Source organism: Oncorhynchus keta, chromosome 27 (genome assembly GCF_023373465.1).
Source record: "Oncorhynchus keta strain PuntledgeMale-10-30-2019 chromosome 27, Oket_V2, whole genome shotgun sequence".
Taxonomy (NCBI): Eukaryota; Metazoa; Chordata; class Actinopteri; order Salmoniformes; family Salmonidae; genus Oncorhynchus; species Oncorhynchus keta.
Window position 1 is genome coordinate 39,774,733 of NC_068447.1, and position 72,089 is coordinate 39,846,821.

The 72,089-nt window shown below is 42.0% G+C and overlaps 1 protein-coding gene and 1 long non-coding RNA gene across 2 annotated transcripts in view; both read left to right on the plus strand.

Annotated features, from left to right (window-relative positions):
- The first annotated feature begins 25,566 nt into the window (after positions 1-25,566).
- On the plus strand, positions 25,567-59,027 carry LOC118360015 (uncharacterized). Its single transcript, XR_008083108.1, has 8 exons — positions 25,567-27,224; positions 35,290-35,399; positions 38,143-40,832; positions 41,567-43,579; positions 43,671-43,808; positions 43,917-43,949; positions 44,136-44,188; positions 56,480-59,027. It is a non-coding gene; the product is annotated as an uncharacterized LOC118360015 (long non-coding RNA).
- An 11,175-nt stretch (positions 59,028-70,202) lies between these two features.
- The window catches only part of LOC118359486 (cerebellin-4-like), a 6,630-nt gene continuing 4,743 nt past the window's right edge, over positions 70,203-72,089 (plus strand). The window contains exon 1 of the mRNA XM_035737999.1: positions 70,203-70,811. Within this exon, the coding sequence (XP_035593892.1) occupies positions 70,515-70,811 (297 nt within the window). The 5' untranslated portion in view covers positions 70,203-70,514. The remainder of the gene's footprint in view (positions 70,812-72,089) is intronic.

Here is a 72,089-nt window from a genome sequence, read left to right on the forward strand (position 1 = left end):
AAAATTTGATTTGATTTGATTTACCCAGTTTTACGGAAAAAAAGCAATCAATACAATATACTGCGCTAGGCAGTAGCAGGCACTGCGAGATGCCTCTGGCTGCGTTTCAAACAGACACACCCGCCACTTACTTTTAAAAAAGGCACACCCGCCACTTACTTTCGCCTTAAATACCTTTGGGGGAATCCCCATCTTTGTCGTCGGTCCAAATGATTAGCCAATCAAGGGGAGTAGGCAACGTAAGCCCCTCAGCCCTCATTTTTGATCAGTTTGCGAGTGTATAATTATGTTCTCTCCGTGCTGAAACGCCCCTTGATTACATTTGCGATGATTGTACATCTGCTAAAAAAAGTCATCCAAAACCTAAAAGCAACATTAATATGGAGAGGTCAACACACAAGTGTAATTAAAAACAAATGTAAATAAGTTGGAAATTAAAACCAACATGACTGTTCAAATCAAATCAAATTCTATTGGTCACACACATAAACTCAGCAAAAAAAGAAACGTCCCCTTTTCAGGACCCTGTCTTTCAAAGATAATTTGTAAAAATCCAAATAACTTCACAGATCTTCATTGTAAAGGGTTTAAACACTGTTTCCCATGCTTGTTCAATGAACCATAAACAATTAATAAACATGCACCTGTGGAACGGTCGTTAAGACACTAACAGCTTACAGACGGTAGGCAATTAAGGTCACAGTTATGAAAACGTAGGACACTAAAGAGGCCTTTCTACAGACTCTGAAAAACACAAAAAGAAAGATGCCCAGGGTCCCTGCTCATCTGCATGAACGTGCCTTAGGCATGCTGCAAGGAGGCATGAGGACTGCAGATGTGGCCAGCACAATACATTGTAATGTCCGTACTGTGAGACGCCTAAGACAGTGCTACAGGGAGACAGGAAGGACAAGTGATCATCCTCGCAGTGGCAGACCACGTGTAAGAACACCTGCACAGGATCGGTACAGACAAACATCACACTTGCGAGAGAGGTACAGGATGGCAACAACAACTGCCCAAGTTACACCAGGAACGCACAATCCATCCATCAGTGCTCTGACTGTCCGCAATAGGTTGAGAGAGGCTGGACTTAGGGCTTGTAGGCCTGTTGTAAATAGGTCCTCAGCAGACATCACCGGAAACTACGTTGCCTATGGGCACAAACCCACCGTCGCTGGACCAGACAGGACTAGCAAAATGATGAGTCGCGTTTTTGTCTCACCGGGGGTGATGGTCGGATTCGCGTTTATGGTCGAAGGAATGAGCGTTACACCGAGTCCTGTACTCTGGAGTGGTATCGATTTGGAGGTGGTTCCATCATGGTCTGGGGAGGTGTGTCACAGCATCATCGGACTTGTGCATTACAGGGAAGACAAATCAAATGAAATAACATTTTATTGGTCACATACACATGGTTAGCAGATGTTAATGCGAGTGTAGCGAAATGCTTGTGCTTTTAGTTCTGACCGAGCAGTAATATCTAACAAGCAATCTAACAATTTCACAACAACTACCTTATACACACAGATGTAAAGGAATGAATAAGAATATGTACATATAAATATATGGATGAGCGATGGCCGAATGGCATAGGCAAGATGCAGTAGATGGTATAGAGTACAGTATATACATATGAGATGAGTAATGTAGGGTATGTAAATATTATATAAAGTGGAATTGTTTAAAGTGACTAGTGATACATTTATTACTTCCAATTTTTCATTATTAAAGTGGCTGGAGATTTGAGTCAGTATGTTGGCAGCAGCCACTCAATGTTAGCCATGGCTGTTTAACAAGTGAACAGGCAGTGGCTCGGGTGGTTTATGTCCTTGATGATCTTTTTGGCCTTTCTGTGACATTGGATGGTGTAGGTGTCCTGGAGGGCAGGTAGTTTGCCCCCGGTGATGCGTTGTGCAGACCTCACTACCCTCTGAAGAGCTTTACGGATGTGGGCGGAGCAGTTGCCGTACCAGGCAGGGATACAGCTTGACAGGATGCTCTCGATTGTGCATGTGTAAAAGTTGTGAGTGTTTTTGGTGACAAGGCAATTTTTTTCAGCCTCTTGAGGGTTGAAGAGGCGCTGTTACGCCTTCTTCACCACGCTGTCTGTGTGGGTGGACCATTTCAGTTTGTTCATGATGTCTACACCGAGGAACTTAAAACTTTCCACCTTCTCCACTACTGTCACATCCAATGTGGACAGGGGGGTGCTCCCTCTGCTGTTTCCTGAAGTCCACGATCATCTCCTTTGTTTTGTTGACGTTGAGTGTGAGGTTATTTTCCTGACACCACACTCCGAGGGCCCTCACTTCCTCCCTGTAGGCCATCTTGTCGTTGTTGGTAATCAAGCCTATCACTGTAGTATCTTGCAAACTTGATGATTGAGTTGGAGGAGTGCATGGCCACGCAGTCATGGGTGAACAGGAAGTAGAGGAGAGGGCTCAGAATGCACCCTTGTGGCGCCCCAGTGTTGAAAATCAGCGGGGTGGAGGAGTTGTTTCCTACCCTCACCACCCGGGGGTGGCCCATCAGAAAGTCCAGGACCCAGTTGCACAGGGCGGGTGTTGATCCAGGGTCTCAAACTTAATGACAAGTTTGGAGGGTACTATGGTGTTAAATGCTGAGTTGGAATCGATGAACAGTATTCTTACATAGGTATTCATCTTGTCCAGATGGGTTTAACGCAGTATGCAGTGTGATTGTGATTGCGTCGTCTGTGGACCTGTTGGGGCAGTAAGCAAGTTGGAGTGGGTTTAGGGTGTCAGGTAGGGTGGAGGTGATATGAAACTTGACTAGTCTCTCAAAGCACTACATGATGACGGAAGTGAGTGCTACGGGGCGATAGTCATTTAGCTCAGTTACCTTAGCTTTCTTGGGAACAGGAGCAATGGTGGCCCTTTTGAAGCATGTGGGAACAGCAGACTGGGATAGGGATTGGCTGGTCTGAGCATGCTCTGAGGACGTGGCTAGGGATGCCATCTGGGCTGGCAGCCTTGTGAGGGTTAACACGTTTAAATGTTTTACTCACATTGGCTGCGGTGAAGGAGTGCCCACAGGTTTTGGTAGCGGGCCGTGTCAGGGGCATTGTATTGTCCTTAAAGCGAGCAAAGAAGTTTTTTAGTTTGTCTGGGAGAAAGACATTGGTGTCCGCGACTGGGCTGGTATTCTTTTTGTAATCCGTGATTGACTGTAGACCCTGCCACATACGCTTCGTGTCTGAGCCATCGAATGGCAACTCTACTTTGTCTCTATACTGACTCTGAGCTTGTTTGATTGCCTGTCGGAGGGATTAGCTACACTGTTTGTATTCGGTCATGTTTCCGGTCGCCTTGCCATGATTAAAAGCAGTGGTTCACACGGTTTCTGGTTGGGGAAGGTTTTAATACTCACCGTGGGTACAACATCACTGATTCACCGATCCTGCGTGAGTCATGTTTCCGTGAAACAGAGAATGTTCCAATCTCTGATGTCTCTCTGGAAGGCAACCCTTTCTCCAATTTCGTCTACCATGTTTTCAAGAGACTCGACATTGGCGAGTAGTATACTCGGGAGTGGTGAGCGATGTGCTCGTCTACGGAGTCTGACCAGAAGACCACTCCATCTGCCCCTTCTGCGGCGCCGTTGTTTTGGTTCGCCTACTAGGATCCGATCCATTGTCCCGGGTGGTGGTCCAAACAGAGGATCCGCTTTGGGAAAGTCGTATTCCTGGTCGTAATGTTGGTAAATTGACGTTGCTCTTATATCCAATAGTTCTTCCCGGCTGTATATAAGACTTAAGATTTCCTGGGGTAACCTCCCTCATGTGGTACACTTCCTACAGGCTCATCCTGACATGACCCTCCAGCATGTCAATGCCACCAGCCATACTGCTCGTTCTGTGCGTGATTTCCTGCAAGACAGGAATGTCAGTGTTCTGCCATGGCCAGCGAAGAGCCCGGATCTCAATCCCATTGAGCACGTCTGGGACCTGTTGCATCGAAGGGTGAGGGCTAGGGCTATTCCCCCCAGAAATGTACGGGAACTTGCAGGTGCCTTGGTGGAAGAGTGGGGTAACATCTCACAGCAAGAACTAGCAAATCTAGTGCAGTCCATGAGGAGGAGATGCACTGCAGTACTTAATGCAGCTGGTGGACACACCAGATACTGACTGTTACTTTTGATTTTGACCCCCCTTGTTCAGGGAACATGATTCAATTTCCGTTAGTCATATGTCTGTAGAACTTGTTCAGTTTATATCTCAGTTGTTGAATCTTGTTATGTTCATACAAATATTTACACATTCCAGCCAGTGTCTATTCCACAAGTCACCACCGGCTAAATCTATGACGTTGAAATGCCTATTTACTATGTTCCGTCTCACTGAGCAATCCACTGTCTCCTCAACCCTGTCAGGAAATGTATAAACTGGGTCCAGTGGACCCAAACACCATATATGTAATTTAAATGTGTTTGGGGGTGCACAGTGTGCACTCAATGAAAATTATTATTTTACATGATCTTCACAGAAAATGAGAGAAGGCCAATGAGTCTCAGGTTGAAAAAATGACATATGATTTTTATTTTAGTAATCATCGAAAATGTGTCCCACAGACCCGAACCTCGCTCAAGGGTTAAAGAAAAAATCCACCCAAAACCACACATTCCTTTAACTTACAGTGTTAAATAACACTCATATGTGAGAACAATCTATATTTTCTTTTACAAATGTTTCATTTTGGCGTTATAATTAGGTTGGTAGCTACATGGAAAATTGTTACAGTTCAAGTCGACTACAAAATCCTCAACGCAATGCTCTCAATGGGCTGTCTGGCAAGCTAGTTAGCAGACAGTTAAACACAATAATACCAAAACAATATCAGCATGTAACGTAGCTAGTTAGCTGTAACATCGCCTAAACAAACTGCACATTCAATTTAGGAGTCTACAATCTCAGTGTTAAACCTGCAGATTGATGTGCCTCACAGAGGCACAACGGTAGATATATATTTGAGGAGATGGGAAACGGTGTCTATGCTATGTCAATGGGCCGCATGGTCCATTCTGCGCGATTCTGTAACAAGGAACTCTCTCCTTCAAGGAGTGAATTGGCATCTATTGGGTGATAGCTCAAAAACACAACATTAGCACGAATTTCGTCAACAAGGAGTACAATATTACAAATATTTTCCGAGATGTGAGATAATTAACTTGCTATCTGCAGTATCGTATAGCTTTGGAATCGTGACATTGCATACTTTTGCGGAAAATAGTCACATTCCTCAACATGTACACTGACTTTGTAAAGGGATTGCATGACGATTTGCTTAGGAACCAAGTGACGTAGCATGCCAACTTGAGAGTGATTGGTCGACGGCCTGCTCGGTGGGGCGTTATACATTCCTTCTTTCATAGCTATCTCCATTCTATAATATCTCTGGCAACTGCACCATGCAATGCACCCTGGATAAGTTGTGGACCACACTATCTACCTGGAGAGTTTTCATCTGTATTTTTCATAGCTTTCTACATACAACCACAGACCAATGCTGGCACTAAGACCACACTCAATGAGCTGTATTCCGCCATATGCAAACAGGAAAACACTCATCCAGAGGCAGCCTCCTAGTGGTCAAGGAACTTTAATGCAGGGAAACTTAAATCCGTTTTACCAAATTTCTACCAGCATGTTAAATGTACAACCAGAGAAACAAATTCTAGACCACCTTTACTCCACACACAGAGACGTGTACAAAGCTCTCCCTCGCCCTCCATTTGGCAAATATGACTATAATTCTATCCTCCTGATTCCTGCTTACAAGCTAAAATTAAAGCAGGAAGCACCAGTGACTCGGTCTATAAAAACATGGTCGGATGAAGCAGATGCTAAGCTACAGGACTGTTTTTATAGCACAGACTGGAATATGTTCCGGGATTCTTCCGATGGCATTGAGTAGACCACATCAGTCATTGGCTTCATCAATAAGTGCATCGAGGACGTCGTCTCCACAGTGACCGTACGTACATACCCCAACCAGAAGCCATGGATTACAAGCAACATCCTCACTGAGCTAAAGGCTAGAGCTGCCGCTTTCAAGGAGCGGGAGTCTAACCCGGAAGCTTATAAGAAATCCCTCTATGCCCTCCGATGAACCATCAAGCAGGCAAAGCGTCAATACAGAACTAACATTGAATCGTACTACACCGGCTCCAATGCTCGTCGGATGTTGCAGGGCTTGCAAACCATTACAGACTACAAAGGGAAGCACAGCCAAGTGCTGCCCAGTGACACGATCCTACCAGACGAGCTAAACTACTGTTATGCTTGCTTGGCAAGTAACACTCAAACATGCATTAGAGCACCAGCTGTTCCGGATGACTGTGTGATCACGCTCTCAGCAGCCGATGTGAGTAAGACCTTTAAACAGGTCAACATTCACAAGGCCGTAAGGTTAGATGGATTACCAAGATGTGTACTGCGAGCATGCGCTGACCAACTGGCAAGTGTCTTCACTGACATTTTCAAACTCTCCATGTCTGAGTCAGTAATACCAACATGTTTCAAGCAGACCACTATAGTTCCTGTGCCCACAAACACTAAGGTAACCTGCCTAAATTATTCCCAACATCTGTAGCCATGAAGTGCTTTGAAAGGCTGGTCATGGCTCACGTCAAAGCCATTATCCCAGAAACCCTAGACCCACTCCAATTTGCATACCGACCTAACAGATCCACAGATGATGCAATCTCTATTGCACTCTACACTTCCATTTCCCACCTGGACAAAAGAAACACCTACACTTGAAGTCGGAAGTTTACATACACCTCAGCAGAATACTTTTAAACTCTGTTTTTCACAATTCCTGACATTTAATCCTAGTAAAAATTCCCTGTCTTTGGTCAGTTAGGATCACTACTTTATTTTAAGAATGTGAAATGTCAGAATAGTAGTAGAGAGAATGATTTATTTCAGCTTTTATTTCTTTCATCACATTCCCAGTGGGTAAGAAGTTTACGTACACTCAATTAGTATTTGGTAGCATTGCCTTTAAATAGTTTAACTTGGGTCAAACGTTTCGGGTAGTCTTCCACAAGCTTCCCACAATAAGTTGGGTGAATTTTGGCCCATTCCTCCTGACAGAGCTGGTGTAACTAAGTCAGGTTTTGTAGGCCTCCTTGCTCACACATGCTTTTTCAGTTCTGCCCACACATTTTCTATAGGATTGAGGTCAGGGCTTTCTGATGGCCACTCCAATACCTTGACTTTGTTGTCCTTAAGCCATTTTGCCACAACTTTGGATGTACGCTTGGGGTCATTGTCCATTTGGAGGTGGAAAGGTGGCATCCTATGACGGAGCCATGTAGAAAGTCACTGAGGTCTTCAGTTAGGCCATTCTACTACAAATGTTTTGTCTTTGTCGATTGCATAGCTATGTGCTCGATTTTATACACCTGTCAGCAATAGGTGTGTCTGAAATAGCCAAATCCACTAATTTGAATGGGTGTCCACATATTTTTGTATATAGGATGCAACTGAAAAGATTTTACATGTGTCCTCAGATCCTCAAAAGGTTCTACAACTGCACCATCGAGAGCACTGGTTGCATCACTGCCTGGAATGGCACTGCTCGGCCTCCGACCGCAAGGCACTACAGAGTGTAGTGCATACGTCCCAGTACATCACTGGAGCCAAGCTTCCTGCCATCCAGGACCTCTATACCAGGCGGTGTCAGAGGAAGGCCCTAAAAGTTGTCAAAGACTCCAGCCACCCTAGTCATAGACTATTCTCTTTGCTACCACATGGCTAGGCGCACCGGAGCGCCAAGTCTAGGTCCAAGAGGCTTCTAAACAGCTTCTACCCCCAAGCCATAAGACTCCTGAAAATCGAATAAAATGGCTAGCCAAACTATTAAAAAAAAATTGGCTCATGTCTCTTTATTTTCATATAGCCTGGGACAGGGGTACTCAACTCTTACAATAAGATGTCTGGAGCCTGCTGATTTTCTGTTCTACCTGATGATTAATTGCACACACCTGGTGTCCCAGGACTAAATCAGTCCCTGATTAGAGGGGAACAATGAAAAAAAGTAGTGGAACTGGCTTCAAGGTCAAGAGTTGAGTTTGTGGGGCCTTGGGGCTATGTTCAGAATACCACGTGTTTGCAAAGCTGTCATCAAGGCAAAGGGTGGATATTTGAAGAATCTCAAATACAAAATATAGTTTTTATTTGTTAAACACTTTTTTTGGTTACTACATGTTTCCATATGTGTTATTTCATAGTTTTGATGTCTTCCCTTTTATTCTACAATGTAGAAAATAGTAAAAATAAAGAAACTCTTGAATGAGTAGATGTTCTAACATTTTTGACTGGTAGTGTACGTAAATAAGGTATTTCAGTTTTTCTTTTTAATACATTTGCAAAACTCTACCATTATGGGGTAAATTCCTGCTGAGGATTTTTTATTTAACCAGTTTTAGAATAAAGCTGTAACGTAACAAAATGTGGAAAAAGTCAAGGGGTCTGAATACTTTCCGAAGGCACTGTGCTTTCTTTGGATGATCTTAAACTGCAGTAATTTATGTCTGCGATTATATGAACATGATAAACGTAACCATTCATCATCATCAATAGTCTCCCAGGTCTTTCTCACATTTTTGTTTTACACTTTTGATGTGATCGGGAGAAGCCCCTGTCAAACGTTGATACAGTTTGAAAATAAACTAGGGTTTGTTAGCCTGCCTTAAAATAGTTTCAATCTTTGAAACTTCTGGCTTGTCCAATGTTTGCTGCACAGAGAGAATAAAGTGTTGTATCTGCAAAAGTTCACTTTAGCGCCATCACATTGGTCTTCCCTGGTTGAGACCCCTGTCACCATCTGATCCTGCTCAGATGAGGCATGATAAATAATTAGGTTGGGTTTGTTTCAATCCTGTCCACATGCCCACAGCTGGCAGCACACAGTTAATAATCAATTCGGAGTGCAGCTTCACAAGACCAGATCATAATGCCTGTGGTAAATTTGGGTTGACATTGGATTTCCCTATGAGTTTAGTTTGGGACCATTGGCAAATGTATATTGGCAAATGTATATTGGCAAATGTACATCGGTATGTAAAAATATATGTAAAATATGTAAAAATATGTAAAAATTCCAATAGTTCTACATTTCTATGACTTAAAAGCCCCAAACTAACTATAAATTGTAGAAATTCATATACAAGAATGTAAAGCATTTAATGAGAAAGCTGAAAGGTGTGCAACATAAATATTGTCTCATTTATATTGTGTAATTTATTAGAGACTGAATCCTGAACATGCATCCTGTCACGACTTCAGCTGAAGGTGGTCCCTCTCCTTGTCCGGGCGGCGTTCGGCGGTCGAAGTCACCGACCTTCGAGCCATCGCTGATCCACTTTTCATTTTCCATTGGTTTTGTCTCGTCTTCCATCACACCTGGTTCCAATTCCATCAATTACATGTTGTGTATTTAACCCTCTGTTCTCCCCCATGTCCTTGTCTGTAATTGTTTCTTGTAGTGCTTGTTGCACGGTATGCTGGTATGACCGGGTTTTGTTTGACCCATTTATTGTATTGTTCTGTTAAAGGTGGTTTTATGTTGATTAAACGACACCGTTGTTAGTCAGTTCTCGCTCTCCTGCACCGGACTTCTCTGCCGCCAGTACGCACCTCACTACACGTTTCTACTTTTACAGGTAGGCTGATCAATGGTATCAGAGGACATCCATTCAAACACATAAATGCATTTTTTTCAAATGTGCTTTCTCATAAACTATACCATTTCCAATGTCTGGTCATTTAAGGTAAGTTAGAATATAATAGGTCTGTGTATGGACTGACTCTAGGACTTTGATCCCATGAAGGTTTTTATATTTAGTTATATAAAAATGATTTTTGGGGGGGTTTTATATTCATCTCCTTTATAAGCCTATTCTTTTGGACAAAACCACAAAAATGAAAGAATGACTACCAGGCAAAAACTAATTGCAAAAGCGCGGGTCACAACGTGAACCGACGCAAGATCTGACATGCAATTTTTGCTGAGCGTTGTAGACAATAGACCAGATAGAAGTGAAATCTGACAAGTGGGCGGTGCATAGAGCCAGGTAAATTATTTTTCTTCCCCTTACCTCTTCGATGGCTTTTAAAGGAAGTGTTACTGTACATGACAAAAAAAAACACATGCATTCTAGACTGTGAATTGTAGCTGAGATTTAGTTTTATAACTCCATAGATTATGTTGCCATAACGAAAAATCCAATAAAATAGACAAAAAAGGTTCAATGGACATGCCACAGGTAAGATTCTATCATTTCAGCATGTGTACCAATCAAACTCATCCTCATTCCAAGCAATTACATTATGATGAATGCTGTTATTTCAATGAAAAGGCAAAGTCTCTGGTTTATTCTATGCTCTTTCTTGAACTCTTGATGGCATGTTGACTGTAGTGTTGCTGTCATGTTTTGTAGAAATAGGTGTCATTCAATAAGAATCTGTATGACTAATAGCATAGTCCTACAGTACTATACTAATACTGAAACAAGCTGTGATTAACTTGTGTGGGTGTTGTCGTCTGGGGATTCTACTTCCTCAATTCCAGAAATGCAGCCCTGCTATTCTTTCACTAAACAGGAACTAAGATCATCTACATATATCAAGGGCTCGATTCAATCAGATCCGCTTCAGCCAACATCCGCATAGCAGTTTGGCTGTGTCGGAGAACTGTGTTAGAGCTGTCAAATCAACCAAGTTGCTCCCGGCTTTAAGATAAATCCCATGCAGCATTGTTTACAGTGGCATCATTGGGCCTGGGTTTCTGGGGTCTAATACTAACCTTGAATTAAGACCAAAAATATATTTTATTTGGCCAATTCTGACTTTGTGGCTGTGTTACCTAGCACAAACCCAGTAGGAGGCACTGCAAGAAGCTCCAGGAGTGATGTGGTAATTTCTGTGATTAGTCTGGATTTCACAATGCAGTGGACCACTCACGTCCCTTGACCCCACCCCTACCCCCAGCACCGGTTAGATGTCAATGTCATTATTCAGCAACACACCTGTCACTCATTTAGAGTCTGCACAGAGCAAATATGGATATTCTGAACTTCTTCCGTTAAAGGCAAAAAAAAGTGAGCAGGTTGAGCATGAGCACACAGCAGTGAATGAGATGGAGAGGGTGGAACAGCCAGAAAGTTAGCCACAAGTTTGTGCAGGGTTGGTGGTAGCTAACTAGCGTGTTTCCCTCAGCATAACGGTTGGCTAATGCTAATAAGTTAGCGTTAGCACTCAGCACCCTTAAGCTATTGGGTGTCAGTAAGTTATTTAACAGTATATTTAAGGCTGTTGATATAGGTCATTACATTAGTTGAAGTGTTTATTTCTAGCGAGTGTATTTGATATGTTTAGTTTCTGTAGCTAGCTTGGCTGGCTAGCCACTTAGGTAGGTACTGGCTGACTAGCTAGCTGAGACCAACGAGATTAGAAATGTTTTTATGACTGAAGCACATATCTTCTGACAGTGACACAGTGCCCCACTGTAGTCTGAAGCTGAACTTTACTACAACTTGATATGAACCAATATGTGCAGTGCATTTGGAAAGTATTCAGACCCCTTCCACTTTTCTACATTTTATTACATTACAGCCTTATTCTAAAATGGATTAAATAAATAAATGCTCAACAATCAGGCCTTCGCAACACTGCATCTCAGTGCTTGATGTGTCACTACAGACACCCTTGTTCGACTCCAGGCTGTATCACAACCCGGCCCTGATTGGGAGTCCCATAGGGCGGTGCACAATTGGTCCAGTGTCGTCCGGGTTTGGCCGGTGTAGGCTCTCGTTGTAAATAATAATTTGTTGTTTCCTAGTGACTTTCCTAGTTAATAAAGGTTAAAAAAATACAAGATGTATCTACAGACAATATGCCATAATCACAAAGCAAAAACTGTTTTTTGGAAATGTTTGAAAACATATTAAAATAAACAGAAATAACTTATTTACATAAGTATTTAGATTCTTTGCTAAGAGACTCTAAATTGAGCTCAGGTGTATCCTGTTTCCATTGATCATCCTTGATGTTTCTACAACTTGATTGGAGTCCACCTGTGGTAAATTCAATTCAAATTGATTGGACTTAATGATTGATTAAATTCAATGATTTGGACAGGCACACAACTGTCTATATAAGGTCCCACAGTTGACATTGCATGCCAGAGCAAAAACCAAGCCATTAGGTCAAAGGAATTGTCTGTAGAGCTCTGAAATAGGATTGTGTCGAGGCACAGATCTGGGGAAGGGTACCAAAAAATGTATTCAGCATTGAAGGTCCCCAAGAACACTGTGGCCTTCATCATTCTTAAACAGAAGAAGTTTGAAACCAACTCTTGCTGGCCACCCGGCCAAACTGAGCAATCGGGGGAGAACGGCCTTGGTCAGGGAGGCGATGGTCACTCTGACAGAGCTCCAGAGAACCTGCCAAAAGGATAACCATCTCTGCAGCACTCCACCAATCAGGCCTTTATTGTAGAGTGGCCAGGTGGAAACCACCCCTCAGTAAAAGGCACATGACAGTCCCCTTGGAGTTTGCCAAAAGGCACCTAAAGGACTCTCAGACCATGAGAAACAAGATTCTCTGGTCTGATGAAACCAAGATTGAACTCTTTGGCCTGAATGCCAAGCATCATGTCTGGAGGAAACCTGAGTCTCTGAAGTCTCTGAAGTCTCTGAAGTCTCTGAAGTCTCTGAAGTCTCTGAAGTCTCTGAAGTCTCTGAAGTCTCTGAAGTCTCTGAATGTCCTTGACTGGCCCAGCCAGAGCCCGGACTTGAACCCAATCTAACGTCTCTGGAGAGACTTGAAAATAACTGTGCAGTGACCCTCCCCATCCAACCTGATAGAGCTTGATAGGATCTATATATATATAATCATCGAGGTCTCATAACCTATTCCATTCTACAGGTAAACATGCTTGACTCATGTCTGCTATTTCCATATAGGCTATGTAACTATTTGTAAAAAATGGCCCATTATTAAATTGGTGCAATTATTTCATTTGTATTACTCTTTTTATTCACGAAGCTACTTACTTTTTCTATTGTTATGTTGTCAAGAGGTTAACCTGTAAGTAAGTGTACTCCATATATATCATGTGCATATGACAAGTAAACAAACTTGAACATGAACTTAGGGTGAGGGCAGCCAGAAAGATTAGAGAAAAGATTTCCGGTTTTGTTATGTAATCTAATAATCTCACATTAGCTGGTAGAACTGATGAAAGGAAATGAATCACAGAAGTATTATCATTTTTCCATTATGTATTTTTTGGGGGGCTCATGTCTCTTTATATTCTTATAGCCTAGGGGCTATGTAGCTTCTTATCTGTCATGTTTTGAGTTGTTATGATCTGTTATGTGTACACATCGATATGAGTCAAATACGTATTCTTCTGTCAAAATTGACTACAAAGTTTAAATAGGATAATTTTGGTCATAAAGTCAGTCTCGTCCAAAACTGAGTTTTGTTGAGACTTGTGGTTGAGACCAAAATGAAGGTTTCAATCATTCCCACAGCTGGCAGCACACAAGGAATCATCAATTCGGAGTGAAGCTGCACGCGACCCGATTGTAATGCCTGTGGTAAATTTGGGTTGATGTATATCCTTATGGGGCTAGTTAGGGACCAATGGTAAATGTATTATTTATTGACGGTCCCTAACTAGCCCCAGCGATAGTCTATCCCCTCCCAGGTGTACTGTACTAACCTCTCTCTCTGCTTGCTTCCTCTATCTCTCCCTGTATCTTCTGCTTCCTCCTGCATGCATTGCAGCCTGCCTCAGACTCACCACTGAGTGCCACATCACTGTCTGTCTCAGTAGCCTTCTCTCTGTAAAGCAAAGTTATTATGAGAACTTAGTAGCCTATTTTTAGCTCCTGCTGAGTTAGGCTCTTTTGAATGTTAGCTTCTTACTTCATCGTTCTAGCTGGCTAAGTAATACTAGCCAGAGCCTTTCAACGTTACTGCAATAGAAGTCTGACTGACTGACATATCTATAAGCGACTACCAGTTGTGCACTGATTCTCAGAGTCGTTTTTTGTTTGTTGGGGGATGTCTGTAGACACTGCAGGAGTGGAGGGTGGTTATAAAATGGCATTTTGTCTGGCATCTCGCAAAAACACCATCAGCAGCGTCTCTAGTTTAGCCTATTTCTCTAGTGAGCCGACTCCGAGCTGGGATATGTGAAAGTAAGTAAAAAACGGACCCAAAACTGTTTATCGGTTGTAGAGTTTTTTTTGTTATGGTTGTTGTTTTAAGGTTCCAAACTTTTGTCATTTTCTTAACCCATCTAGTGATTAAATGACAGCATAGGTTTCAAGTATCATGCTAGCTAGTCTTGTGTGTAAGCCTGGGAGAAATTACAGGAGAGACGGGTGGGACAAAGTAACACAATGTAAACAAAAGACCTGGAATAAAATACAAAACAAAATGTTTAAGCACAGGCCAGTGTCTTCTGTAGTTCACATACAGTGCATTCGGAAGGTATTCAGACCCCTTCACTTTTTCCACATTTGTTACATTACAGCCTTATTCTAAAATGGATTCAATTGTTTATTGCCCCCACACAATACACCATAACGACAAAGCAAAAACAGGATTTGAGATTTTTTTTGCAAAATGTCTCAAATAAAAAAACTTAAATATAACATTTACATAAGTATGCAGACCCTTTGTTCAGAACTTTTGAAGCACCTTGGGCATTTATTACAGTCTTGAGTCTTCTTGGGTATGACGCTACAAGCTTGGCACACTTCTATTGGAGTTTCTACCATTCTTCTCTGCAGATCCACTCAACTCTGTCAGGTTGGAAGGGGAGCGTCGTTGCACAGCTATTTAAGTCTTTCCAAGGATGTTAGATCGGGTTCAAGTCTGGGCTCTGGCAGGGCCAGTCAAGGACATTCAGAGACTTGTCCCAAAGCCATTCCTGTGTTGTCTTGGCTGTGTGCTTAGGTCCATTGTCTTGTTGGAAGGTGAACTTTCTCCCCAGTCTGAGGTCCTGAGTGCCCTGGAGCAGGTTTTCATCAAGGATCTCTTTGCTCTGTTCATCTTTCCCCTCGATCCTGACTAGTCTCCCAGCCCCTGCCACTGAAAAACATTCCCACAGCATGGTGCTGCCGCCACCAAATCAAATTGTATTTGTCACATGCACCCAATACAACAGGTGCAGACCGTACATTGAAATGCTTACTTACAAGCTTAACCAATAATGGAGTTAAGAAAAATAAGTGTTCAGTAAGAAATAAATAAGTAAAAAATACAAAATAAAAGTAACAAATCATTTAAAGAGCAGCAGTAAAATAACAGTGAGGCTATATACAGGGGGTACCGGTACAGAGTCAATGTGCGGGGGCACCAGTTGAGGTAATTGAGGTAATATGTACATGTATCTAGAGTTATTAAAGTGGCTATGCATAGATAATAACAGAGAGTAGCAGTAGTGTAAAAGAGGGGGTGGGGGGAATTTTATTAGCAGTAGTGTAAAAGAGGGGGTGGGGGGATTTTATTAGCAGTTCAGGAGTCTTATGGCTTTGGGGTAGAAGCTGTTAAGAAGCCTTTTGGACCTAGACTTGGTGCTCCGATACCGCTTGCCGTGCGGTAGCAGAGGGAACAGTGTATGACAAGGATGGCTGGAGTCTTTGAAAATGTTTAGGGCCTTCCTCTTACACCGCCTGGTATAGAGGTCCTGGATGGCAGGAAGCTTGGCCCCAGTGATGTACGGGTCGTATGCACTACCATCTGTAGTGCCTTGCAGTCGGAGGCTAACCAGGCAGTGATGCAACCAGTGCTCTCGATGGTGCAGTTGTAGAACTTTTCATGCTTCACCATAGGGATGGTATTGGTGATGAGCAGGGCCTGGTTTCCTCCAGACGTGACGCTTGTCATTCATGCCAAAGAGTTTAGTCTTGGTTTCATCTGAAAGTCCTTTAGGTGCCTTTTGGCAAACTCCAAGCGGGCTGCCATGTGCCTTTTACTGAGGAGTGGCTTTCATCTGGCCACTCTACCATAAAGGCCTGATTGGTGGAGTGCTGCAGTGATAGTTGTCCTTGTGGCAGGTTCTGCCATCTCCACAGAGGAACTCTGCTATGTCGGTCTAAACATTGGATTCTTGGTCACCTCCCTGACCAAGGCCCTTCTCCACTGATTGCTCAGTTTGGCCCGGCAGCTAGCCCTAGGAAGAGTCCTCGTGATTCCAAACCTCTTCCATTTAAGATTGATGGAGGTCGCTGTGTTCTTGGGGACCTTCAATGCTGAAGACATTTTTTGGTACCCTTACCCAGATCTGTGCCTCGACACAATCCTGTCTCAGAGCTCTACGGACAATTCCTTCGACCTCATGGCTTGGTTTTTGCTCTGACATGCACTGTCAACTGTGGGACCTTATATGTTTGCCTTTCCAAATCATGTCCAATCAATTGAATTTACCACAGGTGGACTCCAATCAAGTTGTTGAAACAGCTCAAGGACGATCAATGGAAACAGGATGCACCTGAGCTCAATTTCGAGGGTCATAGCAAAGGGTCAGAATAGTATTTGGTTTTTATAATTTTTATTAATTCCAAACTGTTTTGCTTTGTCGTTATTAGATATTGTGTGTAGATTGAGGAAATGTGTTAATTTAATCAGTTTTCGAATAAGGCTGTAACGTGACTATGAGGAAAAAGGGAAGGGGTCCAGATACTTTCCGAATCCACTGTAGGCCCCAGTGTATATTATATACTACATATATATTATATATACAGTAAATATTTCCTTCATTCTTTTTGTCCTGCTGGCACCTACTACCATATCAGTTTCAAAGGCACTTAAATATTTTGTCTTGCCCATTCAACCTCTGAATGGCACACATACACAATCCATGTCTCAAGGCTTAAACATCCTTCTTTAACCCATCTCCCCCCCTTCATCTACACACTGTCAATGTTTTGTATACTCAGAGTATATGACATTAGAATTATGCCTTAATCAATTGACTTGACGGATCAGCTTCTCTCATGAGCTTTTATCAACAGGTTAGTGGTTATAAATATATGAGATTTTTATGATTCTGGGGTTTAATTAGCTCATGTCAACCCATGGAAATGTGACAAGCATGAGTTTTACCGTTTGTGAAGAGAATAAAGATGTTTACTCTATTAAGACACAAGGAGCGGGCACATGATTTGTAGGTCTAAGTATTAATAGTAATTACAAATGGTGAAAAACATCTACTACATTCCAATTAAAGTGAGATGAGAAAATTATGGTTAATATAGCTATAATGTGATCCATTTTAGTCTGATTAATATTGTAAGGCAAAATATTGTGCTTGCGCAACATTAAGATGTTGACACATGGTTCATTTTCAAAAATGCTTTACCTATAGCATTAATTATTCAAATTGACACACACATGGCTGATAGTACATTTGTTGAAAGTAACCAGCATTATAAACCAGAAACATGGAGATAAAACAGATATTGTGCACTTCTTGCCTGCTGTTACTTTCATCCCAAGGCTGTGTTACTCCTGCCCTGCTGCAGGTACAGAAGTAACATTAAGGTAATTCTGTTCTCATCTATTTAATTTAAATGAATTTACGCTAGAAATAAAATTACAGTTGCTAATGGTAGATGACACATATACGTTGTTTGTCATAAAATATGGTGTCTCTAGCTCTATCGATCTCTGAGTAATTAGGAAAATAATAAACTGTTACTTTTGTCCATGTCCCTCTTGTTCGTTTCATGTCTCAGGCCCTTCGCCTGTGCAGCGAGTGGGCGGAGTTGCCTGTTTAATCTCTTGCTCCTACCTGGCACGCAGGCGTCCCATCTAGAGCTTTGGAAATGCAAATGCGCTACGCTAAATGCTAATAGTATTAGTTAAAACTCAAACGTTCATTAAAATACACATGCAGGGTATTGAATTAAAGCTCCACTCGTTGTGAATCCAGGCAACAAGTCAGATTTTTAAAATGTTTTTCGGCGAAAGCATGAGAAGCTATTATCTGATAGCATGTAACACCCCAAAAGACCCGCAGGGGACGTACACAAAATAATTAGCATATTCGGCGCTACACAAACCGCACAATAAAATATAAAACATTCATTACCTTTGACCATCTTCTTTGTTGGCACTCCTAGATGTCCCATAATCACGATTGGGTCTTTTTTTCGATTAAATCGGTCCATATATAGCCTAGATATCGATCTATGAAGACTGTGATAGACGGAAAAAAATAGCGTTTCATAACGTAACGTCATTTTTTTAAATTCAAAAAGTCGACGATGAACTTTCACAAAACACTTCGAAATACTTTTGTAATGCAACTTTAGGTATTAGTACACGTTAATAAGCGATAAAATTCATCAGGAGGCGATGTAAATTCTATAGGTTGTCCGTCTCGAAAAAATGTCTGGAGAGAGCTCGACCAAAACATCCGGTCAGAGACCGGAGGGTATCGGTTCCCTTGATTCGGTTTGACCAAGAATCAAAGCTGAATCAAATGACAAGACTCTAGACATCGCGTGGAAGCTGTAGGCACTGCAACCCCGGCCTCATTTAATTCGGTTCACTTTGAACAATTCCTGGAAGTAGCGCAAGGATATTTATTTCCATTTTCAGTGATCAGGTTTTCCTGCACTTTTCGATGAAACGCATGTTCTGTTATAGTCACAGCCGTGATTTAACCAGTTTTATAAACGTCTGAGTGTTTTCTATCCACACATACTAATCATATGCATATACTATATTCCTGGCCTGAGTAGCAGGGCGCTGAAATGTTGCGCGATTTAACAGAATGTTTGAAAAAGTAGAGGGTCGACTTAACAGGTTAAGAGATGGGTGAATGTGCTGCTAAAAAGGCAAACCTGGGAGGCAAATCCGTGGGATGCAGGCGAACATATCAAACAAACCCCTGTTGATGATTCCACTCGTTCGCAAAGAGGCATGCACCATTAAAACTCAGCCAGATCAAGAGCTCCGCTCTACAGCGCGATTGAAATTTAAGGCAATGATCCCTCTTTAGCGGAGGCTGCATTCACGGTAAACGCTGCATATGTCGCCTCAATCGGAAATTATCTTTACATTTATATTGTGAAATATCTTAACGCTTCAGCTTTACAGATTGAATAGAATCCTAATAATATACGTGTTCTGAGCTTTGATAAACGCTGGGAGCAATATCTAGATGTTGACCCATATTTTATTGAATTTATTGTGTAAAAAAAATCCAATTAGAGAAAATTACGGAGGTCCGGACCTTGGTGTCCTCATTAGTAGTTATATCCATCCGACGGAAGAGTAGGATATGATGGAGAGAGACACACCAGACAAGACAGAGACAGCAACATAATAATTGCATACGATCACGAGAGACGCCAGAAGAACAGAACAGGCCATAACAGAAGAGGATAGACAAAGGAGAGGAGCTAACAATAACCTAAGAGTAAAAGGCAAGACACAGAGAAAGTGACAGAGATGGAGAGAGATCCGAGGTGGATATCACTTCAAGCTGCTCTATAGATTCTATTTAGGTTTATTTAATTGCACAAAGTATAACAGTTGAAATAGAGACAGTGAAAAAGAAACTGGGTTAATAAAGAATTAACATGCGAGGTGAAAAAGCCTGTGAAATGACTATTAAAACAATGATTTATTTTTACACATTTTTACAACCAGGCCAGGATTAGAGAGGAGGAGACGTCATTGGTCTCCGTAGTGGCACCGTGGTCTACGGCACTGCATCTTAGTGCCAGAGGCGTCACTACAGACCTTGGCTCGATTCCAGGCTGTAGCACATTTTTACCACAAAGGCACCTTTATAATAAAGCATTCCATGCATTTTCACATTTGTAGACTTGTGTAAGAGCCTACTATTCGCCATGTGACGAGTAGATTGGATAGTCAGAATGTAGTATAATAATATAACTCAATCACTGTTTACAAAAAAAGACAGTTCAATGCATAGCTGAGCACGCAAAGAGTTCTTCAGATACGTTTCTTCTTTGCACAGCAAAATGTGGCTTTTTATAATACCCTACATTTCATGCACTTCTACACTTGACTGGCAGCATTAGCAGCATCTGTTTTAATATGATAGGCCTATGAGGAGGGGAGACACAAACAGTGACTCCATCAAAAAAGGAGGAAATTATTGTTTAAAACCAGACTTAAGTGGCACCGACCCAACAGTGATCAAAAGTAACTATGCACAGTGCGCACTCACCGGGGATATTGCCAATATGCTGGTGCCAATAAGATAGGCCACAAGGCCTGCTGTTGTTCACTCAATTAAGTTGAGAATTTTGATAACAGATCAGTATTTTCATTGTCTTCTCTTTACAGCAATAACCATTTGCATTCTAACTATGTTTCCCCCACGATTTTGTATTTTGAAATATTGCAATATGCCAGGCTGCGCCTCTACTTTTCATTGACAGGTTTAACTCAACAACCATGTATTCGGCATTTGCCACGGAGACTTCCCAAATTGCGCTGGCTGCCTGTCCTTCCTACTGTTAGCAATGCGATTTTTTTTTTTAAAAGGAAAAAAAGTGAATGATCCTCTGTGGCCAAATCATGCTTTAGTAGCTATTTTGAATGATTGTATTTATTTCCGTATAGACAGGATTAGTATAATTAGGCTATATAATTTCCCTAGCCTTACTGACGGCCAGCTATGAGAGACCACAACATAGACTAAGAGACTGCAACAGAAGGGTGAGCACACAGGAGACTATCACTTAAAACTGCTCTATGGATTCTAATTACTGCATGGTGTAGTGTGTGTGTGAGAGGGGGTGTTTGGATACTGTGGAATACTTTAATCAGTTTCACTCATTGGACAGGTCAGAGTCTATGTTTGAAGTTGTTGAGTGGTTTTTGGCAATACACTGTGTTCACAGTAGCGACTGTAATTGAGTACTGGCAGTGTCTGCTGTGGCAGGTGGGAAATTACAAGTTTCCTGAAAAATTATCTAATCTCTCAATGTTCTAATCTCTCAATGTTCTAATCTCTCAATGTTCTAATCTCTCAATGTTCTAATCTCTCAATGTTCATCTCAAAGTGCACCAAATCCATGAATTTATCTGTTGAGAGGATGCCCCTGGACCCCCCCATCTGGCTTTGGACTAAGCCCCCAATCTTTCCAAATCCTAGAAACCGCCCTGATTGTTTACAAGTTGGAACGATGGAATGTGCGACGTAAAACTACACCTTCATTAGGAAGATAGAAATCCTAATGAATGATTTTTATATTTGACTGTCATTTTTATATTGCGTACACTTTCTTGTTCGGAACTTCTAACCCGATTTGGGGCGGTTGTGGCTTCGTGACCGTGATCACAAGAGCAGCTGCTCACCAAGTTGACGGCTCCAACACAGTTCTACCTTCGACACCGCCAAAACATTCTCTATGTGGGTGTCTGCTGTTGTTGCTTAATGATTGATCTGATTGGATCTCGGCCCAAATGTTTGATACTAAGCCAAATCAGGATGTTGTTTTTTTCTGTTGCACCTTTAAAACGAATGTGTCACATGTGTAGGTTGCTCTATGAAAAGTGAAGCTTTCCGTTAAAGATTCTCAAGGGGAATTTCGGAAACACACCAGCAACGATTTATCTGCATTCGGGAACACATGCTATCATCTCCGTACATTTAGAACACTTAGCTTGTATGCTGAGGGCACAGATATTATACTATAATTTCTGGGCATTGCTCATCTGTGATCTTTGTCCCCCTTGTCCAGCTGAGCAATGAGATGCAGCTGACCATTATGATGAAGGTGAAGAGTGGGGACCTGACCATCGAGGATGCCCTGAACCAGGCCAGGAGAGACAACCAAGAGCAGCTAAAGCAATACCTGGCCACGGAGATATTGTAGGCTGGTACCAGATCTGTTTGTGCTATCTTGCCCAAGGACCTGTAGTAGGACCTGCAGAAGCAGCGAAAGGAGGAATGGACATGGGAAGACGTTTTGGATGGCAAGGGTTGTTACACTTGGGAGGAGATACTGGCTGGAAAAGATCGCCTCCCATGGGAACAGGTGGAGGCACTTAGGAGAGCAGAGGCAGCCGGAGAGCGGAGCCGACGCTACGAAAATTTATTGGGGGGGCTCAGGGAGAGTGTGGCAGAGTCAGGGTTCAGACCTGAGCCAACTCCCCCTGTTTATCGTGAGGAGCAGCGATCACAGGACTTCTGGACATGGGAGGAGATATTGGACGGAAAAGGACCCTGGGCACAGCCTGGTGAATATCGACGCCCCAAAGAAGAACTGGAGGCGGGGAAAGCGGAGAGGCGCTGGTATGAAGAGGCAGCACGGCGACGCGGATGGAAGCCTGAGAGTCAGCCCCAAAAATGTATTGGGGGGTGGCTCACAGGGAGTATGGCTACGCCAGGTAGGAGACCTGCATGGAGCAGCCAGAGCTGCCAGTCTGCATGGAGCAGCCAGAGATGCCAGACTGCATGGAGCTGCCAGTCTGCATAGAGCAGCCAGAGCTGCCAGTCTGCATGGAGCAGCCAGAGCAGCTAGATCTGCCTGTCAGCCAGGATCTGCCAGTCAGCCATGATCTTCCAGATCTGCCAGTCAGCCATGATCTTCCAGATCTGCCAGTCAGCCAGTCAGCCAGACTCTTCCAGATCCGCCAGTCAGCCAGACTCTTCCAGATCCGCCAGTCAGCCAGACTCTTCCAGATCCGCCAGTCAGCCAGACTCTTCCAGATCCGCCAGTCAGCCAGACTCTTCCAGATCTGCCAGACTCTTCCAGATCCGCCAGTCAGCCAGACTCTTCCAGATCCGCCAGTCAATCAGACTCTTCCAGATCCGCCAGCCAGCCAGGATCTGCCTGAGCTTCCCCTCAGTCCCGAGCTTCCCCTCAGTCCCGAGCTTCCCCTCAGTCCCGAGCTTCCCCTCAGTCCCGAGCTTCCCCTCAGTCCCGAGCTTCCCCTCAGTCCCGAGCTGCCCCTCAGTCCCGAGCTGCCCCTCAGTCCAGTGGGGTTCTGGGTGAGGACTACTAGGCCATGGTCGGCGGCAAGGGTGGACTATCCTAGGACGCAAGGGGGAGGAACTAAGACATTGATGGAGTGGGGTCCACGTCCCGAGCCGGAGCCGCCACCATGGACAGACGCCCACCCGGACCCTCCCTATTGTTTTGATGTGCGTCCGGGAGTCTGCACCTTAGGGGGGGGGGGGTTTCTGTCAGGCCCTGGTCGAAGTATGTATGTTTTTCTTCATTTATTTGGTCAGGCCAGGGGGTGACATGGGTTATTGTGGTGCGTTTTTGTCATGGGGTTTTTGAGGGGTGTCTTGCATAGTCTATGGCTGCCTGAGGCGGTTCTCAATCAGTCAGGTGATTATCGTTGTCTCTGATTGGGAACCATATTTAGGCAGCCATATTCTTTGAGTTGTGGTGGGTGATTGTTCCTGTCTATGTGTTTGTAGTCACCAGATAGGCTGTATAGGTTTTCACGTTCCGTTTGTTGTTTTTGTATTGTTCGTGTTTTTCTTTATTAAAGATGTATCGAACTAACCACGCTGCATTTTGGTCCGACGGAAGAAAGCCGTAACACTATCTTGCCAAGGACCTGTAGTATAATACCTCCACAACCTGTTCCCAGATGTGTTTGTGCTATCTTGCCCAAGGACCTGTAGTATAATACCTCCACAACCTGGTCCCAGATCTGTTTGTGCTATCTTGCCCAAGGACCTGTAGTATAATACCTCCACAACCTGGTCCCAGATGTGTTTGTGTCGTCTTGCCAACTCGTATGGTCATGTTAGTCATTGGCCTTAAAGTGAGCTTTCACCAACCATTAATTCAGCAGGAGAAATTCTGCCCCCATTCATTTTCAATGAGGGCACGCAGAGAAATGTGCAGGGGAATGTGGGAAGGTGTGCGGCAAGAATCCTGCTAGCGGAGCGGGAGAAAAAGTTGAGCTCTGCTCTATGCAAATTTAACGCGAATTGGAGCGAAGCGCTGCCTCTGGTCAAAACTCTACGCTAGGAGTTGACATGACAGCACAAAGAGATCTGGGACCAGGTTAGAGGTAAAAGTATTACACTACCGGGCCTCGAAATCAGCACAGGAAACCATGGCAACAACAACAGCCTGGGTTTACCCTTGGACGGTCTTTGCACATACATAATGAACTTCATCGACACACGACACGGTACATGTCGCCCATGTTATTCTGTCATTCACTATCAACTTCGAGGGTACGCTGCTCTTCTGATCTGTTCCTGCATCATTCCCATTGGTTTATTGGTCTCCATTGCAGGAACAGCTGGCTTCCCAGTACAACTTCAGTGTTTACAAGCACAACCGCTACAGATGGCAGAAGCGCATTCTTCAGGTGAGTCAGATATAGGGCATCTTGTGACATTGAGTTGAGTGTTATAATAACTGGTGTTACGTCTAAAAACAGTCAATCTTGAGTTGTGATAACAGCTCCCACACGATGAAAGCCTGTAGTGTGCTGGTAAAGATACCCTGTCATGCATCTGAGTAAAAGCTGTGAAAATCTGAGTGATGTGAATCTCTATACTGTATGTTTAGATTGACTTCAACACCAAAATGGTGTGCAGCATAGAGAAGGGCACCGTAAAGCGGCAGCTGCCCTTCAATGTGTTAAGAGCTGCGATGACAGAGTTGGGGCCAAGCTCTCCGTCTCTTTCAGAGGAAGACATGACTATGAGCTGGAGGCCACGTCACTGGAGGACAAACACAAGGTGAGAGAGTCGTCCCTGGCCCCTAAACTCTAACCTGTTATGGAGGTGGACAGCAGCTTGGTTTGTGTAGAGCCATAGCAGATGTGAAAGAGTTCAATCGCTGTCTCTGGTGCTACTTCCCTCGATCAGTTATTAATAGGGTGCCACTCAGCTTCTTGACATAAAGACTGAAGACGTTTGAAGGAATTGTTATTTTCAATTAAGACGATTTTTGATTGACACATGTTGTGTAGATGATGCAGCTTGTAAACAAGATCGTCTATAGAAACGTCTACATCCATCCAGTAGAGGGCAGTGAAGGAAGTGTGAATGGCCTCCAGCACCAATGACCCTCACTGAGGGCCTGTTGTTCCTGCAAAGAAGAGGCTTGGCATTGTTTAAATGGGTGAAGTATGTGTGTGATCTGTACTATACTATTACTAGTACTGCTACTACACCACTGCTGCTGCTACTACTAGTACTGTACTATGACTACTGCACAATGCTTTTACAAAGTTTGGAATAGTCCTACATTGACTATCTACATCATGATGTTATTTACACTTGTGTTCTTAGGTACGAGGCTCGCCTTCACCCTGGCCAGCTGAACCTGCTCCCTATCAGCCGACGGGCGGTAGATGGGGAGCAGTCCTTGCCATTTGTCATTCATTTCTCAGACGGGGACAACAGCTTAAAAAGCTTGGCCCCAACTCTGTCATCGCAGCTCATTGAAGGGCAGCTGCCGCTTACGGTGCCTTTCTCTTAGAGAAGCAGCACAGGTGTGACACCTTCACTCTGCTGACACACAAGAATGAGTACCAGTGAGTGACCATGAAAAACAGGCAGGGGTTTGGGACAGTTTTATTTTTTTAGGAAAAGACAGTTTTTCAGGAAATTGTTTCTCTTTTTGCAGTCATTTTGTAAATGAGGCCTTTCCCAATGTCAATCCATCTACATATTTAAATGAAATTCAGCAGTGATGTAACTTTGTAACAAACTCTATTCTGACAAAAGATTCTTTCTGAAGAGTTGAGCATTTCTGCTGCTGTCTGACTTTTCTTATGACTGCATGCCTTGTATACCCTCTGTAAAACACTCCTATTTGACAACATACAATGTCATACATCTAGATGGGAAATGTTTGCTCAGTGATAGTCATTGCTTGCTCACACAGCCAAAAGAGGATGTTAAGACAAGTCATACTGAATGTATTTCAGGTTTCCGGGTACCTGTGAGAGACCATTCTAAGAGCACAGAAGCCATCCAGAGAGAGAGGGATGCCTGGGTCTCAGTCTGAGCACATCTATGAGGATCCTAGGGTTATAGATCTAAGAATCTATGATAATACCAAATACATTATAGAGGAGAGCAAATCCACAGTCAGAGAAGGCTTCAGCGTATCAGATCCAGTGTTGGGTGCAGCAGATCAGCTATCAGGGGGAGGGAAGGTGCCAACAATTCATACGACCTCCAGCAAAACCTGTCCCGAAATCTCGCAGCCCTGTAAAAGTAATCTGTGAATGTCCCTGGTTCTGTAGTTGTGCCTGTCCCTGGTCCTGCCCCTGTTTCTGTTCCCACCACCCTTGTGATCCCAGCACCCTCCTCCATCCCTATGCCTCCTCCATTTACCTTAAATGAACCCAGTACAAAACCCTTAACAGAGCGATCCAGGGATTTTCATTGGGAGGAAGTTTGTTCAGATAAGTTACTACTACGGAAGTGTTTTTTTAATCCCTATTTATTACACTACATTTGTAAGCATGTAATATAGTCATGCAAATTGACAATGTTATATGATATTGCATTATGTTATATTTAAGAAATAATGCACGAGTGGTGTGGTATATGGTCAATATACTACGGCTAAGGGCTGTTCTTAGGCAGGACGCACCCCTTAGCCGTGGTATATTGGCCATATACCACAAACCCCCAAGGTGCCTTAATGCTATTATAAACTGGTTATCAACGTAATTAGAGCAGTAAAAATACATGTTTTGTCATACCAGTGGTATACGGTCTGATATACCACCGCTGTCAGCCAATCAGCATTCAGGGCTCCAACCACCCAGTTTATAATATGGTGTATTACCTCATATTACACTACACTAGAGTCTGATTCGTTAGAAGTTTTTGTCATGATTATCAGATAGTTTGCAATGATAAATAAGGAAGTACCTATTTTCCAAGTCCTAATTTCCTTAAACACTATAGGAAATTATTCGCTGCAGTGTCTGTCAGTGTCTTGTGCTTTCCAAGTGCATTGCATTTCATAGAGAATACAGCTTGTCTCCGTGCCGATTATGATTGGTCTCTCTCAGCAGATGGAGAAATCATTCTGGACACGGGGAAATGCTGGGAAGATTGAAATGGACACGTCACGCTTGTACGAGCAATTTGCAGTTCAAGATTTTGGAACATTCGGTGGGATCACCGAGCACAGCAATAACTTCCACATCATGCTCAACACGAAGGTGGCACACAACTTTAGTAAGTAGCTCCTCAATTACTTGAGGTGAGGCGATGGACCAACTATATGCTCTTCATTTGAAATTATTCTGGGGTTGCACACAAGTTATATATCAGACCCATCAACAGATTTCTTTGAAACTGCTTTGAGTTTTAGAAGTTTTAGAAGTAACACCTTTTGAAACCACCACTAGTACTTAACAGGAAAGTCAATGAGCTTTACATTGGCTGTAATGACTCACTCCATCTATCACATGTATTTACTTGTGAAAAGCTGCTAAACATTTCATACAGTAGCTACATAACAAGACGCAAGATATAAACAGCAAAGCTTTATTAGGTAAGTATCGGAATAGAAATAGGCTTCGACCCAGACGCGCAATATGCATAATGACAGTCATTTATTTAATCTTTCAGCTTTCTCTAAAATATTCATTTATTCTGGGGGAATACCTGAATGGGTTAATGCCATGTGCCCTTCATCACTGTCAACCCTCCTTATAGGCTAATGTTGCTAGCTACAGTGTAGATACAGAGATGGGTTTTCCTTCAGTGTTTGTCTACAGGGGGCAGTCTCAGTCTATCAGAGCTTCGGTAAAGCTACAATCTTTTTTTTTCTTAATTTAATGGCTTTGACTGTTCAGCGGGGCATCTATGACTTGGCGACCTGAGACCAATGGAGAAAGTGTGTGTGTGTGTGTGTGTGAGATCAAGGTAGAACGATTTCAGAGTTCTCTTCTCACAGGGCTTCAAAGTGACACAAAAAGGGTGACGTTATCCACAAGTGGTGCAGCATAAAGGTTTTTTAAAACTACATCACTACAAGTGTGCAGGCTGGCAACACAATTAGAGTACGCATGGCCATGAAATATGGAGCCCCCGTGCGACAGTCGCTAAGAGTGTCTGTCATAGGAATAGACAGGATAGGATAAACTCCAAGTGTGCTTCTCTCCTCTGTGCCCTAGAAAGTTGTGCTCTGACAGCGCCCTGTGCTTGGTAACTATAACGCCTGCGGGCAACTCCAGGCGATGCGGTTCTCTGCGCTCATGAGGAATAAGGGGGTTGAGGAACACACACACAGATTATGATTGTTTTAGATGAGCTCTGCATGTTTATCAGTAGGATCTTTGCTGACTAGCTGTTGTCTATTATTTTCTTGTTGCATAGGGACAGTATGCATGACAGGATTTGCTCTGTTTATCCAAGGAGCTGTAGCTAATACTGTCTCTGGATACGTTCAGTACATCTTCCATTAGTGCCTTGTAAGTTACAATCAATAATTTAAAACAAAAATTCATGGTTCTTACGGTAAAACAGTTATGTACTGTATTTGCAATCATAACACTCTTCTCCATAATGACAAAGTACTATGCATATCAAATAGAATTGTATTAGTCACATGTGCTAAATACAACAGGTGTAGACCTCACAGTGAAATTCTTACTTACGAGCCCCTAACCAACAATGCAGTTTGAAAAAAATACGGATAAAAGTAACAAGTAATTAAAGAGCAGCAGTAAAATAACAATAGCTAGACTATATACAGGGGGGTACCAATATAGTCAATTGGTTGAGGTAGTACGTACATGTAGGTAGAGTAGACTTATTAAAGTGAGGGGGGGTCAATGCAAATAGTCTGGGTAGCCATTTGGTTAGCTGTTCAGGAGTCTAATGGCTTGGGGTAGAAGCTCTTATAAAGACATTTGGACCCAGACTTGACGCTCTGGTACCGCTTGCCGTGCGATAGCAGAGAGAACAGTCTATGACTAGGGTGGCTGGAGTCCTTGACCATTTTTAGGGCCTTCCTCTGTCATCGCCTGGTATAGAGGTCCTGGATGGCAGGTAGCTTGGCCCCAGTGATGTACTGGGCCGTTCGCACTACCCTCTGTAGTGCCTTGCGGTAGGAGGCCGAGCAGTTGCCATACCAGGCAGTGATGGTGCAGCTGTAGAACGTTTTGAGGATCTGAGGACCCATGCCAAATATTTTCAGTGGCATCCTATATACAAAAGTATGTGGACACCCTTCAAAATAGTGGATTCTGCTTTTTCAGACACACCTATTGCTGACAGGTGTATAAAATCAAGCACATAACTTGAATGGCCATACTGAAGAGCTCGTTGACTTTTGATGTGGCTCTGTCATAGGATGCCACCTCTCCAACAAGTCAGTTCGGGAAATTCCTGCCCTGCTATTTGCCATATCTTTCAAACTGTGCTCTTTCAAAAAAAATCTTAACCTACATACGTTTTACCATCACAGTATGTTTTACATGAGTTATCTTGTTGTTATTAGTACCAACCTTCAGCTCCCTTCAACCCCTCCCATCTATCTCTTAACACCATCCGTATTGGATTTCAATTTGCCATTTTTTTCAACAGTGCTGGGATATTTCACAAAGGTTCTGAACCCTTCATTCCCATTGTTTCTACAGATTGTAAATTTAAAATACATTTTGTTTGCTAAAAGTATTATGTTACTGATCGATTAACTAACTTTTCAGATCCCCCAGTAGTGCTATCTGCAGCGTTAGCGCCAGGTAAATATTGCAACTATGGCTAATTTACAGTTATGTCAAACAGTGAAGCCACTGCATTTGCATTTGTTTAAGCTGTTTTCTAGTGGCATTTATTTGGATACATTCATAAGAATGAGCTAATGATGCATGATTTCACCTGGAATATAAAATATGAGCTCTTGTCAAGACACTGTTGTTCAGAGTAGCTGTCGCTGGGCAATATGGACTTTCAGCTCCCTCCAAAGATAATCTATTGGGTTCAGGTCTGGAGACTGGCTAGGCCACTCCAGGACCTTGAGATGCCGTTGTCATGCTGGTAGACCCAGCCATGACCCATCTTCAATGCTCTCAATGAGGGAAGGAGGTTGTTGGCCAAGATCTCGCGATACCTGGCCCCATCCATCCTCCCCTCAATACGGTGCAGTCGTCCTGTCCCCTTTGCAGAAAAGCATCCCCAAAGAATGATGTTTCCACCTCCATGCTTCACGGGTGGGATGGTGTTCTTGGCGTTGTACTCATCCTTCCTCCAAACACAGAGAGTGGAGTTTAGACCAAAAAACTATATTTCTGTCTCATCAGACCACATGACCTTATCCCATTCCTCCTCTGGATCATCCAGATTGTCATTGGCAAACTTCAGACGGGCCTGGACATGCGCTGGCTTGAGCAGGGTGACCTTGCGTGCTCTGCAGGATTTTAAACCATGACGGCGTAGTGTATTACTAATGGTTTTCATTGAGGCTGTGGTCCCAGCTCTCTTCAGGTCATTGACCAGGTCCTGCCGTGTAGTTCTGGGCAGATCCCTCACCTTCCTCATGATCATTGATGCCCCACGAGGTGAGATCTTGCATGGAGCCCCAGACCGAGGGTGATTGACCATCATCTTGAACTTCTTCCATTTTCTAATAATTGGGCCAACAGTTGTTGCCTTCTCACCAAGCGGCTTGCCTATTGTTCTGTAGCCCATCCCAGCCTTGTGCCGGTCTACAATTTGACCCTGATGACCTTACACAGCTCTCTGGTCTTGGCCATTGTGGAGAGGTTGGAGTCTGTTTGATTGAGTGTGTGGACAGGTGTCTGTTATACAGGTAACAAGTTCAAACAGGTGCAGTTAATACAGGTAATGAGTGGAGAACAGGAGGGCTTCTTAAAGAAAAACTAACAGGTCTGTGAGAGCTGGAATTCTTACTGGTTGGTAGGTGATCAAATACTTATGTCATGCAAATGAATTACTTAAATCATGCAATGTGATTTTCTGGATTTTTGTTTTAGATTCCGTCTCTCAAAGTTGAAGTGTACCTATGATAACAATTACAGACCTCTACATGCTTTGTAAGTGGGAAAACCTGCAAAATCGGCAGTGTATCAAATACTTGTTCTCCCCACTGTATGTCCATAAAAATTATGCTGATTCATGATTTAGACTGGCTGAGAATAGCTGACTACATGTCTGTCTCGTTCCGACTCCAGACCACTACACGTTAATTACTATGGGACAGCTGGAGAATATAAATATTGAAACAATGTTGCAAATGTCAGAGAGACTGACTGCAAGTTTTATACAAGTCTCTGCTATTGAAAACCAATTTCTAGTCTAAAAGAAATGTCTAGATGCTTTTTACAGTGGAGATCGAGGTTATAAATTGTCTGGCTGGGCTGATGAGACAGTGGATTGCGCAGTGAGATGGAACAGAGTAAATAGGCATTTCAACATCATAGCTTTAGCCAGTGGTAACTTGTGGAATAGACACTGGCTGGAATGCGATTTTAACCAATCAGCATCCAGGATTAGACCCACCCGTTGTGTAAATAGCCAATAACCACTGCTCAGGGCATGACCTGCTCTGTTTCCAGCTATTACAGATGAAACGCACTGTGTTGGACTAAATTTATTAGAAAAATATGTCCCTATCAAAGCAACTTTGAGTGAAGCACATTTTATACAGCTAGTTAGCTTCCTTAAGTAGCAAGCAGATTATGTTTTTGGATTTAGCTTTAGCCAGTTGGGTATGCTAGATCCTTTTATCTGTTTTATAGTTTATAAGGCTGCGAAGATCAGTTCTCGAAAACAAGCAAAAGAGACTAGCTATCCTCATAGGATTATTCCATTAGATGTTTTACACAGAGAGAGCAACATCACCAAAGTCTCATATTCATACACATCTCTCAGTTTTAAGAAGAAAAATGAGATTGTGTAGTGCCATCCCAGAGCTTGCCCTTCTTGTACTTTAAAATATGTGCTTAATTAATACGGTGATTGATTCGACACGAGAGCTCCCTAGTATACTCTTATGTAACTGCGTCTAATCAAGGTTGTGTTGAGAGCATTAATCTAGTTTGTCTAATTGATGACTGAGGATGTTTCCCAAATGGTACCCTGTTCCCTACAGCCCTATGGGCCCTGGCTAAAAGTAGTGTACTATGAAGTGATTAGGATGCCATTCGGGACGCACACCGAGGAATGACTGGATTTGTAATTCACAAAACACCTGTGGCTCACGTCGCCCCCAGTGGGACACACTTTACATTTCCATATCCTAATTTGTCAGAATTAAAAAACCCTGTTTGGCGAAGAGCCAATAAACAAGCTAAATTCTCTGTTTCTAAAACTTTCTGCTAAGCCTCAATCACTCCTACATCCTCATTGCGCATAATGGTACTCAGCATCACTTGGATATGTACGCTACCATTTCTGTCAAGCCGTCTACACATACAATTTGATGCATACGTTCGATAAATCCAACATATACACCACACAGAAAGCACTTCACCTGCCTCTGCAATGCAGTGCTGGGAGGCAAATGCAGCGTTCCAATGGAAATGAATGTACGTCTGGTGTACCAAAACACAATGACGCTGTAGGTGTGATCAAGGCATAATGCGAGGCAGGAACATAAACTCAGCAAAAAAAGAAACGTCCCTTTTTCAGGACCCCGTCTTTCAAAGATAATTAGTAAAAATCCAAATAACTTCACAGATCTTCATTGTGAAGGGTTTAAACACTGTATCCCATGCTTGTTCAATGAACCATACACAATTAATGAACATGCACCTGTGGAACGGTCGTTAAGACACTAACAGCATACAGACAGTAGGCAATTAAGGTCACAGTTATGAAAACTTAGGACACAAAAGAGGCCGTTTGACTCTGAAAAACACCAAAAGAAAGATGCCCAGGGTCCCTGCTCATCTGCATGAACGTGCCTTAGGCCTGCTGCAAGGAAGCATGAGGACTGCAGATGTGGCCAGGGCAATAAATTGCAATGTCCATACTGTTAGACACTTAAGACAGCGCTACAGGGAGACAGGACGGACAGCTGATTATCCTCGTAGTGGCAGACCACGTGTAACAACACCTGCACAGGATCAGTATATCCAAACATCACACCTGTGGGACAGGTACAGGATGGCAACAACAACTGACCGAGTTACACCAGGAACGCACAATCCCTCCATCAGTGCTCAGACTGTCCGCAGTAGTCTGAGAGAGGCTGGACTGAGGGCTTGTAGGCCTGTTGTAAGGCAGGTGCTCACCAGACATCACCGGCAACATCTCCTATGGGCACAAACCCATGGTCGGGGGCGGTGTCTCACAGCATCATCGGACTGAGCTTGTTGTCATTGCAGGAAATCTCAACGCTGTGCGTTACAGGGATGACATCCTCCTCCCTCATGTGGTACCCTTCCTGCCGGCTCATCCTGACATGACCCTCCAGCATGACAATGCCACAAGCCAAACTGCTCGTTCTGTGTGTGATTTCCTGCAAGACAGGAAAGTCAGTGTTCTGCCATGGCCAGCGACGAGCCCGGATCTCAATCCCATTGAGTACATCTGGGACCTGTTGGATCGGAGGGTGAGGGCTAGGCCCATTCCCTCCCAGAAATGTCCGGGAACCTCCATGAGGAGGAGATGCACTGCAGTACTTAATGCAGCTGGTGGCCACACCAGATCGTGACTGTTACTTTTGATTTTGACCTCCCCCTTTGTTCAGGGACACATTATTCAATTTATGTAAGCCACATGTCTGTGGAACTTGCTCAGTTTGTCTGTTGAATCTTATGTTCATACAAATATTTACACATGTTGAGTTTGCTGAAAATAAACTCAGTTGACAGTGAGAGGACCTTTCTTTTTTTGCTTAGTTTAGCAACATCAGGTCATGACTTTAAAGCGTAATCTTTTATAGAACATCACCACTCTTAAACACAATGCTGTAAGTGTAGTAATCATAAAATACAGTTGAATGCTCTATTCATATAATTCAAATGTCTTTATTTGTTTGGCATGTTCAATGGAATAACGATTTTAAAACTCTTGACGCGTTTCGGATGCGTGGCCTTCGTCAAGGCCGAAACGCGCCAGAGAATCTTTCTTCCATTGAACATACCAAACAAATAAAGACATTTTAATTAATTATATGAAGAGTGCCTTGGTCCTTTTATTTATTTATTTATTTTTGACAAATTTCCCCCTTTTACCAAAGAGCACATTCTGTCTACAAAGACCTACTATTGTGTACCTTAGCAGGGCTTCCCTCCCATCTTTCTCTTCAACGCTGTATTTTGTCGTTTCAAATGTGATGTAAAAGCCTAGACCCAAAACCCTCCGGGGAGGAATCATGTGTTATTTTGTGAAGGATTCATAAGTCCATGAGCTGTAAGTGCTGTACCTTTTTTTTAAATTTTTAAATGTAACAGTCGATTATCCTTTGTCATTACTGGATGTGACACATTTTTGTCATGTTTAATTGTGACACAGACACTGACGTTTGAATGGAAAATAACTTGACATGTCAGTCCTGTCACGTTTACAGCCAAAACAAATCGCTACATCAAGGGTCGTGACTGACTAACCACTATACTTGTACTTTTGAACATTTACTCAACATGTTCCATTTTCGTCTTCAACGTTTCATTCAAAGGTGACATATTTAGGTGGGAAGAAAGGAAGGTAATGGAATATGTTTGTTGCGTGTTATTTAGAACGGCCTTGTGATGTACAGTATGAAATGCATATTATTTATCCTTCCAGTTGAGACCTCTTGCTTTGGAACAGAATTATCCCCTCGTAAAGAAGCGGAGTGCCGTGAGGACCCCCGCACAACCCTGTCAGATTGGTGCTTTTTAATTCCTCCGCTGACGGTCGACCTATCAAATTTAAGATGAGGAGAATAGCATTGAAGCGTGCTGCCACATTACTTCTCAAACCCTCACCTTGAACTGGGTGTCACTCAATCAGTGCACGAATCCATCCCTGACTGCAGCATGTCACAACAATTTCATCCCATATGCTGTTTTTAGCATGTTAGTGTACTACTAATGAATTGTTTTCCTCCCAGGTAAAACAAAAATGTTCATTAGTTCAGATTTGATAGAATGCAAATGAGTGCACAACCCAAAGGCACTTGAGAGCTGATAATTAATTCAAGCACCTTTTTTTTTTATTTTTTATTTTTAGTTATTTAATTCCAAGTTTCAGGTAAAGTCAGAAAATCCATAAATTTCTGACTGTCAAGAGAAAAGCTTTAATTTGTCATTGTTGATTTTGTTGATTTTTATTGCTCCCCCAGATATCTTCCTCAAGTTTCCCTGTGCAGCCAGGAGAACTGAAAGACAAACTGTTCTTCGTTAATGAGGTTGAGGGAGGCTTCTCTGATGAACAGATCACTTCCCCGAGGAGGTAAGGGATTGTCAGAAAAACACATCCATGTTGCAGATTTATCTCGAATTTGGATACAACCGAATTTGGATTCCCCCACCGAGGGGGAATGATTCAGACTTGATGCAGGGATTTAATCAAGTCCAATGCAGGGCAGTAGTAAAACATGTTGCATGGTAGCCTACATGCACAAGCCCAGTAAGGGGTGTAGTTGATAAAACATTAGGTTGTGTAACATCAAGTGTTACAAGTGCAGGGTACATAAAGGGAACATACATGTACATACAGCAAGTGAGACATGGCAAGTGAAGTTAGTGCCAGAACCTTTTACCAGAGCAGACTACTAATTAAATTTTCATTGGTGAGGTATTTAAGGAGATGGGCACTATTGAGTTTCTCTCAGCTGTTATACTGCTGGGAAAAATGCTTGTGTCGTGGGTCTCGGTCTGACGTCCCACCAGTTTACTCACTCAGTGCTTTCTTTTGTGAGCTGCTGATCTAATGTACCGCATAGAGGATTATATTTATTCTATGAAAACGTAATATCAATTGTAATGTGGCATCGCGTGGGCTTCAGGAATACAATCTCTGACAGAAACCACTCCCAACAGGGCCTGCAGTATTAATGATCTGCGGTTATAGTTGTATAGATCTACTTCAACGACACAACCCTAGGCTCATGAAAAAGTACATCTTTGGGTTTGGAGTGGAAACGCACTCAAATGACAAAAGCGAGGAGTAGAGAGTCCATTTTGGAAGATTCCCAGGCTTGGATCTGGGTTCATACTCGGTGCAAGTGAATGAATGGATGGCTGTGGCCTGGCTTCAAAGGTCCTGCTGCTTTATAGGAGCTGACAGAGGCCATCTGAGCTACTTGGCTTTTAATCACTCCCCTTTCTCCAGGCCACTGGAAATCAGCTTAGCATATGGCTCTCAGACAAAGCCAGAGAGAGGGGGCATCGCATAGCATGATCTTAAATGACACCCTGGCTTAGTTTGTATGAAGCAGTGTGTCTTGTGAAAAAGTGTTTGCTGTATTTCACTTAATTTGTGCATTGTAAGTAAAAAACTAATTTTATTCAATTGCCAAAGCCTCACTGCCTTTCTGATTATGTATCACTGCTATACTGACTGAGGCATTATATTTTGCCTAAATTATTATTTGATGTTGACGAGGAAGGAAATGCCACACTATAGATATCAGCTACTGTTCCGGACTGAAGCAAAGCAGACCTAGTCAACCCTGACATTGCTTATTGACTTATGACACAATCAAGTGGGACCTCTTATGACATGAAAGGGATTTATGTGTTAACAAAGAACTCCCACAGTGAAATGTTCCATTTATAGATAACTACCTATGTCAGACGATGTGGAAATGTATAAATCCTATAAGGGGTCTGTGTCAGATCTGCATGTTGTTGACCAGTACATGATGGAGGTAAGTGCTTTCGCATGCCATGCTTTCCATGACTCGTGCTTTAATATACCTACTTATCACCGGCATCCTGGAAAAAACCTTAATGTTGGCTAATTTAGATTTTGTTAGCATAAATGGAAAGAAGCTGTTACCGTTCATGTGCTGTGCATGCTTCACGAGTCGAGGACCACTTAAAATCATTTAAAACACCCTGTGAATGTTTGAGGGGATGTGATGGATCTACAAAATAAACCATATTTAACATTTCCCGGGAAAGTTGAAGGTTTTTCCAGGACGTTGATGTTATGTCATTTCGGCATCTACAATTTGCATGGTAACAATATGCACTTTCCTCTGACTCTCCTTGTCCTGATGGATTGCTGCTGTGTCCTCGGTAACCTTTATCCTCCTCTCACAACATACTATATGATGAGGGTTCTCACCTTTAGATACAGTGTGAACGTATCCCATGCGGTTGATGATGGGCAGAAGAGATGACAGGTGCTCCAGGGAGCAGGATCAGCCAGCCATGTCCTCCTGGAGGTCTGACACCACGCATAGGGTTATGTTAGGAGGCATTGTGACAGTAACACCTCCAACGGTGAAACAGCTTAGAATTACATTATGTGGATACCCTAGGCTCTATGGGAATGATGTATAGTGGTGAGTCCCATTGCCGTCCTTAGGATAACCCAAATGCTAATAGTTAATCTTTCAAAATACACAGTTAAACTCTTTTGTAAACATTTTGGAAGTATAGATCAGATTTTAGACAGCCAGACAGCCTTTTAGACATCGAGCCTTGAAAAATATAATTCCTGATATATAGCTACATTTAGTCTGCCCTAAAACAGTAGATGAACGATCACAGACACAAAGAAGTAACCCCAACCCTAGCATATTTCACACATCCCCCATCAGACCAAGGCCCTTTGGCTTCTGAAGCCTGACGCACTTGAGTATGAGCTAGACGGTCGGCGTGACAACCCAGATGATTTATTAGAGGTTAGCAACTAAACCAAAGGTCGACGAGGCAGATCAGCCAATCATTTCAAAGTGTCAAGCATTCAGCTTCTCTGCTGAATCAGACTGAAGATGAGACGTCCCACAGCATTCCCACTAGCAGCCAAGGGGATCTTAGCTCTTAGATAAAGCTGCTCTCCATGTCAAAGAAGACTTGAAGAGAGTATGTAAATAGGATGTGGGATATTGTGTGTGTGTGCGCACTTGTTCGTGTGCGTTTTTGTGTGTTTTGTGCGCGCATGGGTGCGTGTCTGTGGTATGTGTGTGTACATTATGTGACTGTAATTTACTCAAACTGTATAACTGTTTCCCCCATTACAGATGTGTAATATTCCTTACCTAAGCACCAGACTGGATCTGCTGATGACTCTGAGAGCTTCCCGTAAGCATGGAGGATCTGCAGCCAGTGAGTTCACTTTGGCTCTGTTGCAAAATCAACTTTAGTATTTCAACACTAGCATGCTACTGAAGCAATGTGTAGGACACAAGGTTCTCTCTAGGATTTTTTTAACAAGGCGATGCTGCCGTGTACAGCCTGAGGGGGAGGCCCTTTGAACGTTGGGTTTTTGTACACTTGTAACTGCCATTTCCTGCAAAACATGGCTGTATTGGATAACAAATAAAGTGGCACAGCACCTCTCTTACATTCTTTGAGGAGAACCCTGGGATTAATAACTCACTGTGACCATTTGCTACAGATGCAGATAGATAGGTAGTTCATTCATTAGTGAATAGAGGTTGACTAGACTTGGAGTAGAAGCAAAATACCGGCAGTGCTTTCAGAAAGTATTCGCACCCCTTGACTTTTTCCACATTTTGTTGTGTTCAGCCGGCATACTGTGTTTACTGTATACTGCATGAAGGTTCCATATAATACTGTGAGACACCAACACCTGCTTGAGCCCTGTTTAGTTTGTTGGTGGAATCTTGGTTAGTTGTCACATTGTATGCTTGACCTCTACTGTAGGTCTGTTCTGTACCTCTGAACAAATAGGACAATGTATAGGCTCTCATGAGCCCAGTAGTTTTTTCATTGTCTGTCCGGCTACTCTTTACACAGTTCAACTTAAATTTCATTATTGGATTTGTCTCTCTTCTCCTCATGCTTTCTCTTACTCATATTATAGTTGAAAACTATTGGAGGGAAATGGGCTTATTGTTGTAGGGTGCATATGAGTTTGGTGCCCAGATGTTTGTGTCTTGAAAGGTGGGAGGCAGGTAATCCCTCAGATGAAGCATCTCGGAGCTGAACACAATGTGACCACAAACAAGGAGAGGCCTGGGTTCTTCTTCTCTGAACAGTTTAAGTCCTGGGATTCTGTGACATGACAGACTTTTTAAGCCTATAACATTGAGGATTTGGCTGCCATCTGACTGGCAGGGCACTTGGATGGAAAATAGAGAACTCAGCCCAGGGAGGGAAGGGGAACGCTTTCACACTCAAGGTGAGCTTTGTCTGCTCAACACCGAATTATGAATTTCATCCGGCATTGTAGGCGCTTCCTTATACGTATAAATTGTTAATGCCTAAGCAGCTGCTTTTGTGGATTAAGATTGATTAGAGAAGGAAATAAAATGTGGATATAACAACAAACGCCTAAGGCAACAGGGACCTTGTGCTAAGGAAGCCTTGATTTACTTGTGATCCTTGCAAATCATGTTGCTAGGAGTGCAGTACAAGGTTGCCCCCTTGAAGACCTGATTTGCATACTCCGATATGTGTTTGCTGCTCTGAGAAGGCTTGAGGAGGTCCCACTGGTGTGCTATGGGAAGTTACTCTGTAAACTTGAGCATATGGTTGGGTGTTGTATCAGACACCCACCTTTGCTAAGTGGGGTAGTTTTTCCAGAGGGCTTCTCTGTTTCCCCACAACCTCCCCACCTCACTTCTGTCCTTAACTCACGAGCAGACAGGGGAATTCTATCTTGTTGAGAGAGATTGCAAACATAATGTAATATTTATTCTATTTTTCTATATAGCTGCCATTCTATGGATATTGTGTAGTGTGCACCCTGTTTCTTAGAATGATTGTGGAAATAAGATACAATTGCTTACAGGATGGTCAAAACCTATGTAGTATGAATGATAACAAATAATGTAATTCGAAAAACATAATATGATGAAAATATAATTACTTTCGCAATGTAAAACAAGTAAATCTACTTGTTTACCACAACATTGTTCATGTACCCAAGAAAGCGAAGGTAACTGAACTAAATGACTATCACCGAGTAGCACTCACTTCTGTCACCATGAAGTGCTTTGACAGGCTAGTTAAGGATCACCTTACCTCACCCGACACCCTAGACCCACTGCAATATGCATACCGCACCAATTGATCAGCGGATGATGCATTCGCCATCGCACTGCACACTGCCCTATCCCATCTGGACAATAGTAATGCCTATGTAAGAATGCTCTTCATTAACAGCGCAGCCTTCAACACCATCATTAAGCTCAGGGCCCTTAGTCTGAACCCCGACCTGTGCAACTGGGTCCTGTACTTCCTGACGGGCCTCCCCCAGGTGGTGAAGGTAAGCAACAACACCTCCACTACGCTGATCCTCAACACAGGGGCCCCACAAGGGTGCGTGTTAAGACCCTTCCTGTGCTCCTTGTTCACCCACGACTATGTGGCCATGCACGCCTCCAGCTCAATCATCAAGTTTACCAACACGTGGTTTACTAACACGAGTGGTAGGCTTGATTACCAACAATGACGAGGCAGCCTACAGGGAGTAGATGAGGTCCCTGGCAGAGTGGTGCCGGGAAAATAACTTCTCCTTCAACGTCAACAAAACTAAGGAGCTGATTGTGGATTTCAGGAGACAGCAGACGGAGCACACCCCCATCCATATCGACGGGCCACAGTGAAGGTGAAAAGCTTCAAGTTCCTCTGTGTACACATCACTGACAATCTGAAATTGTCCACCACACAGATAGTGTGGTGAAGAAGGCGTAAGACTTCTTCAACCTCAGGAGGCTAAGGACATTTGGCTATCATCCAGAAGGTGAGGTCAGTACAGGTGAATTAAAGCTGGGACCGAGAGACTGAAAAACAGCCTCCACCCAGTACCCTGCCCTGAACTTAGTCACTGTTACTAGCCGGCTACCACCCAGTTACTCAACCCTGCACCTTAGAGGCTGCAGCCCTATGTATATAGACATGGAACACTGGTCACTTTAATAATGTTTACATACTATTTTACCCTTTTCATATGTACCGTATATACTGTAGTCAAGGCCATCCTATTCAACTATTGCTGTACATACTGTGTACTATTCTACATATTCTATCCAGATACTGTCCATAATGTCTATACATCCCATCAAATACACTACAAGACCAAAAGTGTCTGTGTGTACCAGCACAGTACCAGTCAAAAGTTTGGACACACCTACTCATTCAAGGGATTTCTTAATTCCATTCTTTCACTTTTAGATTGGTTTGTATTGTTAGATATTACTGCACTGTTGGTGCTAGGAACACAACACACGCAATAACATCTGCTAAATATGTGTATGTGACCAATATGTTACTTGATTTGAACATACAAGCCTTTATAACCCAAAATAAATGTGTGCTACTGCTATCTACTCTGACTGCAAATGGACTTGAAAATCAAAAGGATTCCGCCTGGGTTTACTCAATTCTCATAAGCCCCTGATTCAGGACAAAACTAGAGGGACTATGCAGTTAGATTAGAGTGAAATGACCTGTCCTGAACCGTTGTTTGTCTTTCAGCTGATTAACCAGAAGATCAGGATGTGCACGCAGTTATACGGCTCCAGGTCGTTCATCTCCGTGCTGCAGTACCTGCTGTCCATCGGCAATTGCCTCAACGAGAACGCAGGGAAGGGAAAGGACAAGGGATTCCACCTCTCCTCTCCTACACCTCTCCTCTCCTCTGTTGTCGCCTGACCTGTGGTGAAGTGTCTAGCACTAGGCTAATAAGACTTCTCGTGGATATACACAGAGGGATCTAACTCCTCCCTTCAATTTCTCCTGTTTACTCTCTGTCAATTTATTCCTAGTTATATGTAAATATTTCAACCTCAATTACCTTGTACCCCTGCATATTGACTCAGCACTGGGACCCTGTGTATATAGCCAAGTTGTCAATACTCATTGTCTGCCTATTATCACTTTTGTTATTACGTGTTTTACTTTTCTATTATTTCAGTAATAATAGAAAAGTAAGCATTTCACTGTTATTCCACACCTGTTTACGAAGCATGTGACGAATACAATTTTATTCAAATTTCTTCCGTCCATCCTCTGCCTGGTCATCTGAGTCCAACTCAGCTAGGGTCATTCCTCCTAGTGTGTCTGATACGAAGGTGATTGTATCACCGCCTGGCTTCACAAATCAAATGGAACATCTCACCATGGCTCAGACACTGGACAAGTCGACCGCTAGGTACCCCACAGTGACAGTAACAACAGCAACTTTAATCTTGCTGGACCTTTTCCGTCAACTCTCAATTTTGAAAGTCTTTGTTTCGGGATTAGACTCATTGTTTATTAGACATGTGGATTTCCAAGTTTTGTCAATTTGTACAGGATGATTTAAGATCTCCCTGAGCTATTAGCATAGGGTCTCAGAGGATATCGGCAGTTTCTATAGATTTCCTCCGGAACTGCTGCTGTGCTGCACTGGTCCCTTGATGGGATGATATAAGGGCACTTTGCCACAGATGTAAAATGCTTCCTCTCCATCTAACGAGACTGCCGTCTCTTACACCCATACTCCCACAGAGGGTTCGAATGTGAAACAGAGCGGGCTAAATTCACACGAACACATTCTTAGGGTTGTCTGTGAAATCAATGGCTGGGTCGGAATGTTGATGTAGTAACTGTAAGATAAGAAAAAGCCATAGAGGTTGTGTTGGATTAGTGGTTGTTGTTCTTGTCTTCAGTTGCTGCTCTATGCATCTCTTCTAGCCTGGCCCTCAGGGGAATGCCCTGGCCCTGAAATTGGGACAACAACGCAACCTAGAAAAGACTGTGGAATAAATCCCATCACATGATTTGCGAGAGGGGTCCCCCTTCCATTTCAATTAAGACAGAAGGCACAAGCCACTGTTGTGCAGCAAGGCTTGCATTTTGGAAAAAATATCATTAACATTTTATATAAACAGGTTTAAAATGGATGCGTTTTATAGGTTTTGTCCAAGTATTTAATTCACAGAAAAAGCTCACCACAGTCTAAGGAAACAACGTATTACGGCTCTACTGAAGGTGATAAGGACTCTGCATGTAACATGCAAGCTTTTGTGATGTCTTTGTTATGAAACAGTTTTTTGTTTGAATTTGTTTTGAACTCAGATTGATAGGAAACACAGCCATTATATGAGTAACAAATGTATTAACCAATACCACAGCAATCGGTTGACCTTGTGAGCATAGTACCCACATTCTTCCCCAACAGAAACACACAGAATTGTAAGGGTTAATGTTGGGTTGTTGATACATGGCTCCAGTAACACAGTGCCTAAATGGAAGCGTAGAGAGATTCATTTTTGTGTGGTAAGGATAACAGAAGCTGCACCTTGACCGACTATTGTTTGGTTGGCCTTGGGGAAAGGCACTTTCTTTTGTGAATGCAGCATACATGAATTTGTAAATTCTTCTGCTGTGTATCTCAAGGCCTTATAGGAACAGTAGTTGTGTGGCTCAGGCAGGACTGCTGCAGTTGTACCTGCATGCCCTTCTCTCACATTCTCTGAAGGTCTCTGTGTAGACTGAAATGGCACAGTATGTTTTTTCATCTTTGATTCATCAAACTTTTTTTTTTTTTTTTTACAATGGAGAGAGCATCACCTCACCTTCCAATGTTCCTCTTCAGCCCCACAGCTCTCCCAGCTCCATGGGACAGACAGGAAGTTCACCTTGCTGCATGCCCTTGTGGAGCAGATCATGTTGCACGAAGCCGGCTTGGCCACTTTTCCCCAAGAGTTGGCGGAATTCGAAACTGTCCCTGGAGGTAAGTCATCAAGATTTTGGTCAATGCCCTGAAAATCTGTACTGTAGATTTCAATTGGATCAGTTTAGTTAAAACCTTTTTGGTGTTCTTGTCTGTGTTTCTGGTCAGCTTCCATTAAAGGCCTAACTGCTGAAGTGGATGGTGAGTATCACGTTTCCTATCCTGTTCAATAATAATCTTTTCGTTATTCTGATAAGCCTATTCTCTCTCTTCAGTTATTAGATACAAGATTCAGACAAATGTACAAGTAAAACCTTGACACATTTACTAAACGACCGGCAGATGCATTGAACCTTTACACTTATCTTGTCCCGTGCTTGTCCCTAGATGAGCGCATCATAGTGTGGCGGTGAAGGGAATTTCCATTTGTCAGGCATATTGTAAGTGTTGCTTCACATTGCATTATGTTTCTCTGATGGTGTCTGCTGTCTGTTAGCAGTGATCGTTTTGTAACGCAACCAACCACAGGTGTTCTGATATTAGACACATCAAATAACGAATAAGCTTAGCAGTAACCCCTCTTCACTCTTCAACACTCCCCCCTTACACCAGATGACGATTGAGAAGTACAACACAGATCTCTCCCTGCTGACAAAGAGGTGTGAGGAAATGAGTAAACTCTGCACTGATATATTGGTAATGCCAGAGTTATTGTTTTCTATATGTGTGTTGTGCAGCTCCTCCAGAGATAGATGGTTCCTCTGGTCCTGAAATGTCGAAGTGACCCGTTCCACTGTTTTTCATGTTATCTATCCCTCTGCACTGTGGAAGGGGGAGTAGTGGAGATATTTTCCAGACATACATTTCAGAGAAATTCTTCTTCAACGTTACTAACTTCTGCAGCAGATGCTTGTGCCCTCCCTATTTTGAGGGGTGGTCAAACTTCAAATTTATACCGTAGGCCATAGACAATATAGACTCAGCAAAAAAAAGAAAAGTCCTCTCACTGTCAACTGAGTTTATTTTCAGCAAACATAACGTGTACATATTTGTATGATCATAACAAGATTCAACAACAGACATAAACTGAACAAGTTCCACAGACATTTGACTAACAGAAATGTAATAATGTGTCCCTGAACAAAGGGGGGGGGGGGTCAAACTCACAAGTAACAGTCGGTATCTTGTGTGGCCACCAGCTGCATTAAGAACTGCAGTGCATCTCCTCCTCATGGACTGCACCAGATTTGCCAGTTCTTACTGTAAGATGTTACCCCACTCTTCCACCAAGACACCTGCAAGTTCCTGGATATTTCTGGGGGGAATGGCCCTAGCCCTCACCCTCCAATCCAACAAGTCCCAGACGGGCTCTTCGCTGGCCATTGCAGAACACTGACATTCCTTTCTTGCAGGAAATCATGCACAGAACGAGCAGTATGGCTGGTAGCATTGTCATGCTGGAGGGTCATGTCAGGATGAGCCTGCAGGAAGGGTACCACATGAGGGAGGAGGATGTCTTCCCTGTAACACACAGCGTTGAGATTGCCTGCAATGACAACAAGCTCAGTCTGATGATGCTGTGACACACTGCCCCAGACCATGACAGACCCTCCACCTCCAAATCGATCCCGCTCCAGAGTACAGGCCTCGGTGTAACGCTCATTCCTTTGACGATAAACACAAATCCGACCATCACCCCATGTGAGACAAAACCGCGACTCGTCAGTGAAGAGCACTTTTTGTCAGTCCTGTCTGGTCCAGCGACGGTGGGTTTGTGACTATAGGCGACGTTGTTGCCGGTGATGTCTGGTGAGCACCTGCCTTACAACAGGCCTACAAGCCCTCAGTCCAGCCTCTTTCAACCTATTGCAGACAGTCTGAGCACTGATGGAGGGATTGTGCGTTCCTGGTGTAACTCGGTCAGTTGTTTTTGCCATCCTGTACCTGTCCCATAGGTGTGATGTTTGGATGTACTGATCCTGTGAAGGTGTTGTTACACGTGGTCTGCCACTGCGAGGTCGATCAATTGTCCGTCATGTCTCCCTGTAGTGCTGTCTTAGGCGTCTAACAGTACGGACATTGCAATTTATTGCCCTGCCCACATCTGCAGTCCTCATGCCTCCTTGCAGCATGCAAAAGGCACATTCACGCACGTAAGTAGGGAAAAGTGGGCATCTTTCTTTTGGTGTTTCTCAGTCAGTAGAAAGGCCTCTTTAGTATCCTACGTTTTCATAACTGTGACCTTAATTGCCTACCGTCTGTAAGCTGTTAGTGTCTTAATGACCGTTCCACAGGTGCATGTTCATTAATTGTTTATGGTTCATTGAACAAGCATGGGAAACAGTGTTTAAACCCTTTACAATGAAGATATGTGAAGTTGTATGGATTTTTACTAATTATCTTTGAAAGACGGGGTCCTGAAAAAGGGACGTTTCTTTTTTTGATTAGTTCATGTACAATGCCTTCAGAAAGTATTCACACCCCTTGACTTGTCCCAAATTTTGTTGTGTTACAGCCTGAATTTTAAATGGATCAACTTGGGATTGTGTCAGTGACCTACACGTAATATACCCTATAATGTTAAAGTGGAATTATATTTTTAGAAATTTTTCCAAATGAATTAGAAATGAAAAGCTGAAATGTCTTGAGTCAATAAGTATTCAACCACTTTGTTATGTCAAGCCTAAGAAAGTTCAGGAGTAAAAATGTACTTATCAAGTCACATAAATTGCATGGACTCACTCTGTGTGCAATACGATTTTTTAACATGATATTTGAATGACTACTTCATCTATGTACCCCACACATGCAATTATCTGTAAGGTGGTTTTACAATGCCTCACAAAGAAGGGCACCTATTGGTAGATGGGTTAAAAAGATATAGATAATGAATACCCCTGTGAGCATGGTGAAGTTATTAATTGCACTGTGGATGGCATACCAATACACCCAGTCACTACAAAGATGCAGGCATCCTTCCAAACTCAGTTGCCGGAGAGGAAGTAAACCACTCAGGGCTTTCACCATGAGGCCAATGGTTACTTTAAAACAGTTTCCGAGTGTAATGGCTATGATAGGACACAACTAAGGATGGATCAACAACGTTGTAGTTACTCCATAATAATAACCCAAATTACAGAGTAAAAAGAAGGAAGCCTGTACAGAATAAAAATATTCCAAAACATGCATCCTGTTTGCAATAAGGCACTAAAGTAAAACTGCTAAAAACTTGTTATGTTGGAGGCAAACACAATACATCACTGAGAACCACTCATATTTTCAAGCATGATGGGGGCTGCATCATATTATGGGTATGCTTGTAATCGGTAAGGACTAGGGTTTTTTTTTTTTTTGGGATAAAAATAAAAGGAATAAAGCTAAGCACTGGCAAAATCCTAGACACTGGGAGACAAATTCACCATTCAGCAGGACAATGACCTAAAACACAAGGCCAAATATACTCTTACGTTGCTTTCCAAGATGACATTGCATGTTCCTGGTGGCCTCTTACAATTTGGACTTAAATGCACTTGAAACTCTATGGCAAGAATTGAACTGTCTCGCAATGATCAACAACCAACTTGACAGAGCTTTGAAAATGAATAGTGTGCAAATATTTTACAATCCTATTCTGCAAAGCTCTTTTAGGACCCTCCCCTGAACAACTCCAAAGGTGATTCTAACATGTTTTGACTCAGGGGTATGAATACTTATGTAAATGAGATATTGCAAACATTTCTAAAAACATGTTTTCACATTGTTATTATGGGGTAGATTGGTCAGAAAAAATCAGTATGATCGATTTTGAATTCAGGCTGTACACCAACAGAATGTGGAATAAGTCAAGGGGTATGAATACTTTCTGAAGGCACTATATATATCTAAGGAAGTACTCAATTGTTTGTAAGGAGAGAAATACAGCATCTCACTTGTTGATAAATAGATAAAATAATATTGAACAGGAAGATGTGCCTCAGGATATTTACCAACTTTTGGAAACTTAGTTCCCACTCTTTGTTCTGTCTAGTTTGGCATCAGCCTAGCTGCTGATTGCATAAAGAGAAACTCTTACACAACAATATATTTTCAAAGAAAGTAAATCCCATTTTCCAACCTCCCCTATATCCAGAAGGATGATCCATCATCACAAAGAATCCACCTGACTTTGCTCTGTGTTTGAGTTGTGAGCCTTGACAGGGTGAGGGGTGAGACTAGGGCTTGCCAGGGAATTGTGTTATATTAGATTCCACCTATTACATTCCTGCGGACTCCAAACTTGATTCAACACACACTGGATGGGCGCGCACACACACCGAGGCGCACACACACACCGAGGCGCACACACACCGAGGCGCACGCGCACACACACCGAGGCGCACGCGCACACTCACCGAGGCGCACGCGCACACTCACCGAGGTGCACGCGCACACTCACCGAGGCGCACGCGCACACACAGAGGCACACACACACAGACACACAGCTTATATCTGTGACATTATCAAAACCTTCCCTCTGCTCTCCAGGGGAAGGTTTTGCAGTCAGATCAGAAGCAATGGTAGTAGCCTATACTGCAGGAGCCTCAGAGGTGAAAATATTTAGCAAACGTTGCTCTCCCTCTGTTACTGTCGTGCCAGCTGAGGCATGATTGGCGGTTTCGGCTGTGACATTTAGACCCAACGTCACCAGAAAATCTCTGTTGCTTCCATTTGTTGAGGCAGTATTCTATAACGCAAACACTGGGAGTCGAGAAGCAAGTACAGGGGGTGAGTTTAATAATACAATAAACATGGAACAATCCAAAACAAGAGTAGTGTCTGGACATGAAAAACATAACTATTACTGCCTGGGGAAAGAACCAAAGGGAGTGACAGATATAGGGGAGGTAATCATAGGAGCGATGGAGTCCAGGTGTCTTTGGCGCAGGTGCGCGTAACGATGGTGGCAGTTGTGCGTAATGATAAGTATACTGGCGAAGTCTAGCTCCAGAGAGGGGGACATTACTACATGTATGTGGCACATTTTCATAACTGTTAGTTCAAAACTCAAAGCACATTTTCAATTGACCAAATACAACACACACAATCAGTCACTTTTTCACCCAACTTAATCAGTGTTTCATCTAGAAATACATGTTTCACATTGCAATAGATGTTCACAGAAAGGAATCGCTTTTCACAATGAAATGCTCACATTTCTTTTGATATGATTCTCTTCTGTTGTGTTAAAATACATTTTATCATTACTTAATCTGACTGTTCTTAATTGATGATCACTTAAACGTTTGGTAAACCAATAGATTTGACATGTACACCGGTTTGTCAAGTACAGATTCTGAGAACTACATAATGAACATGTATGTCTTTGAAAGTATAAACACAAAGTATAATATTTACTCAAATGTACTACTATGACGACAAACTATTATGATTTTACTGACAGCAAGTTAGAGAAAATAGAAGAACCCTGCACACTGCTCTTGATAGTACCACTGCTCTTTAATAAGCTTTGCGTATCGGCCTCAAGGTGTTGTGGGTTCGATTCAAGGCCTTGAGGCCGATACGTAAAGATTATTAAAGAGCAGTGATACTTTCAAGAGCAGTGTGCTGGTTTCTTATTTTATTCAACTGTTACCATGCACCTGCAAAAAAGATAGCTCAGATGTGCGAATGCCTTTTCAATTTTAGCTCAGATGTGCGAATGCCTTTTCAATTTTGACTCACAGTAAGTTTAAAAAAAAAAATCTGATATTGACAAGATCAGAAATGTACAGTAACAAATCCAACCAAATCAAAGTTTATTGGTCACGTAGACTAGCAGATGTTTCAGCAGGTGTAGTGAAATGCTTCTGTTTCTAGCTACTACAGTGCAGTAATACAATATCAATACATTACAATACCAATATGAAAAAGTACAAAACAAGAAGGATATGCATCCCCTATACAGTACATGGGAAAGGGGGTGGGGGGTTCACACTGCTTTACTAAAATTGCATTGGCCAATACGGTAATACCTTAATATATGCAATTGACTTAGCAGACACTTTCATCCAATGAGAACAGTCCACACATTTTGGTGTGTGACCTGAGTGTAAAATGAACCCACAGCACTGGTGTTGCTAGTGGCATGCTCTTATGAACTGAGTCACGTACAGGGACCACTATAATACACAAGTGCAATACAATACATACACAATAACAATACAGGTGGAAGATGTATGATTGTCATCCCCATGAGCATTTACCACCCCCCTTCAGGCCATGGATGAGGCATGCAATGATTTCAATCCAGACCTACAGTATGTCAGGCTTGGACTCACCATAGCAAAAGTTTTTTTCCCAGGTGCATGAATAATGAGGATATTTACTGGGATTCCGATAAGAACCTATGGTCAAATGCTCAAGACAGGATTGATGCAAACTAATGCCTGCTAAACACGTTTCTTTCATTTGATTTACATTGTGAAAGATGTCTTCAATGTCTTCAACACTTTTCATAAAACATGGGCTAGAAATGATTTAAATGTGATGTTCAGTCAATTTGAATGGGTAGTGCAAGTGTATTGCCTAATGTGCAAACAGTGTAATGTACTGTAATTTACAGCACTGTAGAATACTACATTCCAAGGGCAGTTTTGAAACATGTATCCTCACTTTTTTTCCTATTGGATTAACTAGTTAAGGTAACTCAATTGAGAAGATATTATTCTGTTGTGTTTTGGTGATTAAACCGATATACTCACTATATTTCACAGTGGACTTACATTTTGGATCAATGGTTGTATGGCGAAAGATGTCTACAAACAAAATGAATGCACAATGAAAGGTTTTGAATGTAAAGACTGGCTGTGTTACAAGTGTTAGCAGATTGGAGATGTGTACAAAGAGTTGTGAGAATTCGCCATACGTATACTGTAATTATAGAGATAGAAAAGAACTGTAATAGCTTGGACTTTGAACTGTAAAGTTCAGAGTTCAATATCTGCTGCAGTGATGTTTATTTCCTCTGAGTGACGTGGTTGTATAGCAGAGTTGAGCTGTGTTTGCTTGATATTAGATATTACTCTTGACAGGGTTGGGTAGCTTACTTTCAAAATGTAATCCCTTACATTTACTAGTAACCTGTCCAAAATCGTAATGTCATTTTTTGATTACCCAAATTCAGTAACATAATCTGATTACTTTCATATTACTTTCCCTTTAAGATGTGCAGGGTAGTGTTTTTTTTTGCCCTGAATCTTGTTCTGGAGGCAGCTCTGCAGAGAGGTAACATGTACATCTTAAAGGGAATGCACAGCCAGCAAGTCATTAAATCAGATTTGAAACCTAACCCTAACCTTAACCACACTGCTAACTCTAATACATAATCCTAACCTTGACATTATGAATCTTTTCTATAAGTTATTGTGATCGTCCTGATCTCTCTCGCTCTCTCTTGCTCGCTCTCTCACACAACACACAGCTAGCATAACAATGTTTTCTAAAGTTATTGTAATCATTATCTCTTGCTGTCTCCCTCTCTCTCTTACAAGCGCACACACACGAGAGAGAGAGAGAGAACACACACATACACACATTTACTGTCATTAACCAAACAATATCAAAATGGCAAAACGTTAGCTAGCTAGCAACAACCAACGGCTACAATAGGTACAAATTAAAACTTACCATGTCCATGAGGATAAGTCAAGAGAGCTAATGTTAGCTAGCTAAAATTAGCCATCTAATATTTTCCTTGATGTTCTCCCCAACAAACAGATGCTTTACTTAAGAAAGCAAAACAACAATGCAGGAGAACAGAGGCTACCACTTAGCAGTGAAATCTTTTCAAATGTTTTTGTATAAATTTAGAGAAACTGTCGTGGTTTTCCAGCTGTGTTGTTGTGTAACCTACCGGGCACTGTCTCAATTGCCATATGGAATGTTGACCGATGAGCTCGAGCAAGCACAGAGATCTATTGCTGCATGTGAAGCACAGATTCCGATCCAAGTTTTAGCTGGAGCAGACATGCCTACCTCCTTATTTAGCTAATAATTTTTTTTTTAATAACTGCACACATTGTTAGTTGATTTAAACCTTTGAGGGACAATATAATAGTCATATTTTCAGGGTCAAGTTCAAGTGCACTAGTTTTGGACTAATTTGATATTGATGGAAATAAATGTGATTGAAAACAGGGGTTTTGTAAATCCTGGTGGATTGTAGTAGGTTATTGAAATAAAATGCATATGCTTATGTGTTAAATTCTGAAAACATATTTAGTTAGTCAGTCATAATATACCATCAAAACAGCATTCAGTGGAACAGAACAAAATGTGAAACACAATAAACAGTGTAATTAGCTAACACAGACAAAATATTGCCAAATAGAAGCCAGCACACACAGCATGCTACCAGATATCATTAATTAAACAACCATTATTTCACTGCACTTCAGTTTTACTGCATTTTTAACAGCAGTGAATTTTTGTAAGGGTTTCCTGTTTTATTGTGCATGTTTATCTTTATATACCAGTAGTCTATATATTTTTTTTGTGGAATGCAACTATGAAAACACAAGGCCATATGTTCTCTAAATTAGGGACCATCTCTGATAGCAATAGGACAGCGGAGACTGTCACACATTTTAGCTTCCAATGACCTAGCAAATTTGATGACTTGGAGGTGAAGTATATATTTGTTTAAAAATATATATTTAATCACCTGCTGAATAAAAACCTCAAATGGCCCTACTCCTGAAAAATTTATCGGGCCGGACAAGCTGAAGTGACTCAGGCCGTGTACCATTAGCCGGAGTCTAGAGTAATATGATTCGGAAAGAACTTGGCCCACATGAAGCCCCCCCAAGTCTGAGTCCACGCCGAGTCCCCCTAGTCTCAAATGGAACATGCCCGCATTCAAGCGTGTTGACTGGGTACAGTATGCCAGGAGACCCTAACCCAGTTTGGTGCACTCTGCCAAGTGTGCTAAGATGAATCATGCAAACCCTGCTGAAAAAGTATAATAATTGTAAAGGTTCTAATGTCTTATATGCATTGGATGCATGGCACATAAACACTGTGCTCATGTTTATAGATTGGTGTCTATTAATTGGTAGCATTTAGATTTTTAAAAAGTATATGGAATTGAAGTAATTGAACTGACACCGGTCAATTAGTTGGAAAATAACCGAAACCCCCCAATAATGTTGGTTAATCACTCAGCACTAATCAGATTTCAACCAAAAAACTAATAAACCAAAATAAGACTATTTTTCATCCTAATCGGATTGTGATCTGGTTATAAGACATTCCGACCAGATTTCAACCAGTAAAGTACGTCTTTATCGCGTTGTATGCCCACTGGGAAGTGATATCCTTATCGCTTGTAGGCTACAACACTGCTGTCGTCCTTTCTTCCAGGGGTTTATTCAAGTTAGATAATCTTTGGATGCCGACAGTAGTCACACCATTGGTAGATAATTTAGCTTGGACTGTAGTCTACAAAAGCCTCTTCTTACTCTTTTCACGCCATCCATAAAACTCCTTTTGTCACGACTCCCGCCGAAGTTGGCTCCCCTGCCTGTTCGGGCGGTGCTCGGCGGTGTCGTCACCGGCCTACGAGCCGCCACCGATCCCTTTTTCCTTTTCTGTTAGTTTAGCCTTATTAGTTGCACCTGTTCCTATTTGTGTTTTCTTGATTTGCTCGCCTATTTAAGCTTGTGAGGCCCGCTCTTGTTTGTGCGGGATTATTTTGTGTTAACGTTTTGAGTTGGTGTTTTTGTGCTCCGGACCGTGTTACCCTGTGTTTTGGGTTGGTGAGTGTTTTCCACCCTGTGTTTGGGCATGACCATTTGTGCCGGAATAAATTGCCATTTCTTCTTGAACCCTCTGCTCTCTGCACCTGATTGCTACCTTCCACTCATGTTCATCCGTGACACCTTTTTTCAATGCAGATTTGAATTTCATTGAGAAAACAAGTGTCAAATAATTTTTTGTGCAAACCTCCTTTCTGAGTTTAAAAGTAATTTTAGAAATAATAATCTAGTTTCTCAAAAGTAGTTTCTCTGTAATCTGATTACAACATTTTAGCTGGTAATGTAATCCGATATCAAGGTCCAATGCATCAGTTTTTATCTCAATATCAAATAATTTCTTGGGAAGAATTAAGTTCCTTACTGTTATAGTTTTCAATTAAAATGGTCAAATTGCAAAAAAAATACTTCTTACGTAGCATTTAGCATTAGCATTTAGCGTTAGCAATCGCTCCGTTTTCTGCGTCACGTTTAGCTACGAAAAAAACCCTGTATCCAGGATTGTGTAAATCTATCAGCAAGCTCATTAGCATAACACAACGTTAACTATTCATGAAAATCGCAAATTAAATTAAATGAATCTATTTGCTCTCAAGCTTTGCCTTTTGTTAACAACACTCATCTCAGATTTTCAAAATATGCTTCTCAACCATTGCAAAACAAGCATTTGTGTAACAGTATTGATGGCTAACGTGCCATTTAGCATTAGCATTCAGCATGCAACATTTTCCACAAAAACCATAAAAGCATTCGAATAAAATAATTTACCTTTGAAGAACTTCAGATGTTTTCAGTGAGGAGACTCTGTTAGATAGCAAATGTTCCGTTTTTACAAAAAACATTATTTGTGTCGACTAATCGCTCCGTTTTGTTTCATCGCGTTTGGGTAAGGAAAAAATTTAATAATTAGTCATTAAAACGCAAACTTTTTTCCAAATTGACTCCATAATATCGACAGAAACATGGCAAACGATGTTTAGAATCAATCCTCAAGGTGTTTTTCACATATCTATCGACGATAAAATCCATCGTGGCAGTTTACTTTCAATTCTGAAGAAATGTAACGCGCATGGACTTACTGATTACGTACACAGGACACCGGGCGGGACACCAGGTAAATGTAGTCTCTTATGGTCAATCTTCCAATGATATGCCTACAAACACGTCACAATGCTGCAGACACCTCAGGGAATATACAGAAAGCGCAGGCTCATTCCTGGCGCATTCACAGCCATATAAGGAGACATTGGAACACAGCGCCTTCAGAATCTGGGGCATTTCCTGTATGAAACATCATCTTGGTTTCGCCTGTTGCATTAGTTCTGGGGCACGCACAGATAATATCTTTGCAGTTTTGGAGACGTCAGAGTTGTGTCTTTCCAAGGCTGTCAATTCCATGCATAGTCGAGCATCTTTTTGTGACAAAATATTGCGCTTAAAACAATAATGACCAATAATGACACAGCGCCCCTATAAGTTCAAGAGGTTAACAAAAGGCTAAGCTTTGAGAGCTAGCATATTGATTTAATTTAATTTGCGATTTTCATGAATAGTTAACGTTGCGTTATGGTAATGAGCTTGAGGCTGTTTTCACGATCCCGGAACCGGGATGGCTCGTCGCAACAGGTTAACATTCCCAGAAGGTGGTTAGAATGGATACTTCAGAGTACCATTTGGAAATGTTCTCATAGAATAGTTGCTTCGGCAGTTGTCGGTATTGTCGTATTAGGTTTACGTGATTTCTAGCTGCAGACTAGTGATTTGTGTCATCTAGAATTTGAGCGATAGTCTCAGTTGAACCATTTCTAGCCGTGTAGCCAAAACTACAGCTGTATGGTCTAATGGTCTATAGAATTGTAACTATTCCAACGTGGGGACTCTGTCCCGGTGGTCTATGACTTGTCCTTTGGTAGAGTTGTAGTTTAAACCATTTCACATGAAGGGTCAGCTGCATGTTTTTTAGTCTAATGTGAATTTCGTCAGGAGTGGGTTTTTATACACTTCAGAGAAAAGGGCGGTCCATGATGTCAACGTAATGTCTATGCTCACGTGGGTGTGGCCACTGATTTTGTTTAACTTTCGATGAAAACCCATATTTTCTCATTTAGAAAGTTAACATCACAATACATCTTTTCACAAATAGTTTCATGTTTAATCACATACGTTTCACAATATTTAGATGGAAACCTGACAGCCGGGAAATGTCCACTTTTTAAGAGATACAGTTATGTGTGTTTCCTGTCATTCATGAGATCACCAAACGAAACACACTCGTCATGACTGTCCTTTAAGTGTTCACGGATTTCCACATTCTCAAAAGCAGAAATGTTGTTTAGTTCTCCCATTTTGGGGATTAGGAGTTTTGAACTAAGAGAAGCTCTTTGTTCTGGTAGACTCTCCCTCAGTACTGCATGTCAGTTTCTACCAGGTATTTATAACCTGTCATAAAACTGTGGGGGGGGGATGACGTGTCCCCCCAGGACACGTCATGACAGGCATTCTCATAATTTTCACAATTCACAGTATTATTCCAACCTCATAGTATGGGAATACTATATACTTGTTTTTGACTGCACTGGTCATTAATGACAAGCCCTTTGAATTAGTTGGTGACCCTTTAGTGAGTTAAGTGTAGGCATGGATTCATGCCATGGCCACCCGTCTGTTTCACTTAAGATATTTAGCTCTAGTAATTGCTTCCATGCTCACGCAGTTTATCAGCTCATTATTAAAAAAGGAGTTTGTAATGAACTGCAGTTACATTATGCATCCCAACCGAACCAGAGACATCAGTTAACCCCATTAATTAGAAAAAATATATTAATACCTGTGGGTTGCCATGTATTGCAGATTATAATCTCTGAAGGAATGATAGCAAATTAAGTGCTTGTGCCTTGCAATGTCAAGAATAATGGCAAATGTTTCCTTTTCTTCTTAAAGGCTAAATTCGGAGAGCCAATGGATCAAGATTCTCAGGAGCTGTTTGGATTAGTGTGCCCGTTTGTCAATGACTTCAAGAGGACACATACTGAAATCAGATAACAATATTTGCTGTCCTTGCGATACTATCTATGTAAATTCAGCCAGTCTGAATAGAATGTAGTTATAATTTGTGTACCACACAAGCTGTGCTATTTCAGTAGTAAAAAAAACCTGGCATTCTACTGAGAAACATAACTCACAGCTGTGACTAAAATTATGATCAGGCGGCTAGACTTGAGTACTGCAATTTCAGTAGGAAAACATTTTAGTGTACAGTACTATGCTGAAATTACAACAAGTCTACACTGAGTGTACAAAACATGCTCTTACTATGACATAGACTTACCAGGTGAATCCCGGTGAAAGCTCTGATCCCTTATTGATGTCACTTGTTAAATCCACTTCAATCAGTATAGATGAAAGGGAGGAGACAGGTTAAAGACGGATTTTTCAACCTCGAGACATGGAATGTGTATGTGTGCCATTGAGAGGGTGAATGGGCAAGACAAAAGATTTTAAGCGCCTTTTGAACGGGGTATGGTAGTAGGTGCCAGGCGCACCAGTATGTGTCAAGAACTGCAACGCTGCTGGGTATTTCATGCTCAACAGTTTCCCATGTATATCAAGAATGATCCATCACCCACAGCACATCCGGCCAACTTGACACAACTGTGGGAAACGTTGGAGTCAACATGGGTCAGCATCCCTATGGAACACTTTCGATACGTTGTAGAGTCCATTCCCAGACAAATTGAGGCTGTTCTGGGGGCAAAAGGGGGTGTTTGTATACTCAATGTATAACAGCTATGTGGTTGGGGACCATAGACTAACTGTTAGTTGGGATTCATTGTGACAAATTGTCTGAAATCGATTGAAATAATTAATTGAATTGAACTTATGAGACAGTTCGGGGAATGTCAGCACTTGATTTTTCACAGCTATCTGTCTGCTGGCAAGGGAACCTAATCACAAAAAACACTCACACACTAGCCTTCTGAAAACAGTCCATTTTGATTACCTAATTTGTCTTGTGTTGGTTGGAGACAGAGATTTCATATTCCAGTACCTCAGGAATAGCTCCAAGACCCTTCTCTGATTCAAGACAACATCTGGTGCTGTTTGCCATTTAAAATGTTTCCCCCTGTCCCTTCTCTCTTGTAATTGGTATTGCAGCAGCAAAATGGGTGCTGTTAGCAACAGCTTGAAAATACTTTAGATTGATTTTGAGAGAGAGAGTGTGTGTCTTGATATTTTAATTAGAGGACTGAAAAAAAGCAGCATTGGTTAGTTGGTCTAACTGTGAACCAACAATATAATGATCCAGGACCCCATGCTGGGGTGTTTAATTCATAAAGCCGTACATGTAAAACAAAAAATATAAAATGTAAATTAACTATTTATATAAAAAATGCTGGTGAATGATTTCAGTTAGAAAATGGAGAGAGAACATTTCATTAAATGTGACCTTCACTCGCAAGATGATAACTTACTTTTTTTATGATATTACATATTTACCAAGACTGGGTTCTTTTGCCATCGTTTCTGAAACAAATTTGTTCTGATTTGGTACAATTTAATTTAGAGAAAAATGTGATTAATATATCTCTTGATGCTCCTGGACACATCATTAGTGACGTAACCTAGGGTCATTGGTTGTTTTGCATCACCAGACACCCTCACCCAGGCGACCCAGCAGAGGTTGATCAGACCTCGAATTGTGTCCAGGTGGCATTACTCTGCTCCCTATGGATTTCCTCATGATCCAGAGCCATCTTGAGGCTCTATCAGCTGCCTTGATGGTGTTGCTGATTTGTTGTCCTCATGAGAGGGATTGTCCAGCAAAACTTACCTTACCTCCCTACTTCTGGCAGTCGATGAGAAATCCCTCATACTTGGCCCTCTTCCTCTCGTACGCCTCCTCCAGAAGATCTCCCCAAGGACTGTCAGCTCCAGAATGATAATGGTCTTTGGGGTATCTGAGATCAGGGTGATGTCTGGGCTCAGAGTTTTCTTGACAATGTGCTACGGGAACTTGAGCTGCTTCTTCAAGTCTGAAAAGAGAGATCACATGCTTTTATTCATATATCTGTTTATCATAGCCCTTAGCAAATAACAAGCATGTTAAAACTTGACTTAGGTCCACCCAGTTCACAAAACTGGATCACTCCCTTCAGACAGTTAGTCACATGGCCATGGCTTACTACAGTGTATAAAACAGGCAGATAGGCATCGAGGTATTCAGTTACTGTTCGACTGAATGTTAGAATGTGACTCACCACCTGGATTCGGTCTTATGTAGCAAAATGTGAAAGTGTTTTTTACATTGAATAAAAGTAGAGATGCAGAGCTACAAAATGGCATCTCATACACTGCAATTGAGGAACAATGGGAAAATAATTCTGCTTTGAAAGTTGATCAGCTTGTAAACTCACTTTTGAGAAAATCGCCTTTGAATGTTTTGGTACAGTGCCTTGCGAAAGTATTCGGCCCCCTTGAACTTTGCAACCTTTTGCCACATTTCAGGCTTCAAACAAAGATATAAAACTGTATTTTTTTGTGAAGAATCAACAACAAGTGGGACACAATTATGAAGTGGAACGACATTTATTGGATATTTCAAACATTTTTAACAAATCAAAAACTGAAGAATTGGGCGTGCAAAATTATTCAGCCCCTTTACTTTCAGTGCAGCAAACTCTCTCCAGAAGTTCAGTGAGGATCTCTGAATGATCCAATGTTGACCTAAATGACTAATGATGATAAATACAATCCACCTGTGTGTAATCAAGTCTCCGTATAAATGCACCTGCACTGTGATAGTCTCAGAGGTCCGTTAAATGCGCAGAGAGCATCATGAAGATCAAGGAACACACCAGGCAGGTCCGAGATACTGTTGTGAAGAAGTTTAAAGCCGGATTTGGATACAAAAAGATTTCCCAAGCTTTAAACATCCCAAGGAGCACTGTGCAAGCGATAATATTGAAATGGAAGGAGTATCAGACCACTGCAAATCTACCAAGACCTGGCTGTCCCTCTAAACTTTCAGCTCATACAAGGAGAAGACTGATCAGAGATGCAGCCAAGAGGCCCATGATCACTCTGGATGAACTGCAGAGATCTACAGCTGAGGTGGGAGACTCTGTCCATAGGACAACAATCAGTCGTATATTGCACAAATCTGGCCTTTATGGAAGACTGGCAAGAAAGCCATTTCTTAAAGATATCCATAAAAAGTGTTGATTAAAGTTTGCCACAAGCCACCTGGGAGACACACCAAACATGTGGAAGAAGGTGCTCTGGTCAGATGAAACCAAAATTGAACTTTTTGGCAACAATGCAAAATGTTATGTTTGGCGTAAAAGCAACACAGCTCATCACCCTGAACACACCATCCCCACTGTCAAACATGGTGGTGGTGGCATCATGGTTTGGGCCGGCTTTGCTTCAGCAGGGACAGGGAAGATGGTTAAAATTGATGGGAAGATGGATGGAGCCAAATACAGGACCATTCTGGAAGAAAACCTGATGGAGTCTGCAAAAGACCTGAGACTGGGACGGAGATTTGTCTTCCAACAAGACAATGATCCAAAACATAAAGCAAAATCTACAATGGAATGGTTCAAAAATAAACATATCCAGGTGTTAGAATGGCCAAGTCAAAGTCCAGACCTGAATCCAATCGAGAATCTGTGGAAAGAACCTCACTGAGCTCGAGCTGATTTGCAAGGAGGAATGGGAAATAATTCAGTCTCTCGATGTGCAAAACTGATAGAGACATACCCCAAGCGACTTACAGCTGTAATCGCAGCAAAAGGTGGCGCTACAAAGTATTAACTTAAGGGTGCTGAATAATTTTGCACGCCCAATTTTTCAGTTTTTGATTTGTTAAAAAAGTTTGAAATATCCAATAAATGTCGTTCCACTTCATGATTGTGTCCCACTTGTTGTTGATTCTTCACAAAAAAATACAGTTTTATATCTTTATGTTTGAAGCCTGAAATGTGGCAAAAGGTCGCAAAGTTCAAGGGGGCCGAATACTTTCGCAAGGCACTGTATTTAGTGAAGAGCTCTTCTTCCATTCAACAATGTTCACACCCTCTTAAGCTTTAGCCCCACCCATCTCATTTCACTCTCGGAATGCACACTTGACGCTCTGGCTGATGATTTGTTTACCTCTGGAAAACATGAAAAAAGCCTAACCAGCTCTGCTGGAAACAACATGACGCTTTTTTGCAGATGTTTACTGACACCGGCCATATTCAACGGGTGTTGTACACGCATCACGTAACATTAGCTAACGAGCCAGCCAGCTAATGTTAGCTAGTTAAACAACAATGAACAAAGTGCCAGCAATGCCACAGTGCTGGGAGCTAACCAACAATGTTAAATATTATCTAGCTAAAATTAGTCTCTAAATAGAAATGCCAACAGCTCTGGGAAACGAATAATAATGTCCGCTAAGGAGCCAGCCAGCTAACTTTAGCCTGCTAGCTAACAGTACACTTCAGCTTAAGACATATAGCTAGTTAGCTAGGTAAACAACTTTTAAGATCACACACATCACGTAATGTTAGCTAACGAGCCAGCCAGCTAATGTTAGCTAGCTAGTTAGCTAACAGTACACTTTAGTTTGAAATGAAAACACTTTGTCAAAATTAGAAATATGTGGAAATGTAGCTAGCTATCTTACCTGTATACATCGTCATGCATGATGGATGCGTCTCCCTGTCAGGAATGCCATACCATGGTTGCCCTTAGTTTTAAGATGTAATCTGGAGACAGGTGTTTTCTCTCCTTAGCTATCTTACTCTAATTCCACAGATTTCAAAACATGATCCTCCAGAAAGTGGAGAGCACTTACGCAGCTCCACTACACGATACATAAAAATAGCCGCATTTGACAGGATTACCAACACCGACTGACGAGCTCAAATAAGCAGAAGCCTTCAATATGGTAGACCAATCCGAACTCCTCTCTCTGCATGTCCAGCCCACTCATTATCTCAGCCAATCATGGCTAGTGGGAAGGTTGCTCGCTTTTTCTGTGGCTTAACCAACAAGGCTCGTAATTTAACAATTGTATTTGTATATACAGATGGCATACAAGTTTGTTATTTAAGGCACATGAAAGGTCACATGTTTGAGAATTTTGATTAAACACTTTTTTTTACGTTCAAACGGCTCTCCTGTGAAGTCGTGACTTGCGACATATGCCTAGTTTCCTGAATGGGCAAAAGTGACTTTGAGCATGGTAGGATTGTCGGTGCCAGGCAAGCCGGATACAGTATCTCTGACACGGCCACGCTCCTGGGCTTTTCACGCACGATAGTGTCTAGGGTTCGAGAATGGTGCGACAAACAAAAAACATCCAGTCAGCGGCAGTCCTGTGGGCGAAAACTGCTCGTTGATGAGAAAGGTCGAAGAAGAATGGCAAGAATCGTGCACACAGCCTCCCGCGTGGCACAGTGGTTAAGGACGCTGTACTGCAGCGCCAGCTGTGCCACCAGAGACTCTGGGTTCGCGCCCAGGCTCTGTCATAACCGGCCGCGACCGGGAGGTCTGTGGGGCGACGCACAATTGGCCTAGCGTCATCTGTGTTAGGGAGGGTTTGACCGATAGGGATATCCTTGTCCCATCACACACCAGCGACTCCTGTGGTGGGCCGGGTGCAGTGCGCGCTAACCAAGGTTGCCAGGTGCACAGTGTTTCCTCCGACACATTGGTGCGGCTGGCTTCCGGGTTGGATGTGCGCTGTGTTAAGAAGCAGTGCGGCTTGGTTGGGTTGTGTATCGGAGGACGCATGACTTTCAACCTTCGTCTCTCCCGAGCCCGTACGGGAGTTGTAGCGATGACAAGATAGTAGCTACTAACAATTGGATACCACGAAATTGGGGAGAAAAATGGGTAAAATTCAACAACAAAAAAACACAAAAAAGAATTGTGCACGCTAACAGGCGGGCCACAAACAGACAAATAATGGCGCAGTACAACAGTGGTGTGCAGAACGACATTTCGGAATACGTCAATCCTTGTCAGAGATGGGCTATTGGAGCAGACGACTACCAACACTGGTCAATTGAGTGGAAAAACCTTGCCTGGTCTGTCTGATCCCGGTTCCTGTTGCGTCATGCTGATGGCAGAGTCCGGATTTGGCGTAAGAGCATGAGTCCATGGACCCACCCTGCCTGGTGTCAACGGTACAGGTTGGTGTACCGCCGTCCAATCTGTAGCAACTGCGTGATGCCATCACGTCAGCATGGACCAACATCCCTGTGAACGTTTCCGACTTGTAGAATCCATGCCCCGAATAATTCAGGATGTTCTGGAGGCAAAAGTGACCCTGTACTAGATGGATGTACCTAATAAACCTACCGGTGAGTGTATGTTCAATATAAATGACCTTGACACCGCAACTAAAATACACAGCAACTAAAACTGTCCCGTATTTCAGTTTGTGCAGGACCTAGAAACCTACATCCAGTGCAAATATTATGCATGAAAGTTCCTGAGAAAATTATACCCTATTTTCATCCTGTCTATGTGTGCTTGCTATGCTTTCATTTTATTTCATTAAGTACACTTTTCCTGCCATAGGCTTGGGTCTTGAAGCAAATATCCTTTTCACTTCATATCCACGACTTCAAATACTTGGTCATGTCAAGTGTGAAACCTCAATCAGGTTGTTTTTATGTAAGATGCATATGTGTATGGCACCTCGACTCCCACTACCACTCTGTGTTAAAAACACCTAGAGTAGGTCATGTTTTTGACCTATATGTTAGATATGAGTGTGAGTGGCAGACAGTTCTTGTGCTCCGGTTCAAGCTACCAAGCATACGGTCTGTTAACCATCACCCTGTTAACAAGAGTTTACCTAACATTGCTACTATCTACTATGAGATACCATACGCGGTCACAGAGATAGCTAACTCTTGAAATGTATTCTGTCACTACAAAGTTTTTTGCACCTCACATATGGAACAATCTTCAGAATACCCTTCAGTTGGATGCATTGGTGCCTTTTGGGCATTTCAGATTGTTGGTAGAGGACCTCTTCACTAAGGAACTAATAGTGAAGAGGACTCTTCCTAGAGCTGGCCGCCCAGCCAAACTGAGCAATTGGGGGAGAAGGGGCTTGGTCAGGGAGGTGACCAAGTACCCAATGACCACTCTGACAGAGCTCTGTGGAGATGGTTGTCCTTCTGGGAGGTTCACCCATCTCTGTAGCACTCTACCAATCAGGCCTTTATGGTAGAGTGGCCAGGTGGAAGCCACTCCTCAGTAAAGGTACATGAGGGCCCGCTTGGAGTTTGCCAAAAGGCACCTAAAAGACTCAGACCATGAGAAACAAGATTCTCTGGTCTGAAGAAACCAAGATCAAACTCTTTGGCATGAATGCCAATGGGATTGCACCATCCCTACGGTGAAGCACAGTTATGGCTGCTTTGCGTTATGTATTGTTATCTCTACCTTCTTGCCCTTTGTGCTCTTGTCTGTGCCCAATGTTTGTACCATGTTTTGTGCTGCTACCACGTTGTGTTGTTACCATGCTATGTTGTTGTCTTAGGTCTCTCTTTATGTAGTGTTGTCTCGTCGTGATGTGTGTTTTGTCCTATATTTTTTTATTTTAATTTGAAAGGCTGTTTCGTTTGGTAGACCGTCATTGTAAATAGGAATTTGTTCTTAACTGATTTGCCTAGTTAAATTTAAAAAAGATTTTAGAAAATGGTGCTGGCAGCATCACACTGTGGGGATGTTTTTCAGCGGCAAGGACTGGGAGACTAGTCAGGATTGAGGGAAAGATGAACAGAGCAAAGTACAGAGATCCTTGATGAAAACCTGCTCCAGAGCTCTCAGGACCTCAGACTGGGGCGAAGGTTCACCTTCCATCAGGACAACGACCCTAAGCTCACAGCCAAGACAATGCAGGAATGGCTAGATATGTTTATTTTTATATATATTTTTTTGACAAATTAATAAAAAATTAAAAGCTGAAATGTTTTGAGTCAAGTGATCAACCAATTTATTATGGCCAGCCAAAATAAGTTCTGAAGTAAATATTTGCTTAACAAGTCACATAAGTTGCATGGATTCACTCTGTGTGCAATAATAGTGTTTAACATTATTTTTTAATGACTACCTCATCTCTGTACCCCACACATACAATTAATTGTAAGGTCCCTCAGTCAAGCCACAAATACCAAGGAGGTTCTCCAATGCCTCGCAAAGGCATTTACTCCCTAAACATATTCGTAGATGGGTTATAAAAAGAAAAGCAGATATTGAATATCCGTTTGAGCATTGTGAAGTTATTAATTACACTTTGGATGGTGTATCAATACACCCAGTCACTACAAAAATACAGACATCCTTCCTAACTCAACAACATTGTAGTTACTCCACAATTACTAACCTAATTGACAGAGTGAAAAGAAGGAATCCTGTATTGAATAGAAAATATTCCAATACATGCATCCTGTTTGCAACAAGGCAGTAAAGTAATGCTGCAAAAAATGTGGCAAAGCAATTCACTTTTTGTCCTGAAAACAGTGTTATGTTTGGGGCAAATCCAATTCAACATATTACTGAGTAACACTCTCCATATTTTCAAGCATAGTGGTGGCTGCATTGTGTTGTGGGTATGCTTATAATCATTAAGGACTAGGGAGTTTTTCAGGATAAAAAAAATAGATGGAATAGAGCTATGCTAAAACCTGGTTCAGTATACTTTCCATCAGACACTGGGAGATGAATTCACCTTTCAGCAGGACAATAACCTAAAACACAAGTCCAAATCTACACTGGCGTTTCTTACCAAGAAGACGGTGATGTTCCCGAGTGGTTGAGTTACAGTTTTGGCTTAAATCATGAAAATCTATGTTATGACCTGAAAATGTAACATTGTTTAGAAGAATCATGGGCAATTGTTGCACAAGATGTGGAACGCTCTTAGAGACTTACCTAGAAACACTCACAGCTGTAATCACTGCCAAATGTGCTTCTACAAAGTATGGACTCAGGGTTGTGAATATTTAAGTAAATTAGATATTTCTGCATTTCATTAAAAAAAATCGTTTTCACTTTGTCATTATGGGGTATTCTGTGTAGATGGTGTATTGGCTGTAACACAACAAAATGTGGAATAAGTCAAGGGGTACGAATACTTTCTGAAGGAACTGTAACTTGTACTTACTGTAAATTGACATTCACAAGAGAGAAACCTTGTTTGTTTCTCTGTGACAAATAGTTATTTCCAGCCCTAGATAGTTATCCTCTTAAAGTGTCGACTGCTGACCGTATTGTGATGGTCCAAGCTTGATCACTCTCCCAAAGTCTTTCATGTTTCCCTCCCACTGATCATACAACTGTCTGAGGTGAAAGCAACAGCAAGTCAATCTCATATCATAACACATGCTTTTCTATGATGGTCTCTGTTCAACCATCTCTCTCTAGGATCTCTACTTTGACCAAATAGTTTTACTCTAAATCTAATGGTTACCATTAACCAGATGTTTTTAGGACCATTGTTACAGTGACTAGTGTGTGCTACAGTATATGTGGCTAGTCAGTTTACAGTGCATTGTGTAGGTCTATAAATGGGCTATGCAGCATTGCCATTGTATAAAACATCTACCTCCTCTCATTTCAATTCTTTATCAAGTTCCAAAATGTGTTATTTTGACAACTTTTTTTTCTCCAATTTATTTAAAATGAATGAAATGCTTGGAGCTGCTGGCAGAATATTAATGTGATTTGTGCTCTGTTTCAAAGTCAGAAGCTGAGCAATTTTATAGAGGCATGTCTTCACCTACACAGCAGAGGAGGGAGGTTACAGCAGCAAGTCTTAAAGGGGAATATCAATAAAAAATAATTGGCAAGTTATGTTGTTGCTCACCTCTATTCAGGGGAATTGATTTCAACCAAATCGTTTTAATATATCTAAAGAATCACAAAAGGTTATAGAATAGTGTTTATATAACAGATGTTATACCCATAGATCAGGTAGAGCACTGATGTTTGAATCGCACACATAACCCACATATACAATTATCTGTAAGGTCCTTTAGCCGAGCAGTGAATTTCAAACACAGATTCAACCACAAAGACCAGGGAGGTTTTCCAATGCTTCGTAAAGAAGGGCATCTATTTCTAGTGTGCAAAGCTCTTAGAGACTTAGACAGAAAGACACAGCTGTAATCACTGCCAAATATGTCTTAACATTTATTGACTCTGGGATTTGAATACTTATGTAAATTCAATATTTCTGTATTTAATTGAATATATTTGCAAAATGTCTAAAAACATATTTTGACTTTGTCCTTGTGGTATTGTGTGGAGATGGGTGAGAAGAAAAATCCATTTAATCTATTTTGAATTCAGGCTGTAACACAGCAAAACGTGGAAGAAGTCAAGGGGTATGAATACTTTCTGAAGTATTCAACAGGTTGAATCATTGAATCATTATGTGTGGTTCTCTACAATAAGTTGTACTCATCAGTCGCACAGTCATCCAGGAATAGATTTCTGGCCCAGCTTCTCCAGTGGCTGTTGTGCCAAAGATACATTTAATTACAGTTCATTACCGGAAAACTGATTCTTTATCATGTTTAAGATAAAATGCTTCATTTCCACTTACTAAAAGTTGCATAAAATTAGTGACATTTTACATGATTTGATTTAACATTTAATGCCGGAATCCGTGCTGGTAAATCGGCCACTTTCGTTCGGGGTATTACAACAACAAAGAAGTTACTGCAAACAACCAACACTGGTTTCCCCCCTCGGATAATCAAGCCCGATTTCTTTTTTTTACCATGCTGCGCGACGCTCCTCAGCGTGCTGCGACGGACAGTGGCGCTGTTTCCCCCTACAGCGGAATCCACCTTTAATGATACATTTTATGAACAGTAAAGAAGACACTTTCCCACAATCATCAACTTGCTGTAACAACAAGTTAATTGGTTATTTATTTGATCAAAGGAGAACGTGTGGATAGTGATGGATCTGGATCTCAGGTATTTGATGTGACATTCCAAATCACAGTTTATCATTCAGTCACCATCATACTGCACAACAAGTCTCAAGACATCATTTCAGATGCATTACACGGCCATGTAAATGCCCTGTGTGTCACTCACAAGTCAAGTGGAATGTTGAGAGCTGCAGATGTATATGTAACATGTAAGATATTGCACCCGTGACCATCTATACCCCATAGCACTCTTTGATGCTTGCTCTTCTTTACTGTAGCTATGGGGTCAAGACGGTTATAGTAGGAAACTATATATATGTTATACTGTATGGTAGGCACCATAGCACCTGACACCATAGCACCTGCGAACACCCACTCCACTGTAGAACAACGTTACAATACATGTTAGGTAGGATGACCATTCTAATGTGGTAATGTTGCATTCAGTATCTGTAGTGATTCACAATGTCCTGTGTGGGCAACATCACGAAATGCTTTAGCCTCATCTTACAAAAATATGTCATTTCTGCCTGTCATCATGGAAGTAGCCATACTTCTCTCATTGATATACATCAGGCACACATGCCACAAAGGTTATAGCACACAAGGATACATGGTCCTTTTTCAATCACAGCCCCTGAGCTCGGAAATTCCTATTGCCATGGAAACATATTGGCAATGCACAATGCATCAGGTATTGTTGTCAAAGCTGTGTGAGTTGTACAAAATCACTCATATTGCAATGACAGCACTTCAGATTGGCATGGTGGTACCCCCTTGTCCTCCATTTTGTGATGCTTATATAACACAACAGAGCATCATATTGTTGACTAAATTGAAATATTCACCATGCAGAGGGGTCTAAAACTTTGTAATTCCATTTAGTGTGGCACATGGGTCTAAGGCACTGCATCTCAGTGCAAGAGGCGTCACTACAGTCCCTGGTTCGAATCTAGGCTGTATCACATCCAGACGTAATTGGGAGTCACATAGCGCGGCTCACAATTGTCCCAGCGTCGTCCGGGTTTGGCCGGGGTAGGCCATCATTGTAAATAAGAATTTGTTCTTAATTGACTTGCCAAGTTAAATAAAGGTTAAATAAATAAAAAAAATAGTGAATTCCATTATATTTAATGGTTCCATTTAGTTTATTTCCATTTAAGAGACCCTTTGTGGAGTGTTGGGTGTATACATTGTTTATACATTGTTTCGTGTTAAATGCTCTACAACAAAGCTTTCTTAGTGTCCAACAAGCTTTCTCTACCCTTAAACCTCGTTGGGAACACCTCCAAAACAACATGTGGTTTGGTAAGAAGAATGCCCCTCTCCCTCCAGGTGTGATTAATACCTCTGACTGTTTGGAGCTTGAGGTAGTCACCTCATAGTCACCTCAAACAAGTACTTGGGAGTATGGCTAGACGGTACACTGTCCTTCTCTGAGCGCATATTGAAGCTGCAGGCTAAAGTTAGATCTAGACTTGGTTTCCTCTATCGTAATCACTCCTCTTTCACCCCAGCTGGCAAACTAACGCTGATTCAGGTGGCCATCCTACCCATGCTAGATTACAGAGACATAATTTATAGATCAGCAGGTAAGGGTGCTCTCGAGTGGCTTGATGTTATTTACCATTCGGCTACCAATGCTCCTTATAGGACACATCCCTGCACTCTATACTCTCTGGTAAACTGGTCATCTCTGTATGCCCATCGCAAGACCCACTGGTTGATGCTTATTTATAAAACCCTCTTAAGCCTCACTCCCCCGTATCTGAGATATCTACTGCAGCCCTCATCCTCCATACAACACCCATTTTGCCAGTCACATTCTGTTAAAGGTCCCCAAAGCACACACATCCCTGGGTCGCTCCTCTTTTCAGTTTGCTGCAGCTAGCGACTGGAACAAGCTGCAACAAACAGTCAAACTGGACAGTTTTATCTCAATCTCTTCACTCAAAGACTCAATCATGGACACTCTTACTGACAGTTGTGGCTGCTTCGTGTGATGTATTGTTGTCTCTACCTTCTTGCCCCTTGTACTGTTGTCTGTGACCAATAATGTTTGTACCATGTTTTGTGCTGCTATCATGTTGTGTTGCTATCATGTTATTGTCATGTTGTGTTGCTACCATTCTGTGTTGTCATGTGTTGCTGCCTTGCTATGTTGTTGTCTTAGGTCTCTCCATATGTAGTGTTGTGTTGTCTCTCCTGTCATGATGTGTGTTTTGTCCTATATTTATGTATTTAAAATTATTATTATTTTTTAAATCCCAGCCTCCTCCCCAGGAGGCCTTTTGCCTTTTGGTAGGCCATCATTGTAAATACTTACTAATTTGTACTTAACTGATTTGCCGAGTTAAATAAAAAATATCTACTGTTCTAAACGAAATGCTTGGTTTAGTCTCCAAACAATAATGCTTATTGCCAAAGATGAATTGATTAATAGTCCATGTGTTTACATCCATTATGTATCCAATCTCATCATTATAACTTTCCTAAACAGCAGTCTGATACAGAAAGACTGAAATACTCAAAGATTTAAAACGAGATAAAAGATTCATAATAGGGCTAAAACTAAAATGTAAGCTACAAATTACGACATTGTTTTATGTGCGGGAAATATTTACGCATACGTTGCTAAATGGACGTGTCTGGATTGTGTGCATATCACAAATGGGACTAACAGTCAACACGCGTAATGTGGAGAGTCACAGAGCACTAGTCAGAACAATGTTATTGCGCTTCTTCTCAGACTGAACCCTTCATGCCAGCCTCATGCAGCCATCTATTTTGTATTTTTAACTCAATCACAAACATAATCTAAATGATAAAAATGAGACAAAGAGAAAACCATCGGGATGTTAATTTCCATCAGTTGTTGTCAACATTTGAAGTCGTCGCTTTCTTTCACCAATATAGCATACTGCTGGATCCAAGAAAATAATCGTATCGCGTCAGAAGCGTCTGCGACGGGGGACCAAAGAGGAGGACGTGGAATTTGATACAGAGAGGGTCTTTTTTAAAATGGTGCTGTTAGGGTTGTTGGACAATGCGATGGTAAAATATATTGTTCTTATGTTTAGTTTCGCGTTGATCTCTGAGTTTGTGGGAGCTCAGAATGACACGGAGCCTATAGTCCTGGAGGGCAAATGTCTTGTGGTTTGCGACTCTAATCCGACTACGGATTGGAAGGGCTCGTCCTCTCCTCTAGGCATTTCGGTGCGCGCGGCAAACTCCAAGGTGGCTTTTTCTGCGGTCCGGAGCAACAATCACGAACCGTCGGAGATGAGTAATAAAACAAGAATCATATACTTCGACCAAGTAAGACTGTTTACGTTGTTTTTGATATAGGGCTGTTTTGTTTTACTTCAACTTTATAACATCAAAGTTGCAATGCTGTTTAAAATCAACGTTTTTACATAGCTAATTGACCACACAGTGACAGGTTATTCCCCCAAAGTATAACTAAATACAAATATTCTTGAAAAAATAGTTGTTCTGGAAGAGTCTAACATTGGTTTAGACAGCAACCTACATACCTAATGATTGATTGCATTTGAATGATTACTCAATAATAATGGGTTTAATCAGCAGCAATGGGTTTATCACTGAGAATAGTGCATAGCACACTCACACCTACCTGGGCATCTCTCTCTCTCGCTCTCTCTCTCTCACACACACACACACACACACACACACACACACACACACACACACACACACACACACACACACACACACACACACACACACACACACACACACACACACACACACACACACACACACACACACACACACACACACACACACACACACACAGGAGATGTTTGGCTTCATCAGTTTGATTGGGTGGTACTCTGAATTGAAACAGTGCCATTTTCTATGGAGTAAATGCAGTGCATTTAACTTTTGTTCTGTGTTTGAATTAACCTAAAATCACTGTTTTATATCACCTCCTGGTGGCATCTCAACTGGCATAACCAACACTTTACATAAATCACTGACTGAATCTGCCTAATTGGAAGAGAGACTATTGGAGAAGAGTGCAGCTCCTGTGTCAAGTAGTTGCTGCTAGACTAGTAGGCTGCATTTACACAGGCAGACCAATTCAAGAGGGGATACATAGAGAGCAGTTTCTTTGTGAGGTATCTCTATCTGAAAATACATGATCTAAGTCAGAGTTTCCCAAACTCGGTCCTGGGGCCCTCCTGGGTACACATTTAGGTTTTTACCTCTAGCACTACGCAGCTGATTCAAATAACCAACTCATCATTAAGCTTTGATTATTTGAATGAGCTGTGTAGTGCTTGGCCAAAAACCAATTCATACACCAAGGTGGGCCCCGGGACCGAGTTTGGGAAACTATGATCTAAGTGATTGATAGTTGGTATTCAACAGTCATAAAAGTATGCCTTATTTACTTTGAAGAACTACTAAAGTAGAGATTTTGTCAGACAGCATAGGCAGCAGCTCAATAGACATTAGATGATGACTAGGAATTAAATAAAGTCGTCAAATAAAACAAATTAAATGTACACGACAACTGAAATATTTTATTCAAGTAAAGTAATGTGAATAAGTGATGAATAAGTGATG